A 72,089-nucleotide genomic window follows, 5' to 3' on the forward strand; every position below is an offset into this window, starting at 1 on the left:
ATAGCTGACTGTGAGCATCCACTTCTGTGTTTGCTAGGCCCGGGCATAGTCTCTCAAGAGACAGCTCTATCTGGGTCCTTTAGCAAAATCTTGCTAGTGTATGCAATGGTGTCAGCATTTGGAAGCTGATTATGGGATGGATCCCCAGATATGGCAGTCCCTAGATGGTCCATCCTTTCGTCACAACTCCAAACTTTGTCTCTGTAACTCCTTCTATGGGTGTTTTGTTCCCAATTCTAAGAAGGGGCAAAGTGTCCACACTTTGGTCTTCATTCTTCTTGAGTTTCAGTTTCTAAACTGCCTTACAAAGACCCTCTTACAGTATACTAATCTAGATCCTAAAACCTAGAAATTAAACAACTCCTTAAGACCTACTTTTTCCCGGAGTTTCTCCAACATTAGGGACAAGCTTAAGTGCTTGGAGAGAGGACCCCTAACTCCACAAGGAAGAGTCTTGGTACTTGCCTTTAAGATGTGCTGGCCAAGGCCACTGAACTACAGAGTTTAGAGACTGCTTTAGAGACTACCTGGGCTCCCTGCCTCCTAAGGCCTAAGGACCACCAGGTCTCTGATTTAAATATGGTCAAGAAGATCACTAAGCACAGGCCTAGGCCTCTCAGACTTAACACATCCCTTCTCCCTCTATGTCACAGAAAAAGAGGGATATGCCCTTGAGGTCTTAGGCCTCCAACTGGAACTTTCCTTTGCACCTTTGGCATACCTGTTAAAAAATGAGACCTTACTACTCAGGGCTGTGCACCCTAATTATGCACTTTAGCAACTGCCAAGCTCCTTATTTGTTAATCAGTAAAAAGCCCTAATTTTCTTTCACCTACCATTTTTTTCTCCTCTACAACCTGTCCCACCTTTTAATATATAAAGGATTGAACTCCACCCTAAGTTCTCGTGCTCTCTCTCTCTCTCTCTCTCTCTCTCTCTCTCTCTCTCTCTCTCTCTCTCTTCCCCACTAGTAGAAAATGGCACACTTACTTTCCAATCATGCTCACCCTTCAATATCTCAAACCTTCTTCCCTAACCAAATGGAGACCACTTATTCTTATTAAAATATTTTTGCATTAATATCTTAGAGAATCTATTGCACTATCCCTCACATGTATAGGAGTGCACATTACCTCAGGTCATCTATTCCTGGTACACAGATGTCAGCTCCTTTTTACATGATGGGGCCCCAAAGTGGGCTATGCCATAGTGTCAGATACTGAGGAAGTTGAGGCATAGTCCTCCCTGTCCATACCACTAATCAGCAGGCTGAAATTATAGCTCTCACCTATGCCTTCCAATTGTCACAAGGACAACCCCTAAACATATACACAGACTCCAAACATGCCTTCCACATCATTCTCTCCCATGCTGCTATCTGGGAAAGAGAGCATACTATTTATAATAAAGGGGGGATCAATAACCAACTCACATCAAATTATGGCCATTGTAAAGGCCTCCCATCATCCCACAGCTATAGGAATTGTTCACCACCACTTCCACCAAACTGGCAATTCTATCATTTCAAAGGGAAATAACCTAGCCAACAGGGTGAATAACCCACATCTTCAAATCACACCCCTAGACACTAAACAAATTCTGTCCTATCTACACTGGCTGTTTATTCTTAAGTCAAACCTTGTCTCCCTTCTTTAAGGCCCACCTGAGTACTCATCTATCTTAAGGACTATTATAGCCTCTTGTAAACTCTGTCAAATATCAGATGCCAACTCTAGTTATTGCAGCCCCTGCCTTTCCTACTCATCAAGCAAGACACTCTTTTCCTGGAACTGGCTGTCAACATGACTTTATGCACATACTCACCATCAAACATGTTAGGAGCCTTCTGGTCTTGGTGGACATCATCTCAGGGTGGGTGGAGGCATTTCCCCCAACAACAAAAGGGTCCAGAGAGTCTTGGACCTCTTCCTTTGGGAAATCATTCCCTACTTTGTAATCCCCATTTCCCCAAACTCAGAAAATGGCCCTGAACCTCCCAGGTTTCCAAAACTTAATCCAAATCCCTCAACATCCCTTGTCATTTCTATATTCTATACCATTCCCAAAACTCAGGAAAGATCAAATAGAAACTAGGCACTCCTTCAAAAACATTCTTAAAAACATTCTTAAAAAACTTTCACAAGAACTTTACCTCAATTGGATAAAGGTCATACCATTGGCCCTTGTCTTTCCAACTCGCTATTTGAGCTTATGCACAGATGATCAGTTCTGACCCCTAGTCTTCCACCCAAACACTTACCCCCCCCTCTCCCCTGATCACATAATAATCCCCTTATTTTATCACCTGCTCTCCTTCCTATGGAACTTTACTGACCAACTCTTGTCAATCACCAGTCTTATCCACAGCTTTACAACAGAACACTCATGGCAGCCTTCCCTGCTGCCTCCTCACCCTGTTCACATTCCCTGTGGATCCTATCTTTCCTTTCTAACTTCCCTCCCCTAAATATTGATCTTTTCCAGCCCCTAACTCTAGCCTGCACTGCCTGCTATCCCATAGGCCACACCTGCAGGAAAACCAGGTGCCAGGTACATTGCCCCAAAATATTCTCTCTCTCTCTCTCTCTCTCTCTCTCTCTCTCTCTCTCTCTCTCTCTCTCTCTCTCTTTCTCTCTTTCTCTCGCCCTATTTCCAAACTCCCAGTCTCAGCCTCACATAACACCCATGGAAGCCTTCCCTGCCCTCCTGCTCCTATCATTTTGTAGATTCCCACATTTCTTATCCTTATAACCTTCCTCCCCAAAACTCATTGCTTTATCCCAAATCCCAACCTCAATAGGCACCCATGGCTAACCCAAGAGCTACTCCTTCAAGGGCAACAAGTATACTGAAAGTGGACACACATCTTTCTTGCTGCTCCTAAGATCCAGTCCTCACAGTGTCATTCTCAGCTTTGTATCAGGAAAACTGCTATAGTCTCCTTTTCCTCTGTGACCTCATTCCCAATGAAACATTCTTCAAAAGTACTTATCACAACTCATCTCAGTATCCCAGCTTCCAATACCAGCAAGCATTTAGAAGTAGAAGAAGGAGAAGAATCCAAGCTCAAACCATCAGAAAATATTTTCAACAAAATCATACAAGAAAAATGCCCTAGCCTGAAGAAGATGCCTATAAAAATACAACAAACATACAGAACAATTTGGACCAGATAATAAATTCTCCTCAGCACATAGTAATCAAAACATCAAACATACAGGACCAAAAAAAAAAAAGAGTATTAAAATCTGCAAGAGAAAAAAAATCAAGTAACATACAAAGGTAGAACTATTAAAATTATACTTGACTTCTTAATGGAGACTCTAAAATCCAAAGGGATCTGGAAAGGTGTACTGCAGACTATAAGAGACCACAGATGCCAGACAAGACTTTTATACACATCAAAACCTTCAATTACCATAAATGGAGAAAATAGCATATTCCATGATAAAGTCAAACTTAAACAAAATTTATCAACACATCCTTCCTTATAGAAGGAAAACTCCAACCAAGGAAGGTTAAGTACATCCATGAAAACAAAACAAACAAACAAAAATAATCCTATACCAGCAAAATCAAAACAAGAAACACACACGACCACCATCACTAACAACAAAACAACAGGAATCAATAATCATTGGTCATTGATATTTCTCAACATCAAAGATATCAATTCTCCAACAAAATGACACAGACTAACTAACATAATGGATGTGAAAACGGGATCTATCTTTCTTCTACATACAAGAAATGCACCTCAGTATCAAAGGTAGACATTACCTCAGAATAAAAGGTTGGAAAAAGATTTTTCAAGCAAAATGACCCAAGAAGCAAGCTGATGTAGCTATTCTAATATTTAATATAACAGACTTCCAATTAATCAAAAGAGATAGAGAAAGACTCTAAGATTCATCAAAGGAAATATTTATCAAGATAACCTTTCAATTCTTAACATCTATGCACCAAACCCAAATGAACACAAATATGTAAAAGAAGCACTACTAACTTAAATCACATATTGATGCTTACACACTGATAGTGGGAGACTTCAATACCACACTATCACCAATGGACAAGTCATCCAGACAAAAACTAAACAAAGAAATGCTGGAGTTATCGGATATTATAAACAAAATATGCCCAGCATATATTTACAGAACATTCCTCCAAACACAAAAAAAAGATAAACCTTCTCAGCATCTCACAAGACTTTCTCCAAATTGGCCACATACTCAGACACAAAGCAAGTCTCGATATATAGAAGTAATTTTAAATAATTCCCTGCATCCTATCAAATCTTCATGGTTTAAAGCTGGATATCAAAAAAAGAAACAACAGAAAGCTTAAAAATGTGTAGAAACTGAACAGTGCTCTACTAATTGACCACTAGATCAAGACAAAGATTAAAACTTTCTAGAGTTCATTAAAAATGAATACATAGCATACTCAAACTTATGGGACACAATGAAAGCAGTGTTAAGAGGAAATTTTATAGTTCTAAGTGCTTACATTCAATTTTTTTCAGAGATATCATACGAGCAACTTAAAAGCACACCTGAAAGATCTAGAACAAAAAGAAGAAACCCACTGAAGAGGAGTAGATAGCAAGAAATGATCAAAGTAAGGGGCTAAAAATAGAAACAAAGAGAACAATACAAACTATCAATGGAAAAAAAAAAGAGCTGGTTCTTTGAGAATGTAAACAAGATATGTTGGGCCCTACTTGGTCTTAGTTTGGGCCCTGAGGACAAACCCAAGCCTGACTCGATTTTTGAGACCTGTCATTTGCTTGAGAATGACTCAGCATGACTTAAAAACCTGAATGATGCCTCTGCCTAGCTACCACTGATTGTATCAATTTCTTATATGCCCTGTGAGATTACTCCACATCCCTCATCATCTCACATCACCCCATACATCATCTCACGCCATACCCCTATCCCCACATCCTTGCCTTCTCTGATTAAGCAAATGCCTAGTTTAATAAAGTGAGTTTCTGCTTTGACAAGAATCCCAGCCCCAGTGTGTTTCTTTTAGGCAGTGGAAACTTGCCATCCCGCTCAGCACAGGACAGAAACTGCTGGACCAGGTTATCTTCTGTCACCTGGACCTGTCAGCAAAGAGCTGACAAAGATATACAAACCCTAAACCTCTGAACTAACTAAAAGATAGAGAATGTCTAAATTAATATAATCAGAAAAAAACTGGGACATAAAAACACACACAAGGAAATCCAGAGAATCATAAGGATACACATTAAAAACCTATGCTGTGAATCCAATCGCGCGGAACCTGAGACTGCAGTACATAGGGAAGCAGACTGCCCGGGCCTGACCCGGGACAAAAGCCCCTTCCGCTCCACTCCAGCCCAGGGCTTCCTGGCCAGCGGAGTTGCCTGACACCCGCAAGACACCCGCAAGGGCCCACACAGGATTCCCCACGGGATCCTAAGACCTCTAGTGAGTGGAACACAACTTCTGCCAGGAGTCCGGTTCGAACACCAGATATCTGGGTACCTTCCCTGCAAGAAGAGAGCTTTCCTGCAGAGAATACTCTACCCACTGAAACCAAGGAGAGTGCTACCCTCCCAGGTCTGCTTATAAAGGCTAACAGAGTCACCTGAAGTACAAGCTCTTAACAGAGACAACTATAACAGCTAGCTTCAGAGATTACCAGATGGCGAAAGGCAAACGTAAGAATCCTACTAACAGAAATCAAGACCACTCACCATCATCAGAACACAGCACTCCCACCCCACCTAGTCCTGGGCATCCCAACACAACCGAAAATCTAGACCCAGATTTAAAAGCATTTTTCATGATGATGATAGAGGACATCAAGAAGGACTTTCATAAGTCACTTAAAGAATTACAGGAGAGCACTGCTAAAGAGTTACAGGCCCTTAAAGAAAAGCAGGAAAACACAGCCAAACAGGTAGAAGTCCTTAAAGAAAAACAGGAAAACACATCCAAACATGTAATGGAAATGAACAAAACCATACTAGAAGTAAAAAGGGAAGTAGACACAGTAAAGAAAACCCAAAGCGAGGCAACGCTGGAGATAGAAACCCTAGGAAAGAGATCTGGAAACATAGATGCGAGCATCAGCAACAGAATACAAGAAATGGAAGAGAGAATCTCAGGTGCAGAAGATTCCATAGAGAACATCGACACAACAGTCAAAGAAAATACAAAATGCAAAAGGATCCTAACTCAAAGCATCCAGGAAATCCAGGACACAATGAGAAGACCAAACCTACGCATAATAGGAGTGGATGAGAATGAAGATTTTCAACTCAAAGGACCAGCAAACATCTTCAACAAAATAATTGAAGAAAACTTCCCAAACATAAAGAAAGAGATGCCCATGATCATACAAGAAGCCTACAGAACTCCAAATAGACTGGACCAGAAAAGAAATTCCTCCCGACACATAATAATCAGAACAACAAATGCACTAAATAAAGATAGAATATTAAAAGCAGTAAGGGAGAAAGGTCAAGTAACATATAAAGGAAGGCCTATCAGAATTACACCAGACTTTTCACCAGAGACTATGAAAGCCAGAAGAGCCTGGACAGATGTTATACAGACACTAAGAGAACACAAATGCCAGCCCAGGCTACTATACCCGGCCAAACTCTCAATTACCATAGATGGAGAAACCAAAGTATTCCACGACAAAACCAAATTCACACAATATCTTTCCACGAATCCAGCCCTTCAAAGGATAATAACAGAAAAGAAGCAATACAAGGACAGAAATCACGCCCTAGAACAAACAAGAAAGTAATCCCTCAACAAACCAAAAAGAAGACAGCCACAAGAACAGAATGCCAACTCTAACAACAAAAATAAAAGGAAGCAACAATCACTTTTCCTTAATATCTCTTAATATTAATGGACTCAATTCCCCAATAAAAAGACATAGACTAACAGACTGGCTACACAAACAGGACCCAACATTCTGCTGCTTACAGGAAACCCATCTCAGGGAAAAAGACAGACACTACCTCAGAGTGAAAGGCTGGAAAACAATTTTCCAAGCAAATGGTCTGAAGAAACAAGCTGGAGTAGCCATTCTAATATCGGATAAAATCGACTTCCAACCCAAAGTTATCAAAAAAGACAAGGAGGGACACTTCATACTCATCAAAGGTAAAATCCTTAAAGAGGAACTCTCAATTCTGAATATCTACGCTCCAAATGCAAGGGCAGCCACATTCATTAAAGACATTTTAGTAAAGCTCAAAGCACACATTGCACCTCACACAATAATAGTGGGAGACTTCAACACACCACTTTCATCAATGTACAGATCGTGGAAACAGAAACTAAACAGGGACACAGTGAAACTAACAGAAGTTATGACACAAATGGACCTAACAGATATCTACAGAACATTTTATCCTAAAACAAAAGGATATACCTTCTTCTCAGCACCTCATGGGACCTTCTCCAAAATTGACCATATAATTGGTCACAAACCAGGCCTCAACAGATACAAAAATATTGAAATTGTCCCATGTATCCTATCAGACCACCATGGCCTAAGACTGATCTTCAATAACAACATAAATAATGGAAAGCCAACATTCACATGGAAACTGAACAACACTCTTCTCAATGATACCTTGGTCAAGGAAGGAATAAAGAAAGAAATTAAAGACTTTTTAGAGTTTAATGAAAATGAAGCCACAACGTACCCAAACCTTTGGGACACAATGAAAGCATTTCTAAGAGGGAAACTCATAGCTCTGAGTGCCTCCAAGAAGAAATGGGAGAGAGCACATACTAGCAGCTTGACAACACATCTAAAAGCTCTAGAAAAAAAGGACGCAAATTCACCCAAGAGGAGTAGACGGCAGGAAATAATCAAACTCAGGGGTGAAATCAACCAAGTGAAAACAAGAAGAACTATTCAAAGAATTAACCAAACGAGGAGTTGGTTCTTTGAGAAAATCAACAAGATAGATAAACCCTTAGCTAGACTTACTATAGGGCACAGGGACAAAATCCTAATTAACAAAATCAGAAATGAAAAGGGAGACATAACAACAGATCCTGAAGAAATCCAAAACACCATCAGATCCTTCTACAAAAGGTCATACTCAACAAAACTGGAAAACCTGGACGAAATGGACAAATTTCTGGACAGATACCAGGTACCAAAGTTGAGTCAGGATCAAGTTGACCATCTAAACAGTCCCTTATCACCTAAAGAAATAGAAGCAGTTATTAATAGTCTCCCAACCAAAAAAAGCCCAGAACCAGACGGGTTTAGTGCAGAGTTCTATCAGACCTTCAAAGAAGATCTAATTCCAGTTCTGCACAAACTATTTCACAAAATAGAAGTAGAAGGTACTCTACCCAACTCATTTTATGAAGCGACTATTACTCTGATACCTAAACCACAGAAAGATTCAACAAAGATAGAGAACTTCAGACCAATTTCTCTTATGAATATTGATGCAAAAATCCTCAATAAAATTCTTGCTAACCGAATCCAAGAACATATTAAAGCAATCATCCATCCTGACCAAGTAGGTTTTATTCCAGGAATGCAGGGATGGTTTAATATATGAAAATCCATCAATGTAATCCATTATATAAACAAACTCAAAGACAAAAACCACATGATCATCTCGTTAGATGCAGAAAAAGCATTTGACAAGATTCAACACCCATTCATGATAAAAGTTTTGGAAATATCAGGAATTCAAGGCCCATACCTAAACATGATAAAAGCAATCTACAGCAAACCAGTAGCCAACATCAAAGTAAATGGAGAGAAGCTGGAAGCAATCCCACTAAAATCAGGGACTAGACAAGGCTGCCCACTTTCTCCCTACCTTTTCAACATAGTACTTGAAGTATTAGCCAGAGCAATTCGACAACAAAAGGAGATCAAGGGGATACAAATTGGGAAAGAGGAAGTCAAAATATCACTTTTTGCAGATGATATGATAGTATATATAAGTGACCCTAAAAATTCTACCAGAGAACTCCTAAACCTGATAAACAGCTTCGGTGAAGTAGCTGGATATAAAATAAACTCAAACAAGTCAATGGCCTTTCTCTATACAAAGAATAAATAGGCTGAGAAAGAAATTAGGGAAACAACACCCTTCTCAATAGTCACAAATAGTATAAAATATCTTGGCGTAACTCTAACTAAGGAGGTGAAAGATCTGTATGATAAAAACTTCAAATCTCTGAAGAAAGAAATTAAAGAAGATCTCAGAAGATGGAAAGATCTCCCATGCTCATGGATTGGCAGGATCAACATTGTAAAAATGGCTATCTTGCCAAAAGCAATCTACAGATTCAATGCAATCCCCATCAAAATTCCAACTCAATTCTTCAACGAATTAGAAGGAGCAATTTGCAAATTCATCTGGAATAACAAAAAATCTAGGATAGCAAAAACTCTTCTCAAGGATAAAAAAACCTCTGGTGGAATCACCATGCCAGACCTAAAGCTTTACTACAGAGCAATTGTGATCAAAACTGCATGGTACTGGTATAGAGACAGACAAGTAGACCAATGGAATAGAATTGAAGACCCAGAAATGAACCCACACACCTATGGTCACTTGATCTTCGACAAGGGAGCTAAAACCATCCAGTGGAAGAAAGACAGCATTTTCAACAATTGGTGCTGGCACAACTGGTTGTTATCATGTAGAAGAATGCGAATCGATCCATACTTATCTCCTTGTACTAAGGTCAAATCTAAGTGGATAAAAGAACTTCACATAAAACCAGAGACACTGAAACTTATAGAGGAGAAAGTGGGGAAAAGCCTTGAAGATATGGGCACAGGGGAAAAATTCCTGAACAGAACAGCAATGGCATGTGCTGTAAGATCGAGAATTGACAAATGGGACCTAATGAAACTCCAAAGTTTCTGCAAGGCAAAAGACACCGTCAATAAGACAAAAAGACCACCAACAGATTGGGAAAGGATCTTTACCTATCCTAAATCAGATAGAGGGCTAATATCCAACATATATAAAGAACTCAAGAAGGTGGACTTCAGAAAATCGAACAACCCCATTAAAAAATGGGGCTCAGAACTGAACAAAGAATTCTCACCTGAGGAATACCGAATGGCAGAGAAGCAGAAGAAAAAATGTTCAACATCCTTAATCATCAGAAAAATGCAAATCAAAACAACCCTGAGATTCCACCTCACACCAGTCAGAATGGCTAAGATCAAAAATTCAGGTGACAGCAGATGCTGGCGTGGATGTGGAGAAAGAGGAACACTCCTCCATTGTTTTGGGATTGCAGGCTTGTACAACCACTCTGGAAATCAGTCTGGCGGTTCCTCAGAAAATTGGACATAGTACTACCGGAGGATCCAGCAATACCTCTCCTGGGCATTTATCCAGAAGATGCCCCAACTGGTAAGAAGGACACATGCTCCACTATGTTCATGGCAGCCTTATTTATAATATCCAGAAGCTGGAAAGAACCCAGATGCCCCTCAACAGAGGAATGGATACAGAAAATGTGGTACATCTACACAATGGAGTACTACTCAGCTATTAAAAAGAATGAATTTATGAAATTCCTAGCCAAATGGATGGACCTGGAGGGCATCATCCTGAGTGAGGTAACACATTCACAAAGGAACTCACAAAATATGTACTCACTGATAAGTGGATATTAGCCCCAAACCTAGGATTTCCAAGATATAAGGTACAATTTGCTAAACACATGAAACTCAAGAAGAATGAAGACTGAAGTGTGGACACTATGCCCCTCCTTAGAATTGGGAACAAAACACCCATGGAAGGAGTTACAGAGACAAAGTTTGGAGCTGAGATGAAAGGATGGACCATGTAGAGACTGCCATATCCAGGGATCCACCCCATAATCAGCATCCAAACGCTGACACCATTGCATACCCTAGCAAGATTGTATTGAAAGGACCCAGATGTAGCTATCTCTTGTGAGACTATGCCGGGGCCTAGCAAACACAGAAGTGGATGCTCACAGTCAGCTAATGGATGGATCACAGGGCTCCCAATGGAGGAGCTAGAGAAAGTAGCCAAGGAGCTAAAGGGATCTGCAACCCTATAGGTGGAACAACATTATGAACTAACCAGTACCCCGGAGCTCTTGACTCTAGCTGCATAAGGAACAAAAGATGGCCTAGTTGGCCATCACTGGAAAGAGAGGCCCATTGAACACGTAAACTTTGTATGCCCCAGTACAGGGGAACGCCAGGGCCAAAAAGGGGGAGTGGGTGGGTAGGTGAGTGGGGGTGGGTGGGTATGGGGGACTTTTGGTATAGCATTGGAAATGTAAATGAGCTAAATACCTAATAAAAATGGAAAAAAAAAAACCTATGCTGTGCTCAATTGGAAAATCTAAAAGAAATTGATAATTTACTTGATATATAAAACAAGATCATCTAAACAATTTAACCACACCTATATAACCCCTAGTGAAAGAAAAGCTTTCATTAAAAGTGTTCCAAAAGAAAAGATTTTAACCAATCCTACATCTGATAGAGGGCTAATATGCAATATATACAAAGAACTCAAGAAGTTAGACGTCAGAGAACCAAATAACCCTAAAATGGGGAACACAACTAAAAAGAGAACTCTCAACTGAGGAAACTCGAATTGTCAACATCCTTACTAGTCAGGGAAATGCAAATCCAAACAACCCTGAGATTCCACCTCACACCAGTCAGAATGGCTAAGATTAAAAACCCAGGAGACAGCAGATGCTTGGAAGGAGTGGAGAAAGAGGAACACTTCTTCACTGCTGGTGGGATTGAAAGCTGGTACAACCACTCTAAAAATCAGTCTGGCATTTCCTCAGAAAATTGTACATAGTATGACCTGAGGAACCAGCTATATACCACTCATGGGTATAGACCCAGAAGATGCTTCAACATGTAAAAAGGACACATGCTCCACTATGTTCATAGCAGCCATATTTATAATAGCCAGAAGAAGGAAACAACCCAGATGTCCCTCTACAGAGGAATGGATAGAGAAAATGTGGTATATTTACACAATGGAATACTACTGAGCTATCAAAAACAATGAATTTATGAAATTCACAGACAAATGGATGGACTTGAAAATATCTTCCTGAGTGAGGTAACTCAGTCCAATGGAGAAGTCCAGTGGAGGAGTTGGAGAAGGGACTGAAGGAGTTGAGGGAGTTTGCAGCCCCATAGGGGGAGCAACAGTGTCAACCAGCTAGACCTCCTGCAGAGGTCCCAGGGCCTGGACCACAAACCAAAGAATACACATGGAGGGACCCATGTCTCCAGCTGCATATGTGGCCTTGTTGGACATCAGTGGGAGAAGTGACCCTTGGGCCTAAGGGTGTTCAATGCCCCAGTGTAGAGGAATGCCAGGGAGGGAAGATAGGAGTATATGGGTAGGTGGAGGAGTACCCTCATAAAGGCAGGAGGAAGGGAGATGAATAGGGGTTTTTTGAAGGGCAGACCTGGAAAGGGGGAAATATTTGAAATATAAGTAAGGAAAATAACCAATAAAAAGGAAGGAAGGAAGGAAGGAAGGAAGGAAGGGGGGAGGGAGGGAGGGAGGGAGGGAGGGAGGGAGGGAGGGAGGGAAAGAAAGAAAGAAAGAAAGAAAGAAAGAAAGAAAGAAAGAAAGAAAGAAAGAAAGATTGATTGATTCTCCCCCCCCCAAAAAAAAACAGGACCAGATGGTTCTCATGTAGAATTCTACCAGATTTTCAAAGAAGATAATTCCAATATTCAAATTATTTCACACAATAGAAACTGAGAGACCATTTCCAGATCCATTTCATAAGGCTACAGTTACCCTGATATAAAACCATATAAAGTCTCTACAAAGAAAGAGAATTACAGACCTATTTCCCTTATGAGTATAGATGAAAAATGATCAATAAAATATTTGTGAACTCCATCCAAGCTCACATCAAAAGGATTATTCACCATGATCAAGTAGGTATCATTTCAGAGATGCAAGGATGGTTCAACATATGAAAATTAGTAAGTGTGATTGACCACAGAAACAAATTGAAAGAAAAATCACATGATAATCTTATTAGATGCAGAAAAGGCTTTTGACAAAATCTGGAGATTAGGGATACAAGGCACGTAGCTCAATACAATAAAGGCAATTTACACCAAGCCCATGGCCAACGTTGACTTAAATGAAGGGAAATTCAAAATAATTCAACTGAAACCAGGAAGGAAACAATACTATCCACTCTCTCCTTGTCTACTAAATATAGTATTTGAAGTTCTAGCTGGAACAGTAAGGCAATTAAAGAAGATCAAGGGAACACAAATTGGAATGAAAAAAGTCAAAATGTCATTATTTGCAGATGACAAGATAGTATAATTAAGCAACCCTAAAAATTCCATCAGGAAAAAAACATTTTCAACAAAGTAGCTGGATACAAGGATAACTTAAAGAAATTCTTAGATACAAATAACAAATGAACTGAGAAAGAAACTAGGAAAACACCACCCAACTCTAACCAAGCAAGTGAAAGATCTGTATGACAATAACAAGACCCTGAAGAAAGAAATTGAAGAAGGTATCAGAAGATAGAAAGGTCTTCTATGATTATGGATCAGTAGAATTATCATAATGAAAGTCGACATCTTACCAAAATAATCTACAGATTCAATGCAATCCCCGTCAAAATTCCAACACAATTGTTTATAGATTTTTAAAGAGCAATTCTCAACTTCATATGAAAAAACAAAAATCCAGGATAGCTAAAACAATCCAAAACAATAAAGGAACTATTCAAGGTCTCACCATCCCTGATCTCAAGATGAAACATAGAACTATAGTTATAAAAACCAAATGATTAGTGACACCAAAACAGACATGTTGAACAGTGGAATCCAGGTGAAGACACAGGCATGAATCCATATACATATAAACACCCGATGTTTGAAAAATAAGCCAGAAATACACACTGGAAAAAAGAAAGCATCTTCAACAAATGGTGCTGGCTAAACTGGATGTCTGCATGTAGAAGAATGCAAGTAGAACGTTATCTATCCCCTTACATGAACCTCAAGTCCAAGGGAATCAAAGATAACATAAAACCAGATACACTGAACCTGGTAGAAGAGAACTTGAGTTAAAGCCTTGAATACATTCCTGAACAGAACATCCCAAACAACCCAGACTGTTGCTAAGACAAAAGGTTGCTCTCAACAAACTGACACCAAGGCCCCAGTTTCAAAAACAACACCTGCACAATTTGTTGAACATGGAAAAGTTGAAATAGTGCCTAAATGGAGCCTTCATTCTAGTCTCTTTGGTGTATGAAGGTGTTCTGCAGTTACTGAAATTAAAACATGGACACCAACTCAGCCACAAAATCATTTCCTACAATCTGACCTGTCTGCAAAATATTCTAGGGCACTGGGGACAGATCTTGCAGGAGTAACCAATCAACATCTGATTTGATTTAAGGCTCACTCTGCAAGAAGTAACCTTTAACATGGCACTGCTCGTATAACTAAGAACCAGAGAAAAGATAGCCCAGAGACCTAAGGTAAAACCAAATACTACTGGACAGAAAAAAACAAAACAAAACAAAACAAAACAAAACAAAAACAAAAACAAAAACAATAAAATGACTCCTAATGATATTCTACTATACTCATAAATAAGTTTTTTTCTGCTATCATCAGAGAGACTTTCTCCAGCAGCAGATGGGAATAGATTCAGAGACCCAAAGCCAGACATTGCCTGAAGGTAGAATCTAAATGGGAGGTCATCATCAAATCCCTCCTCTCAGAGTTAAGGAAATCCCAAGAAAGAGGAGGCAGAATGATTGTATGACACCAGGAGAACGAAGCTCTATAAATCAAGAGATGACAGCACATATGAATTCAAAGTCTGTGTATATATTACAGCTTTTAGCTTAGTATTTTCATGGGATGCCTGAATGTGAGACCAAGTAGGTTTCTGAGTCTTGTGTTTGCTCTCAGGAACCTATCTTCCTGATGGGTTGGCCAACTTCAATGTGATGTTTTTTGCTTCACCTTGCTATATTTAATTTTGTTGTGTTTGGTTGTTATCTCTTAGAAGGCTATTATTTTTTTCTAATAGAGAAAAAAAATGAGTAAAACCAGAGGTTAATGAAGGCAGAGAAGAACTGGGAGTATTAGATGGAGGAGAAATTATAATCAGGTAATACTGTATAAGAAAATTTCTATTTTCAATAAAAGGGAAGAAAGGTAGAAGAAACTGGACTCCATAAATTCAAACAACCCCATTTAAAAAATGCGGTACAGAGCTAAACAAAGAATTCTCAAGTGAGGAATACCTAATGGCCGAGAAGCACCTGAAAAAAATGTCCAACATCCTTAATTATCAGGGAAATGCCAATCAAAACAACCTTGAGATTCCACCTAACACCAGTCAGAATGGTTAAGAACAAAAATTCAGGTGACAGCAGATGCTGGCAAGGATGTGGAGAAAGAGGAAATCTCCTCCATTGCTGGTGGGATTGCAAGCTGGTACAACCACTCTGGAAGTCAATCTAGTGGTTCCTCAGAAAACTGGACATAGTACTACCAGCAGATTCAGGAATACCTCTTCTGGGCATATACCTAGAAGATTTTCCAACTGGTAATAAGGACACATACTCCACTATGTTCATAGCAGCCTTATTTGTAATAGCCAGAAGCTTGAAAGAACCCAGATGTCCCTCAACACAGGAATGGATACAGAAAATGTGGTACACTTACACAATGGAGTACTACTCAGCTATTAAAAAACAATGAATTTTTGAAATTCCTAGGCAAATGGATGGACCTGGAGGGCATCATCCTGAGTGAGGTAACTCAATCACAAAAGAACTCACATGATATGTACTCACTGATAAGTAGATATTAGCTCAGAAACTTAGAATAACCAAGATATAAGATAAAATTTGCATATATCCCAGGATTCTGCGCGGTGCCGTTCTTCCTGTCCCAGCCACCATTGGAGAGCAGCAGCCATGGCTCTGTGCTACCCCATGGCCCTGGGCCTCAACAAGGGCCACAAGGTGACGAAAAACGTCAGCAAGCTGAGACACAGCCGGCGATGCGGGCACCTCATCAAACACACCAATCGTGCGGGACATGATCCGGGAGGTGTGTGGCTTCGCACCCTACGAGCAGTGAGCCATGGAGTTGCTCAAAGTGTCCAAGGACAAGCGCGCACTCAAGTTCATCAAGAAGAGTGTGGACACGCACATCCGCGCCAAGAGAAAGTGGGAGGAGCTGAGCAACGTGCTGGCAGCCATGAGGAAGGCGGCGGCCAAGAAGGATTAATGAACCCTCCCCCAATAAAAGATGGTTCCTACAAAAAATTTAAAAAATAAAATAAAAAAGATACAATTTGCGAAACACTTGAAGCTCGGGAAGAACGAAGACCAAGGTGTGGATACTTTGCCCCTTCTTGGAATTGGGAGCAAGGCACCCATGGAAGGAGCTACAGAGACAGAGTTTGGAGCTGAAAAGAAAGGATGGACCATCTAGAGGCTGCCATACCCAGAGATCCACCCCATAATCAGCCTCCAAACGCTGACACCATTGCATACACTAGCAAGATTTTGCTGCAAGGACCCTGATATAGCTGTCTCTTGTGAGACTATGCCCGGGCCTAGCAAACACAGAAGTGGATGCTCACAGTCATAAGGCCCCAAATGGAGGAGCTGGAGGAAGTACCCAGGGAGCTGGGGGAGGGGGGATCTGCAACCCTATAGGTGGAACAACAATATGCACTAACCAGTACCTCACCCCCGAGCTCATGTCTCTAGCTGCATATGTATCAGAAGATGGCCTGGTCCACCATCAGTGGAAAGAGAGGCTCATTGGTTATGCAGACTGTATATGCCTCAGTACAGGGGAACATCAGGGCCAAGAGGTGGGAGTGTGTGGGTGGGCAAGCGGGTGTGGGAGGGTGTGGGGGACTTTTGGGATAGCATTGGAAATGTAAATGAAATAAATACCCAATAATAATTTTAAAAAGGAAAAAAAACTAAAAAAAAAATTGTTAACAACATGAATAGTCTTTAAGATGAGCTTAGAGAAGACAAAATCCTTTTGTGGTGCAGAAGGAGCAAGAAGGGTTTTCTTCTTCTGTCTAGGAAACTGAATATACATAACTAGAAGCAATTTTAAGCTTATAATTGAGAGACAAAGGAAACTCAAAACCTTGACCTTGTGAATACAGTTGATCATATAGCAAGAGAAACACCTTAAGTCAAAGTACAAAGTACTCCAGTTAAAGTACAATCAAATGGAACATATATTTGAATATGATAGCTTATCGTGCCGATTCAGCATGAGAAACACTTTAAATTTACTTAAAAGACAATCAAAGAAAACTTAAAATTTGAATTTGTGAGTATATAGTTAGATCGTATAATGGAATGTTTTATTATAGTTAGGCAAATTTATAAGAACTCAAATAATGTTAGGACAGTGGCATAGTAAGAAGAGGAAATATGAAGCATTTAGTTGTTATGAACTGAGTTTAGGTAAGGAAGTCACAGGTTATATCTGTGAAAACTCACATCTGAACTTGTGTATTATTTATCGTGAAGTCTGTAATGAATTTATTAATGAACATGTATAGTGGTGGATTAGCTTAGGGTAAGGAGCTAGGTCTGTTTTCTGGCCATCAAGCTGAAGTTACTTTAGCTGTCAATGTAGCCAGAAATCTGGGGAAGAATAAATTATAATCTAGGAGTCATGTATAAATTACAAATGGCAGAGTTCATGTATGGTCCACTACTTAAACAGTTCCCAGGTCACTGTGGTCTCCATGGCAACTTGGGCGGAATGAGTCTGGCTTTCAAGGCCAGAAGACAAAAAGCTTTTTTTCCTGTGGAGTTAGATACATGTGAAATGAGAAATGACCCACCTTGACTTAGACAATATGAGACATTTGACTCTCAGGCTATCCTGTTCTATCCATACTATAGACCAACCCCTGGCAGTGGGCAAAGCAATGGCGGTATTTCTTGGTGACCATAAAACCACAATCCAGACAGTCTCTTGTCGCTGTGCGTATATCTTCCCAGAGACATTGGGGGCTTACTGTTAGGCTTTAGGGGTCTCTGTCTGTCATAAACTTTAATATCAGACTTCTGACAAGATTGAGAGTAGAAATCTGAATTAGACAACTTGTGTTTGTTAAACTATTTGTTTGAGAATGTTTATAATAAATAGAGTACACTATAACTTAATGTGAACCAGGATGGATAGAAATCAGGAAGCTGACAGCAGCAACGTGAGCTGTGAACAGCTACAGAAAGCAAGTATATATAGGGAGTTTAGGCCCAGGCCACAGACTGAGCAGGTGGGCATGCAGGTCATTTCCCAGCCTGTGTCAGAGTGGCTCAGGCAGCTGGGCAGCTGACAGTGGCCTGGGGACTCAGCTGTGGGAATGCAGCAGCAGCACAGGCCTACCTGTGCACTTTTCCCAGAGAGGTAGCAGCATGTCATGAAATGCAGGATGGCTGGGCAGGGGCAGTGGCAGCAATGGGGGGTGGGGGGGGGGCTGGAGTCCTGGGCAGAGAGGGAGGGGGCTCAAGCGGGCATGCATGCGAGGGAGAGAGCACAAGGGCAGGGGTAGATGGCTACAGGAAAGCAGCACAGCATCTCAGCAAACAGTGTCCCAGGCAGGGTGCAAGGGGCAGGGCTAGACCAGCTTTTCAGCTGCGAACTAGGACTAGAGCAAGTGATGAGAAAATGAGGGGGGAGGGGAACACCACTAGTGAGAGTTGTTTTTAAAGTGCCAGTTAAATAGCCATGTAGAGATACTATGAATTAGACCTAGATGTCCCAGTAAGTAGAAACAAGGCGGCTGCAAAGACCAACCAGTTGGGTGACAGTAGAGTTATTAATTACCCCTACCAGTGTCCTGATTATAAAATTAATAACTAGAGAATGACAGCCAGGCAAGATCACCAGGTCATCACATGGTGAACTTGGGGCTGAGCACTAGGCCAGTGCCTTGTGTGACAGTGGGAGAATGGTTTAGCTAGGCCTAGGATTTGGCAGCAGTGAGAAAGGAACCACTTCAGAGGAGAGAGGGAAATCTCACCCAAGGGGAAATATCCTAGAATAAGAGTCAGTGAAAAAAACTAGTAATAAAGATTGAATATCTCCATCCTTAAGGGCAGCACAAGGGTGGCTCTGAGCTCAAGAACACTCCCCTGGGACCAGAGTGATGTTCACTCTGAACAGTGTAGAGGGAGCTTACCAGTTCTCTCCATGTGGTAGCAGGAGAGATGTGAACCTGTGGAGTTTCTAAATCTGAGTCTCAGCACCAAATGTTGTATTTATAAAAATATAAGGAGAAAAGAAACATGTTTGGTGGATGTATAGTCAGGTGTTGGGGAAGGGAGTACCTCTGTGGGCCCATGTTGAGGCATCTCTTCCTGTGAGGAGCGACCCTGTTTTGGATGCCTTGTCAGCCATAAGTGCTTACTTACAAAGTCTTGGCCTCTGTGGGAAAGTACGAGCCCAGCTGAGTACAAATAGACATAGATTCTAAAGTCAGTGGAGAACAAATATCTCTAAATCTTGTGGATAGGTGCCTGATAACCCATTCTGTTCTGATCTTCCTCCTGAACTGTTTACCTAATCAATATCCTGTTCCTGCGAACAGGTGCATTACCCAGAAACAAAGTGACGCGCCCCCCCCCACCCTCTTCCTGCTCCTATGAGTATATAACCTGTGTGGGAAAAATAAAAATTTGTCAGCTTGAACAGGATCTTGTCTTGCTGTCCTTTGTGTTTCTTGTCCCATATACTCTCTCAGATTCCCCTCAAGACCCTGTTCAACTGTCCCGTGGGTCGGAACACCTTCTCCCTGAGAGACCAGCCACACAAAAGTATAGTATAAAATTGTTTATTCAGGGCATGGGGAGGGAAGTTGAGAGGGTAATAGAGACAGAGCAAAGCATAAAAAAGAGAGTAAAGGATTAGAGGCTGGCGATGAGCATGTGGAAAAAGAGGGAGAAGGGAATGGAGAGGGGGTGTAAGGGGCAAGAGTACAGAGTAAGAAGGCAAGAGAGAGAGGAGTGGGTATGTAACCCCTTTAATAGTGAGTCAGGCATACCTGGCTGTTGCCAGGTAACTGTGAGGCAGACCCTAGACAAAATGCCAACATATACCACCAAAGAATTAAAGACTCTTTGTTTCTATTTGGGTCTATCTTTTTAAAACATATTTTTTGTTAAACAAGATATAAAATTCAATAAATTCCATTGTCCAGTGCCCTTTAGCTAAATTAAACCCAATAAAATTCTCTGGCCTGTGCTGCAATTAACATGTGCATAAATCACTTTACAGGATGCTAAAGGGGAAAACCATAGGCTCTAGTTTTAACCTTCATTTCCCTAGTTAGTTGTCGGCATGCATCAAATTAAAGCCAATTCCTTAACAAATTAAAAGGTTATATTCATTTCTTGACCAGGTAGTGTGTACAAGTCCTGTCGGAACTGCTTGGACTTTGACTGATTTTTTTTTTTTTTTTTTTTTTTTGGTTACTGCTTTGATTTGAGTCATGCTATGGCCATGTAGAGCCTGAGAGGACATGACAAAATGCAAATCTTTCTAATCTGAGAAAGCAACTGCCAGAGAGAAAAAAAGAGTGGTTGATGGTAAGAAAAATCAGCACTTGCCCAAACACGGCTCTTTTGCATGTGCACATGGGTGATGTTTCCTAACTCTGATGGAAGCAAAATTAGTTTTTGCATTTTCCCACAACAACCTGCTTTCACTTTGCAGCTTTCATGAACCATTAAGAAAGCTGACGATGTTGCTCCTACCTATTTTTTTCCTGAAAAATATGTGCTCCTCGGGCAGAGGCTAGAGTCAGCTACAGTGCCCACACCTAGTGTCAGCACTGAGGACTTACTCCCCTACTTCCTTCACCCCAGATGCCTCTCTTCCAAGAATTTATGTGTTCAGTTCTAATTCCCCCAAAGAAAATCTCTAATTAAATTAGGTTGAACAATACTGTAGGTAAAGGTGATCCAAAAAGAGCCATTTTGTATAACTCAACTTACTACCATGGAACAACCATGTGAGAGTGACCTCTATATGCTAGCTAGCCATTGCATATGTACTATATTATTCTGTGTTACTAGATTTGAGCCATGTAAAACTGGACAAATGGCTAAGTAGAATAACTCTGGGAAATTTGGTGGTGTGTGGGGAGCCTCCAAATCTCAGTGGTTCACTGGCCTAGGAGCAGGCTTATCTTAGAGACAGAAGTACTTGGCCATTCCACTGCTGTAACTTGTCCCTGTTCAGAAAAGTGGCAAGAACCACAAATGTAAACTGTGTTTCCTTCCCCTGAATAGAGTGAGCTGTGACAACTAACTGTAAAGAAAAAAAAAAAAAACTTGAGCTGTCACATAATTTATGCTTTCTGGTCTCTAGGAAGAAAGGTTATAAAAGTTCTGGTGCTGTGTGCCCTCTGAGCTTGAAAATTGGTCAATGAAATGATCCTAGCTATGCAGAAAATTTACTATTTCCAGAAGGCTCTTTCACCAGGTTATGTGCTAAAAGAGAACTGTGGACTAGAGCAAGCACCTTATATAAAATTGCACAGTGGATAGTGCAATTTTAGAGGATAAAGGAACTTGCTGTCATAGTTTGGGTTTCTATTACTGTGAAGAGACACCATGACCAAAGCAACTCTTATACCAGAAAACATTTCATTGGGGGCCAGCTTACAGTTTAGAGGTTTAGTTCATTAATGTCAAGGAGGGAAGCATAGTGGCATGCAGGCAGACATGGTACTGGAGGAGGAGCTGAGAGTTCTACATCTGGATTCACAAGCAGCTGAAAAAGACTGCCACACTGGGCATGGCTTGAGCATCTGGGCCTCAAAGCCCACCCCTAGTGACATACTTCCTCGAACAAGGGCACACTTACTCCAGCAAGGTCACACCTAACAGTGCTACTCCTTATGGGTCTGTGGGGGCCATTTTTATTCATACTACCACATAAGCCTACCTGAGCTCAGCCATTGGAACTCATGTGTTAGAAGGATAGAACTGACTTCAGCAAATTGTCTTTTGCTTCTGTGTATTTGTCCTGTCACATGCATGTCTACACAAACACGCATTCACACTCAAAATCAATATGTAAATGTAAAAAAGATGAAATGACATTGTGTTCGCATGTGACCAGCTCACATCTTCCCTGTTTTTTAAGTTATCTCCAGATTCCCTATGCCCAATATAATGCAAATGCTATGGAAATCTGGAATTAACTAAAACTATAACATGGAGCACACACATGTAACGGGAAACCTATCTCTAATCTGGGCTGCTCCTAATGCTGAAAACCTAAATAAGTATATGTAAGAAGGAAATCTTTACTCTTTACCTAATTGCTTTTGCCCCACTAGCAAGTTTATCCCTTTACTGGCATTAGAGACTACTTCTACGAGATTCTGGCATATACTGAAGACCAGCTGAGATATCCAGTTTTTTATGGTCAGAACAACTATGAAATTCTTGGACTTTCTACTCATAGCCAGCTATTGTTTGATTAGCTGCACCACAGCTTGTAAGTCATTCTAACAAAACCCTTTCCTGTATATAGAAAGAAGATTCATTCTATAGGGTCTATTACTCTAGAGAATCCAGGCTAACACAAATTTTGGAACCAAAATGGTTCTAGAGCAATAGAAGTATATGGATGAGTCCTTAGAGTAAGTGAATAGTGTTCTCAATTTGCCAACACATACTTACCAAACACCTCTCCTGTGGGTTAAGAAAGTATGAAAAACTCATGGTGTGAACTGTTTTACACACTTAAAGAAATAAATGCATTTGAGTATCCTGATTCACAATTGTGAGTGGCAATAGATTTGGTAACTGTCTTAGTTTGTGTTTTATTGCTATGAAGAGACACTATGACGAAGGGAACTCCTATAAAGGTAAACATTTAATTGGGGCTGGCTTACAGTTTCAGAGGTTCAGTCCATTATCATCATGTCAAGAGGTATAGAAGTGTCCAGGCAGATATGGTACTGAAGAAGGAACTGAGAATTCTACATATTGACCTGAAGGTAGCCTGGAGACTACTGTGTTTCACACTAGGCATAGCTTGAGCTATATATTACCTCAAAACCCCCACCCTCATACAGAAAATGTGGTACATTTACACAATGGAGTACTACTCAGCTATTAAAAAACAATGAATTTATGAAATTCCTAGGCAAATGGATGGACCTGGAGGGCATCATCCTGAATGAGGTAACCCAATCACAAAAGAACTCAAATGATATGTACTCACTGATAAGTGGATATTAGCCCAGATACTTAGAATACCCAAGATATAAGATACAACTTGGGAAACTCATGAAACTCTAGAATGAAGACCAAAGTGTGGACACTTTGACCCTTCTTAGAATTGGGAACAAAACACCCATGGAAGGAGTTACAGAGACAAAGTTTGGAGCTGAAACAAAAGGACGGTCCATCTAGAGACTGCCATATCTGGGGATCCATCCCATAATCAGCCTCCAAACGCTGACACCATTGCATACACTAGCAAGATTTTGCTGAAAGGACCCTGATATAGCTGTCTCTTGTGAGACTATGCCGGGGCCTAGCAAACACATAAGTAGATGCTCACAGTCAGCTATTGGATGGATCACAGGGCCCCCAATGGAGGAGCTAGAGACAGCACCCAAGAAGCTAAAGGGATCTGCAACCCTTTAGGAGGAACAACAATATGAACTAACCAGTACCTCATACAGAAAATGTGGTACATTTACACAATGGAGTACTACTCAGCTATTAAAAAACAATGAATTTATGAAATTCCTAGGCAAATGGATGGACCTGGAGGGCATCATCCTGAATGAGGTAACCCAATCACAAAAGAACTCAAATGATATGTACTCACTGATAAGTGGATATTAGCCCAGATACTTAGAATACCCAAGATATAAGATACAACTTGGGAAACTCATGAAACTCTAGAATGAAGACCAAAGTGTGGACACTGTGCCCCTTCTTAGAATTGGGAACAAAACACCCATGGAAGGAGTTACAGAGACAAAGTTTGGAGCTGAGACAAAAGGATGGACCATCTAGAGACTGCCTTATCTAGGGATCCACCCCATAATCAGCTTCCAAACGCTGACACCACTGCATACACTAGCAAGATTTTGCTGAAAGGACCCAGATATAGCTGTCTCTTGTGAGACTAGGCAGGGGTCTAGCAAACACATAAGTAGATGCTCACAGTCAGCTATTGGATGGATCACAGGGCCCCCAATGGAGGAGCTAGAGAAAGTATCCAAGGAACTAAAGAGATCTGCAACCATGTAGGTGCAACAACATTATGAACTAACCAGTACCCCGGAGCTCTTGACTCTAGCTACATATGTATCAAAAGATGGCCTAGTCGGCCATCAGTGGAAAGAGAGGCCCATTGGTCGTGCAAACTTTATATGCCTCAGTACAGTGGAACGCCAGGGCCAAAAAGATGAGAATGGGTGGGTAGGGGACTGTGGGGGAGGGTATGGGGGACTTTTGGGATAGCATTGGAAATGTAAATTAAATAAATACCTAATTTAAATAAATAAATAAATAAACCCACCCTCCATGGAGACACACTTCCTTTAACAAGGCCACATCTCCTCCAATAATGCTGCACCTCCTAATAGTGCTACTACTTCCCATGGGCCAAGTGTTCAAACATGCGTCTATTGAGATAGGGGCATGCCTATTCAAACTACCATAGTAACTCTATATAAAAAAACTTTTGACAATTTGTGGAAAAATAAGGAAAACAACAATGATGGTCAGTCACTCCTAGTCTCTGTGGATAAATTGATAAAGGAAAAGAATGAGCTCTGTTATAAAATTAATCAATCATTAACATCTCAGAAGGACATAACAACATTCATGAAGGACAACAATCAATTCAGTAATAAATTTGACCAGTTCCAGATATTCATAAATAATCTAAAGGTTTCTAAGTATACACTGTAAGAGAATCTTCTTTCCAGCAGTCACAGGGTTCAAGTTGTAGAAAGTCAAACAGAAGCCTTTATTATAAGGTTGGCTGAATTACAGTGAAAATTTGAGTTCTAGCCTCAGAGAAGTTCAGCAGTTAAAGTAAGGACATTAATTGATAAAGAATGGGATCCTGCACCTTAGGTGGCTTGTGTTTAAGTCTCTATAGAACCTGAGAACTTTAAACCCTCAAATTCTCAAGCGTTTATTTCACATAAGGAAGTAGTCACTCCACCATCAACAGAAGATATATTCTACCACCACATGAAATATTGGCCTTTTTATCTTTGAAGGATTCATTTTCTGCTAAACCAGCAGTGACTTTCTCTGAAGGAAATGCCAGGTAATACAATACTGATGCTCCACCCCTGGGCTCACCAATAGTTGCTTCTGGACCTAATCCGAATTTAAGGTAAAAGATGCTTGTAGGAGGGTAGAGAGTATTGTCCAGTGTGATACACTGTGGAAGAGCTTAATGAGTTTCCTAATTCATTCAAGCAGAAGTCCAATGAATATGTTTATGAATGAATTTTAAGGGTGTGGGATAATGGTGGAAGGAATATAAAGCTGGAACATACGGAGTTTATTGATATGGCCCCTGTGGTGGTTTGAATATAGTTGGCTCAGAGAATAGCATTATTAGGAAGTGTAGTTTTGTTGGAATATGTGTGGCCTTTCTGGAGTAAGTGTGGACTTGTTGGAGGAAGTGTGTCACTGTGGAGGTGGGCTTTGAGACCTGTCTCCTAGATGTCTGGGTGTCAGTCTTCTCCTGTTACCTTCCAAATAAGATGTAGAATTCTCAGCTCCTCCAGCACTATGCCTGCCTGGATGCTGCCATGTTCCCTGCCTTGATAATGGACTGAACCTCTGAACCTGTAAGCTATCCCCATTTAAATGTTGTCCTTTGTGAAAGCTGCCTTGGTCTTGGTGTCTCTTCACAGCAAGGAAACCCTAACCAGGTCCCTTTAATTGGAGATTCTAGGTTTTAATATGGAAGTTCATACAGTTGTTTTGTTGTTGTTGTTTTGTTTTCTATTTTTGTTTGTTTTGTTTGTTTGTTTTTAAGGGAGGCAAAAAATCTGTTTAAATGGTTGGCTGAATCATTTATCAAAAAATGATAGAAGTTCTGAAAAAAACTTGGAGATGCCTGATATCTCTTAGCTTAGTGTTGAAGGAATTTTAAAGCTCATGAAATTGGTATGCTAGATTGGGTACCCTGTGTACCCAATTCTCCACAATGAGAAAGCCCAGAAGATATGCCCTTCACTAAATCCTTATAAGAAGTAAAATGATGCCAGGCAGTGGTGGCACATGCCTTTAATACCAGCACTTGGGAGGCAGAGGCAGGCGGATTTCTGAGTTCAAGGCCAGCCTGGTCTACAAAGTGAGTTCCAGGACATCCAGGGCTACACAGAGAAACCCTGTCTCGAAAAACCAGAGGAAGAAGAAGGAGGAGGAGGAGGAGGAGGGGAGGAGGAAGAGGAGGGGAGGAAGGGGAGGGGGGGAGGAGGGGGAGGAGGAGGAGGAGGAAGAGGAGGAAGAGGAGGGGGAAAGGGCCACTAGCCCATTTGAAGTACTTTGTTGTTGCCCTTCTCGTTGTGCCAGACCATAAGGTTGGAGATGTTGCTGCTGGGTTGGATGAATTAAAGGCAATGGGTTTAAGTGGACACTGAGGTAGGTAGGGGCCAGGTGGCAGCACTGAATCACTAAAGGGCAAAGTAATTGTAGTTATCATAAAGGACAGCATAGACAAAGCAATGTTTATATCAGCCTGACCTGTAAGTGGAAGCACATGAAAAGTGAATTTTATGGTGGCATGACTCTTATGAAACTTTGATGTTTCCAGGCATGAAATAGATAAGATGCCAAATGATTTTTTGTTTGATCTGTATAAGCAGAAAAAGGAAACAAATGAAAGAAAGGCTACATTGGATAACAAAAGGGAATCTTGGCTTGTGATTCAATTTCCAGACTTGAGCCAGTTTGCAGACTCAGAATGTCTTGAATGAAGGTATAGCCAAGTTCCCCCAAGGAAGGACTTAGATAAAATACCTAAATGTTTTACTGTTAACTTCCCTCTTCGCCATCTCCCATCCTTCCCTAGAAGGTCTATGGCTTTTTATAAGGGTAACTCTATAACTCTATAACTTTGGATATTGGATACTGGTTCTGAATTAACACTGACTCTTAGAAATCTAAAGAAACATTGTGATCTTCCAGTTAAAGTAGGGGCTTATGGAGGTCAGGTTATTAATGGAATTTTGGGTGAATTCTGACTTCCAGTAGGTATAGTGAGTCCCAAAACTCATCCTGTTTCCCTGGTTCCTGAATGCATATTTGGTATAGATACAATGAGAAGTTGGCAGAATTCTCACATTGGTTCCCTGACTTGTGGAGTAAGGAATATTATGGTTGGAAAGGCTAAAAAGGAACCTTTAGATTTAACTCTGCCAAGGAAAAAAAGTAAGTCAAAACCAGTATGGCATCTCTGAAGGAACTGCCCATATTAGTGCCATCATCAAGGACTTGAAAGATACAGGGATTATGGTTTCTACAACATCTTCCTTTAACTCTTTTATCTGCCCAGTCCAGAAGACAGAAATTGTGAAGAATGATGATTGACTATCAAAAACTCAATCAGGTAGTAACTCCAATTGCAGCTGCCATACCAGATGTGGTATTCTTAATTGAGTAGGTATCTATTCAGGGTTTCTATTCCTGCACAAACATCATGACCAAGAAGCAAGTTGGGGAGGAAAGGGTTTATTCAGCTTACATTTCCACACTGCTGTTATCACCAAAGAAAGTCAGGACTGGAACTCAAGCAGGTCAGGAAACAGGAGCTGATGCAGAGGCCATGGAGAGGTGTTTCTGACTGGCTTGCTTGAATGAAGGTGCAGTCTCAGTTGCAATTGATGGCCCAGGACTGAAGGGGTCACACAGTGTTTTGGAGATGCCAGGACCATGGATGACCACTAAGAACAGTAGCAGCAGTGGAGTACAGGCATCTGGAGCCTCGAGGAAAAACTGTGTGCTACAAAGGACAGGGCTGGAGAAGTGACCCAAGCCCTTAGAGGAGCCCAGAAGATCATGAGTTGGATCCAAGACATTGGACAATTGGAGTTTAATTTTTGCTTTTGACTGTGCCCTGATATTTTTCCCTCTTTAAGGAAGAAAAATTTTAGTGGATCCCACAGTTAAGAGACTTTCAATTGTAAAAAGAGTTTGGATTTTAAAAGATATTGGATATTTTAAAAAGATTGAATTTTTAATATGTAAAGCCTGTGGGACTTGTAAAATTGTTTAGATCTTGGGGATGAATAAGAAACTAAGGGTTGAGGGTTACTAGCGATGTGTTTGTGTGTCAGGTTGACAAGGGGTCAATTGTACTGGCTAGTTTTTTGTCAACTTGACACAGGCAGGCTGGAGTTATCATAGAGAAAGGAATTTCAGTGGGGAAATTCCTCCACAAGATCTAGCTGTAAGGCATTTTCTCAGTGATCAAGTGGGGAGGTCCCCTTGTGGGTGGTGCCATCTCTGGGCTGGTAGTCTTGGTTCTATAAGAGAGCAGGCTGAGCAAGCCAGGAGAGGCAAGCCAATTAAGAACATCCCTCCATGGCCTCTGCATCAGCTCCTGCTTTCTGACCTGTTTGAGTTCCAGTCCTGACTTCCCTTGATCATGAACAGCAGTATGGAAGCGTAAGCTGAATAAACCCTTTCCTCCCCAACTTGCTTCTTGCTCATGATTTTTTGTCCAAGAATAGAAACCCTGACTAAGACAGTAGGTTAATGCACCTTCTGGTACATGGTATATAGCTATTTAGAAAATGCCTTTTTCTCAGTACCTGTGCATAAGGAACACCAGAAGCAATATGCTTTCAGTTGGCAAGGCCAGGAGCATAACTTTGCAGTTTTACTTTAAGAATGTATTAACTCTCCAGCTTGCAGTTTTAGCATAGTTAAAATGATATTGATTGTCTCTTCAACATAACATCACATTGGTGTAGTATATTGATGACATGCTGATTGGATCAAATAAGTAGGAAGTATCAACCAGTTTGGACTCATTGATAACACATATGTGTATCAGAGGATATGAAATAAATCCAAGCAAAATTCAAGTGTCAGTGAAATTCTTAGGAAGCCAGTGGTGTGGGACATGTGGGACATGCAAAGATATCCCTTGCGAAGTAAAAAAAAAAAAAAAAAAACAAACAAAAAAAAACGTTATTGCACCTGAGCCATTCCACCACCAAGAAAGAAGCAGATCATTTAGTGGACCTATTTGGATTCTGAAAACAACACATTCCTCACCTGGGTGTGTTATTCCAGCCCATACACCAAGTCACTTGGAAAGCTGATAGCTTTGGGTGAGGTCTGAAAGAGTAGTAGGCTGTTCAACAGATCCAGGCTGATGTTCAGGCTGTTCTACCATTTTAACCATATGATCCTACAGAGCTTCTGGTACTTCAGGTGTCAATTGCATATAGGGATGCTATTTGGAGGAGGAGGCCCTTATAGGTGAATCACAGAGGAGACCTTTGAGATGTTGGAGCAAAACTCTACCATCCCTTTAAAGGGAGACAATTACTCTCCCTTTAAAGACAGCTCTTGGCTTTTTATTGGGTCTTAGTTCAAACTAAACATTTAACAATGGGCAACCTGATCTTCCCATCATGAGATGGGCATTATCTGACTCACCAAATCAAAAGGTAGCATGTACACAGCAGCAATCTATTATCAAATTATAGTGATATATATATGATCAGGCCTGATGTTACATGAAGAAGTTTCCAAAATGTCTATGGTTTCTACTACTATTACAATGCCACCTGCTACCATAAGATTGGTTGACTGAGGAAGAGAAGACTAGGGATTGTTTACTGGTGGTTCTGTATATTATACAGGCACTGCATAGAAGTGGAAAACTGTGCATTAAAACAACTTTCTGGAAGAACTCTCTAAGATAGGCAAAGGGAAATCTTCACAGTAGACAGAACTTTGGACAGTATATATTGTCATACAGTTTATTAGGATGGAGAAATAGTCAGACATGAGATTGTTCACTTATTTATCATCTATGGATTGACTAGCTTGTCAGAGACTTGAAAAGAGCATGATTGGAAAACTGAGGAGAAAGACACCTGGGGAAGAAATATGTGGAATGATCTCTCCAAATGGGTAAAGGAGGTAAATATAATTGTGTCTAAAGTAAATGCTCATCACAAGGTGGATTCAGTTGAGGAGGAGTTCAGTAATCAAATAGATAGGATCATCCATTCTGTGGATATTAGCCTCCTTCCACAGCCATTCCTGTCACTGCCCAACATGCCCATAAACAAAGTGGCCATAGAGGCAGAGAGGAGCGTTATTCATGTCAACAACATAGACTTCCACTCACCAAGGCTGACCTGGCTAAAGCTGCTGCTGAATGCCAGATTTGCCAACAGCTGAGACCAACACTGAGCCCCAGATATGGCACCACTCCTCTGGGTGACCAGCAAGTGACCTGGTGACAGGTTGATAACTTGGGACCACTTTTTCTGTTGAATGGGCAATTCTTTGTCCTTATTGAAATGGATACTTACTTTGGTTAAGGATTTGCCTTTCTTGCATGTTAATGCTTCTTCCAAAACCACCATCCATGGACTTACAAAATGCCATGTAATGGTGGCATCATGGTATTCCATACAGTATTGCTCCTGACCAAGGAACTCACTTCATAAGAGAGATAGTCAACAATGGGCCAATAATCATAACATCCACTGGTCTTACCATGTTAATCCTGAAGCAGCCAGCCTGGTAGAAAAATGGAATGGCCTTTTGAAGATACAGTTACAGTGCCAATTAGGTTGCAGCAGCCTGGAGGTAGTAGGGTTCTCCAGAAAGCAATATATGGTTTGAATAAGTGTCTAATATATGGTACAGTTTCTCCCGTAGCCAGGATCCATGAGTCCAGGAATCAAGGAGAAGAAAAGAAAATCTTTCCACTCATTATTACCCCAAGTGACCCACTAGGAAAAAGTTTTCACACTGTTCCCATGAACAAGTTTTAACATGTTCCCTTATGTTATGTTTGTCTAGAAGTTTTGGTTCCAGAGAGAGGAGCACTCCAGCCAGGAGCCACAACAAACATTCCATTGAACTGGAAGCTCAGACTTCCCTCTGGCCACTCTAGATTTCTGATACCCTTAAGCCAACAGACTAAGAAAGAAATAGCATTAGGAGGGATAATTAGTCCAGGTTAGCATGAGGAAATTGGATTGTTTCTTCATAATGGAGGTAAGCAATTTCATGTCTGGAGCACAGGAGATCCTTTAGGGTGTCTCTTGGTGCTACCTTGTCCTGCGATTAAAGTCAATGGGAAACTACAACAGCTGGATCCAGGAAGGATGGCAAACGGCAAAGACCCTTCAGGAATGAAGGTATGAGTCACTCCTCCAGGAAAAAAAGCTGAGGTTCTTGCCAAGGGTGGAGGAAATACAGAATAGGTAGTAGAGAAAGGTACTTATAAAAACCAGTTAAGGCCACATGGCCAGTTGCAAAAATGAGAATTATAATTGACATGAATGTTTCTGTTCTATTTTTTAAGAATGCATCCGTACAGATATGTGTGTTTTCTTTACTCAGTTTATTGATCATTTGATATAACATCAATCAAGATAATATGAATGGTTATCCTATTTAAGTCTGAGACACTGAAAGAATGTCCCTCAAGAGACATTGCCACTGTCTTAGTTTTCTATTTCTGTGAAGAAAGCATTTAATTGGGGCTGGTTTACAGTTTCAGAGGTTCAGTCCTTTGTGATCATGCCAGGGAGCATGGTGGCATGCAGGCAGACATGGTGCTAGAGAAGCTGAAAATTTGGCGTTTGGATCCTCAGGCAACGTGAAGAAAGAGAGCATGCCACTAGACCTGGCTTGGGCCACTGAAATCCCAAAGCCTACCCTAATGACATTTCCTCCAACAAGACTACACCTACCCCAACAAGACCATGCCACCTAATCCCTCACAAGTAGCACAATTTCCTAATGATTATACATTCAAATGTATGAGCCTAAGGGGGCTATTCCTATGCAAATCACCACAACTACCTAGTCTAAATTTATAATGTGTTTGTGGGGTAAAGGGGGGAATATAGTTATATCATCTTAGGCATAACTATGACCTGGTTAAATATATAACACATTTACAATTGTACATGGCATAGTTTTATCATATTTATATGTTATTATGACCTGATTATTATTTTCATTTGGAAATTAATCACAACATAAGGAGATATAGTTGTGTGTCAACTTTACAATGGGTAGACTTTGTAATTGGTTATCAACTATCAACTTGGCTGCATCTAGAATTAAACTAAAACACTAAAATTGAGGGTATACCTATGAGGGACTTTGTTTAACTTGAAATGGGAAGATCTACTTCTAATCTCAATTTTTGAGACAGGAAGGAGCACCTTTAATCCAGATCTTTTGAGCTAGGAAAACTCACCTATATTCTGGGCTAAGCCTTCTGCTGGAAACCTACACAAGGACATAAAAGAAGGAAGTCTGTATTCTTTGCCTGCTTTCTCTCACCTCCCTAGCAAGTCTATTTCTTCACTGGCACTAGAGTGTATTTCTTCAGTCTGGCATATTTGGAAGATCAGCTGAGACATTCAGTCTCATGGACTGAAAAACTACTGGATTCTTAGAACTTCTGTTCATAAGTACTTGATAGACGGATGGATAGATAGATAGATAGATAGATAGATATTCATTCTATAAGTTTTGTTTCTCTAAAGAACCCTGACTAGCACCTTCTTTTTCAAAATATTTTCAATTCATGCCTGGATGAATCTATGAATATGGAACCTGAAGATAATAATGGCTCATGAAATAAAGATGATAAACATTTTCAAAGAAGTAAAGGGAAGACATTAGCATTGAAAAAGGATATTAGCTAAAATGAAAAAGATAACTAGAGCTGCTCAAAAGTAGAGTTAAGCTGTCAGAAGGAATTCTCCAGAAGCTGGAACAAAGATCAAAAGTTATCATGCTATCTGCAGAACAAAAAGCAGTAAGAATGAGGATGTGTGTTCCAGCACAAAGCACACCAGCATTTGTATAATGGGAGTGCTTGAAAAAGGAAGACAAGGTCAGAAAGACCAAATTCGTAAAACAATACCTGAAATTTTCCAAAATTGTATGAAAAATATCCAGTTTTCAATTATGAAACTCTTTCAAGAAGCTCAATGTACTCTGAGCAGGTTAAGGATAAAGTGATCTGCAGCCAGACACAACAGAGACAATTAGAAGACAAAGGGTTTTGAAGGCAGCAAAAGAAAAATGACTCATGAAGTATAAGGGAATCATAATGAGGCAAATAACTGACTCCTCTTCAAAAATAGCAGAGAGCAAATTACAGGGAAATGACACATTCAAAGTGCAGAGATAAAAACATTTGTTGACAAAAAAAAAATCTGTATGCAGGAATTTTTTTTTCAAAACTAAAAGTGACCAAAAACATTACCAGAGAAATAGTGACAATTCCATTTTCCCATTCTTCTCTTTTGATCCATCCCCTATTGTAAGTGGGCATTTTACAATATACTACTTTAATTCTTTTACTTGCTTTTCTTTTGTTTTTTGTCCATTTCTGAGATAAAAATCTTTCACTGTTATCTCCGGCTAGATTAGAACCTACTATGTTGACCAGACACGGTCTTGGATTCGTGAAGACCTTCCTGCCTCTATCTCTCAGATGCTGCCATTAAAGGCATGCACCACCATATCTAGCTTGCTTTATTTATTTATTTATTCATTCATTCATTCATTTATTCTTTTCTCTTTAGCTACATTGAGTTTTGAAAAGAAATAAATATAGCACTATGTAGCAGTAAGATTTATTTTTATTACTTTAAATTATGTATATGTGTTTATATGTAGGTATGTTTACTTGGACATTGGTGCCTGTGGAGAAAAGAGTAAAGGAGGGCAATGGGAGCCACACATCATCGAAGTATGACACATGCATGCATGAAAAAGTCACCATGAAACTCGTCAGTTTATACAACTAATATGGACTAATAATAAAAATCAAAATATTTTCTTTGTACAATAAAGGAAGGCAATAAAGGAAGCACAATGAAACCAAAAACATGAGACATCTTGCTTCAAGGGTGGGCTTTTAACTTTTCATTTAATTGTTTGCTTGCTTGGTTTTTGAGAAAGAGTTGCATGTAGTCCAGACTGGCCTGGAACTTGCTACGTAAGTGTGAAGATGACCCTGAATTCCTGTTCCTCTGCCTTCACCCACCAACTACTGGGGCAACAAGTGCAGTACTTGCCACCATGACTGGCAAATAGACTTTTTAATAGAAAATTAATCATTGTTCCTTCCAACACTGGGCCTTTCTAAGTATCTATTAGTACTCTTAAATGCATGGTAGATAACATGGCAGGCTTGTATTCCTCAGAGGAGATGAGGGTAGTTGCCAGTTCTGGTTAGCTCACAACCTTCATTATACCAAAACATGTAGTGGTCCAGGGATCTTCCAGGTCCTCTGAATAATCAAGGCTAGTCCTTGGTTTTAGCCTTTCAGAGTTAAGACAGGGATTATGTGCCCAGTTCCTAGCTCACGGATCTCAGCATATTCAGGATCTGTAGAAGCTCCTCACAAGTTGAAACCCATGAAAAGAAAATACATTAACCACTTTTATGCTATGTAGGTTGGCTACCATGTAACCACCAATTCCGTCCAGACCTTGGCAATTTTAAATGCAAAGTAGATCGAAAAATTCATTTGTATTTACAGGATTCAAGGCTCCATATAGGGTCACAGGTGGAAGGTGTTACGGATTAACTACACAGCTAACTCTGATGTCCCCATCCGTGAAATAGGCCTCTCATTGATTTCACCTTAGTTGGTAGAGCAGAAAGCATTTGGTTCTCAAAACAGAAACAAGGGAAATAAAACCTGTTCGTACAGATTCAGAAGGTCTTTCTCCATAAAAGCTTTTACTGAGCTTCTAGTACTCTGGCCCATGCTCAATATCCACTGTGTGGGCTCTGGCATGGGGCCCTATATAATCAACAGATGGATGGACCTCATGGGAAATATGTTCACTAGTCAGGCTAGTAGCTTAGTACACCTTGAGAAGGAGGAAATATTTTTAAAGACCCATTGTTAATGAATCATGAGGCAGTAGAAACAAATGATTGTCTTCAAATATGCACATATGGACACATATTTGCTTACATGTCACCCACCTGTTGACAGCTATAGCTCATGGGTACCAAGCTTGAATTCTTAAAAAAATACAAAGATTCTGGAGTTAGACTAGATCCAGGCCAAGGGTTGTTCTGTTACTACTTAAGTAAACTTAGCCAAGCTACTTGACTTTTTTGGCTTTAGTCTTCTCATCTGAACCCAGGGGTGTGAGAATTAAACAGGAGTAAGCTCACAGCACCTGACAAAAAGACCAAAGCTGTAACACACATCCCTCCATAGACCTGAAGATGGAGACCTAGGAGAGCAATGAGAAATTACAAAGACATCTGTGAGATCTCTTACAGGTTTTGCTAGGTCTCAGTAACAAAGCAGAAATCTGAGATCCAAAGAGACCCTTGGGAGAAGAGAGTTGGAGAAAATGTTATAGAAGCAGCTTGGCACTACACAGTGAGTCTCTCTTTAACCTGCTTGCCTTGGGACTGAACAACTGCTACGTCCTTGGACTTCCATTCACAGCTGATGCTGATCATTTTTGGGAGTTTGACTACAGATTGTAAGTAATCAACAAATTCCCTTACTATATAGAGACTACCCATAAGTTCTGTGACTCTAGAGAACCCTAATACAGGGGTCAAGGTTCAAGGGTACCTTTACAGGAAATACCAAAGTGATCACTTTTGAAAGATTGATTTCAATGACATAACATCAGAAATCATATATCTATGTTCTTAGTACTTCACAAAAAATAAATACTTCCATTGTTGTTGGTTAAATGACTAACTTTGCTTAAGTGAAAAGCCTGTGGTTAAAGGGTCTCTATAAACAGCTAATTCAAACAGTCCTTGTCTCCTGTTAGTTTCCTCCATATATTTCTTCACGACTTTCTTAAAATATATCACCCTTCCTTAAAATCAGGTGTAAGCCATCATTATATCCACTTTAAGTTTCAGTTAATTACTGTGACTTGCCAGTCATATAAAAATACTAAACTTGTATCTTTCCCTTGTTAATTTACCTTATGTCAGTTTAATTCGGTATAGAGTGTATATTGAATCTAAGAGTGTAAGAGGGAATGCCCTTACCACTCTCCAGCCCCTGTTGACAGAAGGAAAGAGTAAAGAATGTGGTTTTCTTTTATTTTTCTTGACTCTCAAGTTATTTTGTAAACCCAAGGTTTCAAAGGGCACCCAGGAAATGCGCTGCCAGCATAAACATGCATGTAGATCTATACACAAAACTCCATTATTTTTATGCCTTTGCTTCTCAAGGGCTAGCAAATGTTGGATAAAAGTATAGCTTCCATAAGTTTTTGCTTTGATACATCAATGTTAACTAAGTCATGATGGGTAGGGCTGGCAAAGTTTGTTAAATAGCAAATCTGTTTGTTCAATGGGAAAGTTAGCTCCTGCTGAGAACTGAGTCCCAAGGTTTCAAAGGGCACCCAGAAAATGCTTCACCAACATAAACACCCACTGAATGTCATCCCAGTCAACCTTAAAACCCTCCAGCAGACTTTATATGATCTCTAACTTCTACATCTTCAGAATCAAGATAGCCACAAAGAAAACCCACTTACGTGATCAAATGAGGAGTCCAGGCCTTCACTCTTTCAACATCATTATTACTAGATACAAGAGGTATGAAGATGGAAAGGTAGAGGGCAGACAGTAAGAACTGGGTAGATTCTCCTGGGTTAGTATAATTTTTTGTTTCTGTCTAGGAATTTACACATGCATCCTGCTTTCATCACAATCACAACACATTAATAATTGGAAAAGAAAGTAACTGGAAAACTATATGGAACCCCAAGGTGGTCTTTAAAACTTTTGTCAATTCAAAGCTATGAACAAGGCCTTTTAACAAGAAGACATAAGGTGATCTGAGTCTTGAGGACACACTTAGGACAAAAGAAAAGTAAAAGACAGTCTAGCCATTTTCCTTCTCTGAAGTTTGAAAAAAAAAAAAAAACAGACAACAATATGAAGTAGCTACAAAAAATCCAGGAAAACAGGCAGAATACTACTATTTCCTCAACATGGTGCAGTATCTACAGAACAGAGATGGAATTGTATGGAAAGTCTTCATATACCATGATTTCCACTCAGTGCAAATTGGAGATCAAGGTAGAAAAGCAAAACATATGCTTTAAGAACAATAAATAGCAAAACAGAGTTAACCACCAGAAAAGTGGAATGTCTAAATTTTAATCAGATTTAAAAATCAACTACCACAGGTTAACACAAACATTTCAAAGAAAATTGTTGCTGACAGAGGAGATGGTTCTCAAGTTTTCAAACATCTTGACTTTGTTTTCAGTGGGAAATCAATGCAGTCTTCAAAGATCATGCATGAAAATTAGTTTGTAGTCATAATTGGATACTTTTGAACATATTTTCTTTTTAAAACACAGAAACTAAAGTTGATCATAGAAAAACTGATCATTCTCGAAAACACCCAAGAAATATTCCACATGAGCAGTACATGTTGTGCCAGCTACTTAGGAGGCTAAGGTGGGAGGAATTACTTGAACCTAGGCTTTGGAACTAGCCTGTAGAGCAAAGAAAGACTATAAGAGTCAATCTCAAAACAACAAAAGACTAGTAGGATGATGGGCTCAGTGACAGAATTTGTGCTTAGCATGAACAAAGCCATCCACATCTTCAAACAAAATTTTAAATGAAATGTTTTCCCTGCTTTACTCCTATTTCTTCACCAAATGAAAACACACTCTTCATTACAATCTATGTGTCAAGTATTGTAAAATCCTAAAAGTGCACTTTGTGCCCTTTGCTGATAGACCATTTAGTCATACAGGAAAAGGGGGGAAAGGACTACAGTTAACAATGCCTTGGCTTATCACATACTCTATAGAACTGGTAGGAAGTTCACTCTTTGACTCGCAAACTGAAAACTCAAAGAATAACTATGGTTCTCCTGATGACTGCTCTCTTCACTTGATTACACTGGAAGAATAGATGAATGCATCCTTCAACAGTATAGGAGTCTCCAAGTCTCTGTCATTAGCTTCAGGGATTTTTAATGGATAAAGGATTTCTTTAATTTGCCACAAGTTTATAGTCATAGAAACAGATGATACAGCACAGAACATGACCTAATAGAACTGAGCATGGAAGGCAGGATGGGATAGGGGATATAGCTAGTGAGAACCATTTCTTTAGACTCTCCCCTGTGTTCCTTAGACTTTGGAGAATAAGTATGTCCCTGTTTTTATCTGGTTGGATCTACAGGGTTATCTCTCACATGAAAGTTTTGTGTCGTCTGTTTATGATCTGCTACATGAGAGAAAGCTGGGGAAATATGTGAAAGTGACTCTTTTTCTTGTACAATTTTCTTCACTATTTCAAGTGCTATGTTTGGGAGTGGCCTATCCAGATCCTATCACAAACATGGCAGTATATTTTATCTTTCCATTGCAAAGAGACACAGAAAGACCTAGAAGCTAATGAGAAACAATCAGGAACTTGAAGAAAAGAAGCAGAGTCATATTATCACTCAGTCTCTCACTGGTACTACAGCCAAAGGAGTTATTCCTATTCTACTTACATGAGGCCATGATCTTGACTTGGGCTGCCAAAAGGGGATTTCAAGGCAAGTCAGTATGAAGTAGAGTTAGAATTCATTTAAGGCCATCCTTTTCGCCAAGATGGCGCTGAAAGTGAAGAAGGAAGCTCCTGCCCCTCCCAAAGCCGAAGCCAAAGCGAAGGCCTTGAAAGCTAAGAAGGTAGTGCTGAAAGGCGTCCACAGCCACAAAAAGAAGATCCGAATGTCACCCACCTTCCGGCGGCCCAAGACCCTGTGGCTCCAGAGGCAGCCAAAATATCCTCGGAAGAGTGCGCCCAGGAGAAACAAGCTTGACCACTATGCTATCATTAAATTCCCACTGACCACTGAGTCAGCCATGAAGAAAATAGAGGACAACAACACTTGTGTTCATTGTGGATGTCAAGGCCAACAAGCATCAGATCAAACAGGCTGTCAAGAAACTCTATGACGTTGATGTGGCCAAAGTCAATACCCTAATAAGGCCTGACGGAGAGAAGAAGGCCTATGTTCGCTTGGCTCCTGATTATGATGCCCTAGATGTTGCCAACAAGATTGGGATCATCTAAACTGAGTCCAGATGGCTAATTCTAAATATACACTTTTTTTTCACCATAAAAAAAATCATTTAAAAAGAAGTAGAGCTTGACATGGTGGCACATGTCTTTAACCCAGAATTCTGAAAGTTGAGGTAGGCAGATCTCTGTGAGTTCAAGACCAGCCTGGGCTGCATAGTGAATCTGTATAAAAGAAATAGAGAGAAAGGGGGGAGGAGAAGACTATAATTTGGGGGTTAAACATGGATGGAGAGAAAGGCATGGGACAAAAGACCTTAATTGTATAAATAAATAACAAGATGTGATTTGTGGGTTTTAAAGTTATATTGTTCAATAGATAGACTCTTCAAAGATTAGGCAAAAAGTTAAAATTAAAAGTAAAAAAATCTTGCTAGTGTATGCAATAGTTTCAGTGTTTGGAGGCTGATTATGGGATGGATCCCTGGGTATGGCAGTCTCTAGATGGTCCATCCTTTCGTCTCAGCTCCAAACTTTGTCTCTGTAACTCCTTCCATGGGTATTTTGTTCCCTATTCTAAGAAGGGGCAAAGTGTTGACACTTTGGTCTTCATTCTTCTTGAGCTTCATGTGTTTTTCAAATTGTATCTTGTATCTTGGGTATTCTAAGTTTCTGGGCTAATATCCACTTATCAGTGAGTACATATCATGTGAGTTCTTTTGTGATTGGGTTACCTCACTCAGGATGATGCCCTCCAGGTCCATCCATTTGACTAGAAATTTCATAAATTCATTCTTTTTAATAGCTGAGTAGTACTCCATTGTGTAAAATGTACTGTTGAGGGGCATCTGGGTTCTTTCCAGCTTCTGGATATTATAAATAAGGCTGCTATGAACATAGTGGAACATGTGTCCTTATTACATGTTGGAACATCTTCTGGGTATATGCCCAGGAGAGGGACTGCTGGATCTTCCGGTAGTACTATGTCCAATTTTCTGAGGAACCTCCAGAATGATTTCCAGAGTGGTTGTACCAGCTTGCAATCCCACCAACAATGGAGGAGTTTTCCTCTTTCTCCACATCCTCACCAGCATCTGCTGTCACCTGAATTTTTGATCTTAGCCATTCTGACTGGTGTGAGGTGGAATCCCAGGGTTGTTTTGATTTGCATTTCCCTGATGATTAAGGATGTTGAACAGTTTTTCAGGTGCTTCTCAGCCATTCAGTATTCCTCAGGTGAGAATTCTTTGTTTAGCTCTGAGCCCCATTTTTTAATGGGGTTATTTGATTTTCTGGAGTCCACCTTCGTGAGTTCTTTATATATATTGGAAATTAGGCCCCTATCTGATTTAGGCAAGATTTTGCTGAAAGGACCCTGATATAGCTGTCTCTTGTGAGGCTATGCCAGGGCCTAGCAAACACAGAAGTTGATACTCACAGTCAGCTATTGGATGGATCACAGGGCCCCCAATGGAGGAGCTAGAGAAAGTACCCAAGGAGCTAAAGGGGTCTGCAACCCTATAGGTGGAACAATAATATGAACTAACCAGTATCCCCCCTCCCCAGAGCTTGTGTCTCTAGCTGCATATGTATCACAAGATGGCCTAGTCAGCCATCATTGGAAAGAGAGGCCCCTTAGTCTTGCAAAGTTTATATGCCCCAGTACAGGGGAATGCCAGGGCCAAGAAGTGGGAGTAGGGGGGTAGGGGAGTGGGGGGGGGGTATGGAGGACTTTTGGGATAGCATTGGAAATGTAAATGAAGAAAATACCTAATAAATAAAAAAGTAAAAAAAAGTATGTGTGTGTGTGTGAGAGAGAGAGAGACAGACAGACAGAGAGACAGAGACAGAGACAGAGACAGAGACAGAGACAGAGACAGAGACAGATGGATTGCTTATCCCCCTTACCTTAGAGAATGTTGTTTTGTAATTGAAATTGAGAGATGACTTCCGTGGTACTTTTTTCAAATTTAGGAAAGAGAGAGAGATCCTGAGAAACTGATGGTCTATATATATTGACCTCTAGCATGTTTCACTAGCTGTTCTAACAATCTTGCGTAACATATCACTCTGAAAAGTATCGACTCTGTAGGCAGTCTTTATTAAAGTTTTGATTTTCTAATTATTTTTATTTTGTTTTATATGTGTGAATGTTTTGCCTGAATGTATCTCTATTCATCATGTACATTACTGTTTCCTGTAGAAGCCAGAAGAAGGCACCGAATCCCCTGAAACTGAAATTACAAAGGTTTGTGATCTACCATTGAACCTGGGTCCTTGGGAAGAGCACTAAGTGCCCTTAACCACTAAGTCATCTCTCCAGACCCCTACAGTCTTGATTTTGTCAATTATGTCAAAACTTAATTCTCAGTCATGGAACAGTGCATACCTGATCTCGTAGTGACAGGTTTCTTTTCTTTCCCATGTGCCCTTAAGTTTTTTTTACTTTCCAATTTGTCCTGAATCCCATATTACTGCCATGTGTGATAGTACACAGCTGTAATCTCAACACTCAGGAGGCTAAGGCCAGAGGCCAGACAGGACTGCAGAGTGAGTTTAATTAATCTTCAGCTACAGGATGAGATGATGTCTCAAAAAATAGCAACAGGGCTAGAGATATGGCTTAGTCAGTAAAGTGCTTGGTGTACAAGCATAATGAGGACCATGAGTTCAGTCCCCAACACCCACAGGGAAAATAAAAGCAGGTGCAGTGATGCATGCCTGGAATATAAGAGCTGGGAAGACAGAGACAAGAGCTACCTGGGGCTTGCTGGTTAGCTAATCCAGTTGAATCCATGAGCTTTGGGTTCAGCGAAAGACTCTGTTTTTAAAAAGTTAGGTACTTTGGGTATAGCATTGGAAATGTAAATGAGCTAAATACCTAATAAAAAATGGAAAAAAAAGTTAGGTGAAGAACAATTGAGAAAAACAATAATATCAATTTTTGTTGCATTCACACACTCAGTCACACAATCACACACACTCACACATATACACTCACATACACACACTCACTCTCACACACACAGACATAAACATACTCGCTTACACGCAGACACACAAAATCATACACACTCACACACACAAACTGACTCTCTCACAGACACTCAGACTCAAACTCACTCATACATATACTCATAAATTTTCACACACACTCACACACAAACTCAAATACACTAACACACACACTTATACACACTCACACACACTACCTCACACACTCAGATACATTCACACATACTCATACGCACACACACACACACACACACACACACACATAAATTACATTTATTTGTCCATTATTTCTCTCCCTCAGCCTCTTTCCATAAACTAAAATGTTTTCTCAAGCCCTTCCTGTGACTCCTCTTCATCCTTGGCTCCCATCCTGGTTTTGCACTCCCAGACAAACCTGAATCGTTTACTCCAAGAGAAGTTGGCCTTATCTTCCATAATCTTTAAGCTTCTAAACTATGTTAGAAGCCTTATTCAGTTGCTACAGCATGTATACCACGCTGATCAAAGAGTAATACCAAGAATCCTGTGCCACAGCATCCAGAGCTGATCCTGTGCCACAACATTCCATATCCAAGTACCATCAGGAGAGAGCTGACCTCCCTGGGGTGCGGTCTAGCCTGTGAGTGCAAGTAAGACCACCACTTCTGCTCAGAGGAACCCACCCAGAGCCCTCAGGCACAGGAAACGAGGAGCAGCCTGGGACAGGAACCTTCTACTTTCCCTCTGTGCCCAGAGGTGATCCTGTACCACAGCACTACATACCCAAGTCCAGGAGAGAGCTGGCCTCCCAGGAGTGCTGACACACCTGTGAGCACAGGTAAGACTACCACTTCTGTTCAAATTCCTGGCCCAAGAGGGATCCTCCCAGAGCCATTAGGACACAGTAACCAAGGAGCAGTCAGAGACAAAATCCTTCTGGTTTCTGTCTACACTCCAGAGATGACCCTGTGCTGCAGCTCTCCATACCCAAATTCCTCCCAGAGAGAACTGGTTGCCCAGGAGTACTGACACACAGGCTTGCAGGATGGGCAATACACAGTCAGAGATAGAAAGACCAACTAATACCAGAGATAACCAGATGGTGAGAGACAAGGTCAAGAACATAAGCAACAGAAATCAAGGCTACTTGGCATCATCAGAACTCAGTTTCTCCACCACAGTGAGTACTGAATACCCCAACACACAAGAAAAGCAAGACTATGATTTAAAATCTCATCTCATGATGATGATAGAGGACTTAAAGAAGGACATAAATAACTCCCTTAAAGAAATACAGGAGGACACGGACAAGCAGGTAGAAGACCTTAAAGAGGAAACACAAAAATCCCTTAAAGAATTACAGGAAAACACAACCAAATAGGTGAAAGAATTGAACAAAACTATGTAGGATCTAAAAATGGAATTAGAAACAAGAAATCACAAAGGGAGACAGACTTGGAGGTAGAAAACCCATGAATGAGATCAGGAGTCATAGATCACCAACAGACTAAAAGAGGTAGAAGAGACATTCTCAGGTGCAGAAGATACCATAGAAAACATTGACACAACAGTGAATGAAAATGTGAAATGCAAAAAGCTCCTAACCCAAAAACATCAAGGAAATCCAGGACACAATGAGAAGACCAAACCTAAGGATAATAGGTATTGAAGAGAGTGAAGATTTCCAACTTAAAGGGCCAGCAAATATCATCAAACTTACAGAAGAAAATTTCCCTAACCTAAAGAAAGTGATGCCCATGAACATACAAGAAGCCTACAGAATTCCAAATAGTTTGGACCAGAAAAGAAATTCCTTCCATCACATAATAATCAAACACCAAATGCACAAAACAAAGAAAGAATATTAAAAGCAGTAAAGGAAAAAGGTCAAGAAACATACAAAGGCAGACCTATCAGAATTACACCTGACTTCTCCCCAGAGGCTATGAAAGCCAGAAGATCCTGGGCAATTGTCATACAGAACCTAAGAGAACACAAATGCCAGCCCAGGCTACTATACCCAGCAAAACTCTCAAATACCATAGATGGAGAAACCAAGATATTCCATGACAAAAAGAAATTTACACATCTTTCCACAAATCCAGCCCTACAAAGGATAATATATGGAAAACGCCAAGACAAGGAGGGAAACTACACACTAAAATAAGCAAGAAAGTTATCTTCTTTCAACAAATGCAAAAGAAGATAGCCTCACAAACATAAAAATAGCATCAAAAGTAACAGGAAGCAACAATTACTACTCCTTAATATCTCTTAGCATCAGTGGACTCAATACCCCAATAAAAAGACATAGAATAATGGGCTGGATATGTAAACAGGACCCAGCATTTTGCTGCATATAAGAAATGCATCTCAATGTCAAAGACAGACACTCTGTCAGAGTAAAGGTCTGGAAAACAGTTTTCCAAGCAAATGGTCCCAAGAAACAAGTTGGAGTAGCCATTCTAATATCAAATAAAATCAACTTTCAACCAAAAGTAATCCAAATGGATAAGGAAGGATACTTCGTACTCATCATTGGTAGAAAAATCCACCAATAAAAACTCTCAATGCTGAACACCTATGCTCCAAATGCAAGGGCACCCACATTCATAAAAGAAACTTTACTAAAGCTCAAAGCACACATTGCACCTCACACAATAATAGTGAGAGACTTCAGCACCTCACTCTTGGTAATGGACAGATCATGGAAACAAACTAAACAGAAACACATTGAAACTAACAGAAGTTATGGACCAAATTGATTTAACAAATATCTACAGAACATATCACCCTAAAACAAAAGGATATACCTTCTTCTCAGCACCTCATGGTACCTTCTCCAAAATTAACCATATAATCAATCAAAAAACAGGCCTCAACAGATACAAGAAGATTGAAATAATCCCATGCATCCTATCAGATCACCACGGACTAAGGCTGGTCTTCAATAGCAACAAAAATAACAGAAAGACCACATACACATGGAAGGTAAACAATGCCCCACTCAGTGATAACTTGGTCAAGAAAGAAAGAAAGAAAGAAATTAAAGACTTTTTTAGAATTTAGTGAAAACAAGGCACAACACGTCCAAAATTATGGGAAACGATGAAAGCAGTGCTTAGAGGAAAACTCAAAGCTCTGAGTGCCTCCCAAAAGGAACTGGAGAGAGCATACACTAGCAGCTTAACAGCACACCTGAAAGCTCTAGAACAAAAAGAAACAAACATACTCAAGAGGAGTAGAGGGCAGGAAATAATCAAACTCCGGGCTGAAATCAACCAAGTAGAAACAAAAAGAACTATAGAAAGAATCAACAAAAACAAGAGCTGGTTCTTTGAGAAAATCAACAACATACCCCCCCAACTCCCCTAGCCCCCCACTCCCACTTCTTGGCCCTGGTGTTCCCCTGTACTGGGGCATATAAAGTTTGCAAGAGCAAGGGGGTCTCTCTTTCCAATGATGGCTGACTTCATCTTGTGATACATATGCAGCTAGAGACAGGAGCTCGGGGGTTTACTGGTTAGTTCATATTATTGTTCTACCTATAGGGTTGCAGACCCCTTTAGCTCCTTGGGTACTTTCTCTAGCTCCTCCATTTGGGGACCTGTGATCCATCCAATAGCTAACTATGGGCATCCACTTCTGTGTTTTCTAGGCCCTGGCATAGCCTCACAAGAGACAGCTATATCAGGGTCCTTTCAGCAAAATCTTGCCTAAATCAGATAGGGGCCTAATTTCCAATATATATAAAGAACTCAAGAAGGTGGACTCCAGAAAATCAAATAACCCCATTAAAAAATGGGGCTCAGAACTGAACAAAGAATTCTCACCTGAGGAATACCGAATGGCTGAGAAGCACCTGAAAAAATGTTCAGCACCCTTAATCATCAGGGAGATGCAAATCAAAACAACCCTGAGATTCCACCTCAAACCAGTCAGAATGGCTAAGATCAAAAATTCAGGTGACAGCAGATGCTGGCGAGGATGTGGAGAAAGAGGAACACTCCTCCATTGTTGGTGGGATTGCAAGCTGGTACAACCACTCTGGAAATCATAAGATAGATAAACCCTTAGCCAGACTAACCAAAAGTCACAGAGACAGTATCCAAATTAACAAAATCAAAATGAAAAGGGAGACATAGCAAAAGAAACTGAGGAAATTCAAACTTCATCAGATCCAACTACAAAAGGCTATACTCAACAAAACTGGAAAATCTGGATGAAATGGACAACTTTCTAGGCAGATACCAAACACCAAACTTAAACCAGGATCAGATAAACCATCTAAACAGTCCCATAACCCATACAGAAATAGAAGTCATTAAAAGTCTCCCAACCAAATAAAAAAGCCCAGAACCATCTGGTTTTAGTGCAGAATTCTATCAAACCTTAAAAAAAGACCTAATACCAGTATTCCTCAAACTATTCCACAAAATAGAAACAGAAGGAACACTATTCAATTCATTCTATGATGCCACATTTATGCTGCATATTGTCCCTAGGAGTTGAATGGTTTCTGTCTAATCAGGAACTTGTCACAGATTCCTTTCATAGAGGACTTCATAAAAGATTTTTTTCTATTTCTATCATGTTTAATGTTCCAAACACATTTTAAAAACTGGTTGAGTGCATATTTTAGCTTCAAAAGATATCATGTATCATTAAGAGGCATTTAACTATTATAAATTATTTTGATGACTTAAAATGTCAATACTAGCTGCATATGTATCAAAAGATGGCCTAGTCGGCCATCACTGAAAAGAGAGGCCCATTGGACAGGCAAACTTTATATGCCCCAGTACAGGGGAACGCCAGGGCCAAAAAATGGGAATGGGTGGGTAGGGGAGTGGGGGGGGTGAGGGGGGGGACTTTTGGGATAGCGTTGGAAATGTAATTGAAGAAAATACGTAATAAAAAAATGTCAATACTGAGTTGTATATTTTAAAATAAATTGTATTAGTTTAATAATTAAAAAGTTGGCTATAAAAGTATTCCAATTCCCTTTAAGAAAATGCATCTTAATTTATAATCAATGCAGGCATCCCCTGAAGTTGAAATTTTAGTTTTGCTGGGTTACTTCGGAAATGGTGAGCACAAATCTACATTTTATATAATCATACCAGTTTATTTTTATGTGTGTGGTGCAAAAAACCAAGATTTTCAGAAAGAATACCAACTAGTTAAAATTCTTTTGTATATGTCCCACTAAATTATTTTAAGTACTTTATAATATTTTAAATCATATTTTAGTGATCCAATAAATAAAACAAATGTTCAGAAATTTTAAAAAACTTGACTAATACCAAAACCAAAATTACAGACATGTGCATGGGAGTCCACAAAGCAATCAAATTGAGGAATTTGGGGTTGCTGGGGCAGCTGTGACCACATTCCTGCCTTGTAGTAAAGGTCACAGTCAAGGCCTCTGCAACAAAACAGACTGACAAAAGAAAGGCATAGCAAATTTACTTCAGGTTTTACAGGGCACATGAGTCTTCATATTGAAGACCCAAATCGGGGGAAACGATTTCTATGTTTCAGAATGGACAGCCATGTAGAATGTAATGATACAAAAGCATGTGGATGTCATGCTAACAGGCCAAGGGGTTGAGCCAACCCCTGTCAGGTGGGATTTTTCTTGCCTTCACTCTAGCATACCCAGCTATGGACAGGACATATCCGGAATGAGAGACTTCAAAAGAAAAGAGACAGCATGGCCTTTCCAGCCTGTACAGCTTGCTTTGATGAAATGGAATTTCAGTTTCTATAAGCCACCTTGGAGCAAAGGAAATCTGGTTTCAATGATCCATTTTGGGGCCAGTATGTGACAGAGACAGCAGACATAGAGGCAGGAGAAAGGTCAGAGAGACACTTGGCTCCTGACCCCTTCCAGTTTCCACTGACTCAAAGATACTGTGCTTTGGGATATTTTTTGGACTCCATTAGGGGCTAATTCGAATATTAGGCTAGATGAAGGAAATGGAGCTTGGTGCTTCTGGGGGGAATAAGTTATGAGAAGGTGACTAAAAGCTGTTTGCTAAAGTAATTAAACAGATAAGAGACATCTCAGTTTCTAAAAGCTGTCTTCAGGGTAGCTCTCTTCCTGGTATGCCAGAGAGGCTCTGTTATATTACTGGAAATTTTGGAGACCTCTACATGGGATACCACATACTGCCAAGGAAATTAAGGTGCTCTTCTTCAGGTTCTTGGTCTCATTAATAAAAAAAAAAAATTTAAGAACAGACTCAGGAGAGAAGTAATAGCCTGGAAAGAGTGAGAAAGGCCAGAATGTCTGGAAAAGCCCACCTCTGCATTAGCAATCATCTGAAAGAAATCATAAGAGGTATGAGGAGGAGGAAGGGGAAAAAGCGGAGGAAGAGGGAAGAAGGAAAGAAGGAAGTATGTTACAACTTAGGCAAGTAAACCTTACAAAACCACTGTAGCAATTCCACCGAGGAGGTGGGTGGGGTAGGTCTAAGAAAAAAAAGTACATTATCTCATGAAAAGAAAAATTATTCCTCCCATCTATTTAGCATAGCCTTAGGTGAATCTGCTTTCTAGGGGATGGTCCTGTTACTAGAATTTTGGAGTCATTCATGGCTGCTGGATGATACAGGGGAAATGGGTTCCCATTCCCCGCTTGAGGTTCTTAACATCATTATTAAAAACAAATTTAAGGATAAACTAAAAAAAAAAATTGGAGATGTAAAGAAAATTGTGTTACAGTTTAGAAGAAGAATTCCTCAGAGCAGGCAAGCTGTAACACCTCTGCAGCTGCTCAGAGGAGGAGAATGGAGGAGGAGAAAAAGAAAAGCTTAAGCCGGCACAGATGTCAGACATATAATGGACAACTATCTACATGGTAGGGAGGGAGAGCTATGAAGAAAGAGATAAGGAAGCCTCAAATGTTGATGAACTCTAATATGTTAAGGAAAGCATGTTTTAAAATGACATTGGAAAAAACGGAGAAGTTGGAAAGCTGTAAGGTTACAGCCCAGTAATTGCACTGGACAGGAAAGATTATAGTTTCTCATGAAAGGGATAACTATTCAGCCTAACTCTTTAGTGTGGTGAACCTCCCCCTTCCTAAGGGTGCTCCCCGGTCATTGGCCCACCCCAAATGAAAAGTTAGGTCTCCATCCAGTCCAGATATTCCAACTTCTTGACAAGAAGGAAATAGCATTTCACTAATGGGCCTATAATGCTACTGTGACAGCACATTTCCAAATGGAAGTTTATGTGACCTTCATAAAGCCAAATGTATGTGCTCCTGGTGCGTTCACAGAGAGAAAGAAGGCTTAGACCTAAAAGCATTTATTTAGCTCATAACCATACTTAAGCCAAATTGACATTTTGGATCTCGTTCCCCATCTCACTGTCTGATTAGTAAATACATATGGACTGAGAACAGAACATGCCCATATCACAGCTAAGGGCTTTGGTGGCTGCTCTGTGGTTCCCACTTAACAGAACTTGGCAACAAGAACCAAAGACCAGTCACAAAAGGAAAAGTACAAAGGGAACATCCAGCTTTCCTTTGGTGACTGCCAAGATCCCATCAATCTCCATGCCAGCCCTGGGAAAGCTGGAAAAGGGGCCTCACACCCTAGGAAGGAGGGGCCTGGGCAAGTGGGTAATGAGTCAGAAAGGAATGTGTACTAACCAACACCCGAATGCCGGCCTGCCTGCCAACTTGAAGAGGACCCAAGTAAATTCCTTTCCACATACCAGGGGCCCACATCACTCCAGAAGGCAGTGTTTCCATGTGAGAGTCTACCCTGCACTTTGCAGAACAGAAGGCTGCTTATTTGCACTTAGATGGAACTCTGCCACCACCATACCTGTCTCACTCCAGTTTTCTTGGCACTAATCAGGGTTGCCTTTTAAAATTCTCTCACAGTGTACTTCCTGAGGTGGCCCCACTGCTCGCGGGGAAAACCCAGGGACAAGGCTGAGGAAGGCATGTAAGCTTGTGTTAATAAAGTCCTGTGCCACTTTGGCCTTTTATTTGTCTTTAAATAAATAAGCCTGGAACACAAGTTCCTGAATTTGAAAACAGATGATTTTTAAAGCAGATTTCTTAGGCTACAAAATTTAAAATTTCAGTCAAAGACCAAGAATTCTCCAGTGTCACTTTGCTATGCCTCTTAGTCTCTCCACTGGTGTCTAGTAGGAATGGCCTTCACCAAAAGAGCCCACACTTCCTATCTTTTCTTTTAGAAGACTGTCAAGAGACAGTGGTCCTCTTAGGAAGCCCCACAGGGTCCGAGAGTAGTGGTGTTTACAACTAATTGATCACAACCAGGAAGCCCCACAGACCCTTTGAGGACACAGAAACACACACTCTTTAAGTAGGAAAGCTGGGGATACCCCTGCTCTCTGTTTTATCTGATTCACAGGGCCGATTAGAGGACTCCTTCCCAAATGAATTCAGAATGGCCATCAATAGTTACACACTTATTAGCCCAAACAGACAAAGAGTATGGTTTCTCTCTTATGGAGTCTCAATCCTTCTAGCAGTGCTTCCTTTCTACAGCAAGAGTTCTGCCAAATGCTCAGAGACAGGTCCAAAAGAGGCAGTGTCTACAACCCTCTCTTCTCAAAGGAGCTACCCACCCACAAGGGTATGGTTGTTTTAGAGGAAAGATTTCAAAACCCACTGCACTCTTTATAGATGTTAAAACCAACCAAACAAACTATGTGGCTGTGTTTTGTCAGGGATGGGTGAGAGGAAAAGAGGTACACTGGGTACTTGTCTTCCTGCCTTCTTTTAAAAACAAAATGCCTTGCCTGGGGTAGAGGCAATTCATACTTCGATGGAAAATTCTTTATTGCTTCTAGCTCCTGCTTCCTGTGTTATCTGATTGTGATTCCATGGTTGATGAAGCTACTTCACAACTCATAGTTTTGGGCAAGTGGTAGGTAAGCAAATTCTGTCTTGTTCGCGTCAGCTGACTTCCTTCTCCAGGGGGAAGAAAAACCATAGTTTTCCTTCATTTGTAATTCACTTCAGCACCACCACCATCCATTCACAATCAGGGTAGCTGCAATCTTTCAAAGGCTTATTTAATTTATGTGTGTTATATATGTGTGTGTGTGTACATGTGTGTGCAGGTGCCTTTGAAGGTTAGAAACTGGGCATTAGATCCCGTGGGGCTAGAGTTACAGATGTTTGTAAGACACCAGATGTGAGCACTAGGATCTGAACTCTCATCCTCTGATAAAGTAAGAAGTGCTAAACTTAGTGTTGAGCCTGCTCTCCAGCCCCTGGCCTGTTTATTTTTAAAGCCTGGTAATAACATCTGGCTGGTCCCTTCAACTATAGGAATAACATTTTCTTATGACCCTGTTAATATCTCTGTGAACAGAAAGTTTACTGTAACAGCAACAGCCACCCCCTCTGAAGTTCCTGTACTTTGCCAAGTGATCTACATATTAGGGACAGATGCCTTTTACAAAGCAGTACTCCAAGGGAAAACAAAAAAGTGGTCCTTTCAAAAGACTTGGATCTTGCCCCTCACTTGCCCCTGTGAGCCTCTCTGTTTAACAAAGCTGTCTAAACTAAGATTCGAGTTAATTGTCAGCAGAACACATTTTTCCCACTGTAGAAAGTCTTATTTCAAAGTATGTTGATTGCCTGCTGGGTTTTTTTCCCCCCATGCTCTCCACTGTAGGTTGCTGCTTGGGAGAGCTGAGACCCAGCCACTAGGCAGAGCTGAGTTTCAGTTAGCTTCCTTGAACCAACCCCCCCCCCCCTGTGCCCTGCCAGCATTCAGTGATCAGTGGGATTCCTGGAATTCCTGGCATAGCACAGAAGCCCTGTTTGGCCTAGTAAGTGCCCTTGAACCAAGGTTCTGACCCCAAGATTGCATTTTATTCTTTTATTCACATCCAGAGGTTAATACTTATTTATGTAAATCCTCTGCCAGGGATTAGTTCATCTTGACCCCTTGGTTTTTGATTGCTCTAATGGTCTCAGGTGTTTTGTTAGAGCCTTTTGGTACCCTCTTTTCACTGAAAGACTAAGGTCAGCAAGAATTCAATCACAAAAAGAAGAGAGTGGGGCACTTAGAAATGTTGAAAAGGCCTGCTTTGAAGTGTTCTAAGGAGCTTTCAGAGGCCACCCAGTTTACAAGGTTAAAACAAAGCTGTAACCTAGTGAACCCTACTTAATTCATGGAAAATAAGCTTTCACTACACTGCATCCTCACAAAAGTTTTTAGAGGAGAAGATGTTCAGTGGCCATCTCCTAGAGACCAGCTCTACAACTAAAGAAATCAGTATTACAAGAGTATTTGAAGACCATTTCCAAGCAAAGGAAAAATCATGACCCTCCTGAGGTATAAACAGGAACATGTGGAAATTCTATGTTGCTCTTATAATTGAGGGAACTGGGCAGCTGTTATAATGATTTTGATTATTGTTGTTTTTAATAACCAGCCCTCATTGACAGGGAAAGTGGAAATGTTGAAGTGAGTTGTAAATGGATGCAAACTGTTTTCTGTTCCCCTATGCTCCATGGGAGAAGAGAGTTAGCTGAACAAGGCAAGACAGGGTATGCACCATCAGATAACACGTGGAAGTATATGCAGGTTTTCATTGAAGCATAGATTGCCTGTTTTTTAAATTTTAATTAGTTAATAGACTATATTTATCTTGGTCAGTGTTCTATTGATGTAAAGAGACACCAGTACCACAGCAACTCTAATAAAAGGAAGCATTTAATTGGTGGCATGAAGAGGGACATAGTGCTAGAGAACCAGCTGAGAGTTTTCCATCTGGATCTGCAGATAGTAGGAAGACAAAGAGACACTAGGCCTGGCATTTGAAACTCCAAACCGAACTCCAGTGATACACTTCCTCCAACAAGGCTATTACTTCTCAAGTAATGCCACTTCCTGGTGACCAAGCATTCAAATCTATGAGCCTCTGGGGGCCATTCTCATTTAAACCACTTTTTTTTTTTTTTTTTTGAGATTTGAGACACAGTCTCACTATGTATTTCTAGCTGGTCTAGAACACACTATGCAAATCAGGCTGGCATTGAACTCAGAGATCCTCCTGCTACTTCTGCCTCCTGAGTGCTAGAATCATACACCATGACTTTCACTTTTTAAATGGGGATAAAAGAGAAGTATCTGGTCCATCCACCTATCCACACACACCCCAGACCCATATTCATACTTTTTTAACTGAGGGCAAAATTGATAGCAGCTGAAATCCAGCCTTGACAGCCATACACAGAGGGATTCCAAGTTTATGAGTCCATGAACAAAAAGTTGAACAGAGACACACAGCTGCAGCTGAATCAGGGGCAGTTTGTTAGAAAAAGAGATAGTACATGGGAGAAAGTAGGTCTAGCCAAGAGGAATTTTAGCAGCTCTAGGCTCCAGAGTCACAAAGGGTTATAGTTTCTTGTCACTAAGCATAGACTTTTTCTAGGCATGCTTACCTATCAGTTACTTGTAATTGAACATACAAATTTGTGCGTCTCATTCGCATTTTAATTTTTCGCCCAAGTGTTTGTGTTCTAAGTGATAGACGATTTTCAGACACTTCAGAAGGTCTCTAAACCTGGACCACTGGAGTCTCATGGCCTTAGTCTGGTTGGGGAGAGGTAAGGAGCAGCCTTAAGGTAGGCTTGACAAACTGGTTGATTCCAAGCTGAAGTCCAAGCTTGCAAACTGTTAGCCTTTTCTTTACTTCCCTGTCACACCAAATCACATCCAATCATGAGTTAGAAGAGTGATGTTTTAGCACCAAAAATATGCTGCTTCATTCTTTCTGTCACTCAATTATCTTCAAAGTTGTTGGTGACTTTTTTGTAAACCAGGTATTTCTTATTAGATATTTTCTTGAATTACATTTCAAATGCTATCCCCCAACCCTGCTCCCCAACCCACCCATTCCCAATTCCTGGCCCTGGCATTCCCCTGTACTGGGGCATATGATCTTCACAAGACCAAGGGCCTCTCCTCCCATTGATGGCCTACTAGGCCAAACTCTGCTACATATGCAATTAGAGACACAGCTCTGGGGGGTACTAGTTAGTTCATATTGTTGTTCCTCCTATAGGGTTGCAGACACCTTTAGCTCCTTGGGTACTTTCTCTAGCTCCTTTATTAGGGGCCCTGTGTTCCAGCCAATAGATGACTGTGAGCATCCACTTCTATATTTGCCAGACACTGGCATATCCTCATAAGAGAGAGCTATATCAGGATCCTGTCAGCAAAATCTTTCTGGCTTATGCAATAGTGACTAGGTTTGGTGGTTGTATATGGGATGGGTCCGGGTCAGGCAGTCTCTGAATGATCCTTCCTTCCATCTCAGCTCTGAACTTTGTCTCTATAACTCCTTCCATGGGTATTTTGTCCCCCATTCTAAGAAGGAATGAAGTATCCACACTTTGGTCTTCTTTCTTCTTGAGTTTCATGTGTTTTGCAAATTGTATCTTGGTTATTCGAAGTTTCTGGGCTAGTATCTACTTATCAGTGAGTGCATATCATGTGAGTTCTTTTGTGATTGGGTTAACTCACTCAGGATGATATCCTCCAGATGCATCCATTTGCCTAAGAATTTCATAAATTCATTGTTTTTAATTGCTGAATTGTACTCTATTGTGAAAATATACCACATTTTCTGTATCCATTCCTCTGTTGAAGGACTTCTGGGTTCTTTTCAGCTTCTGGATATTATAAATAAGGCTGCTATGAACATAGTGGAGCATGTGTCCTTATTACAAGTTGGAGCATCTTCTGGGTTTATTCCCAGGAGAGGTATTGCTGGATCTTCTGGTTGTACTATGTCCAATTTTCTGAGGAACCACCAGACTGATTTCCAGAGTGGTTGTACAAGCTTGTAATCCCACCAACAATGGAGGAGTATTTAACTAGTGGACAAGAATGCATGACAGGACACTTCATACACTGCTATCAAACAATAGAAGCTCTTGGTAGGTGGCAGGTTTTATGGACAAAAGCCATGAGAGCCTCTTGCTTTTTGTCTCCATGAGCATTTATTCTGTGTCCCTGGTGTTACAGGTGTGGGGTTGAGTCTGGAAGGCCTCTGGAGCTGCCAGGTTCTTATGTCTTTTTACACTGAATTGCCCAGAGACAATAGATGGTTGTTAAAAGGAATATCTTGGAATGTGTGCTACACCTGGCCTGTGGCCCAGTGCTAAGAGAATGAAAGAAAATGTGTGTGTGAGTGGAGGGTGGTGCTGCATTACCTTTTATGGCCTATTTACATAGCATGCTCCTGGTTGATTGAAGCCCAGGTTGGCGAAGGGGTTCGAGTCTTCTGTGTTTGGCCACTGTTCTTGTCGAACTCTGAAATTGCTTCCTTCATCCTTTTCCTTATTTTGCTTCAATGGCACTCCTGGTCCTGTTCAGTTTCTCTGTCTCTAACACTTCCTAGTGATAAGTTATTTCTCCTCTGGTGAAATGAGTCAATTCAAGCCAGGCTAAATTTTATTAATGGCAGGTTTATTGGGAAGCTGCTCCCCTGAGAGTTCACTGGCCATAAGAAGAAGGCCAAGGAAGTTGTCATGAGAGGTAGTTAGGAGAAAGAAAGAAAGGGTGTGCACGTGCATAGAGAGAGAAGGGAAGGAGAAGAGAGAGGAGATAAAAAATGTCTGGATTATATAGGGAGAGCCTCTAGGGGAAGGGCAGCCCAGCCCCTGGTCTGGAAAGTTCAGGTTTGGGGCAGGGTATGCCAGATAAGGACTGAAGATGTTAGGATGGTGGGAGAACCTGGAGGCCAGGACTGCTTTGTTATGTAAAATATGCACCTTATTCCCCTCCCAACCTCCAGGGTCAAAACCCAACACCCAGGAGCCCCTTCTTCCCTGTGAAACCAACAGGAACCTGAATGTGTAAGGAAGTTTGGGTCATCCTTTCTTGGTCTTTTGGCTAAGATCAAGTGTAGAAACTTTGGGTCGAGTTTAGTTTAGTTTAGTCCACATCTTGAGACAAGGCCCAGTGGTAGTGTCTTTGCTCTGAGATGGCAAAAGTGTATGAGAGTCATCTGATGACTATGGGGGTTATGCATATCACCATGTTGGAATTTGGTAAAATTGTGCTCTGGTGTGTCTTGGTGTCCATATGGGATGACTGGATATCATTTTATCTCCCCAAGGAAAGTTAACACAACAGTCTCCCATTCACAGATGGGTTGCCTTTGCATGACTTCAGGAAGGGAAATGTAGCTTGAATTCCCAGCTCATAGATGGGGCATGTTACATTAATCTGAAGCCAGGAGGAGGAGAAACATGGTATTCACCAGATCCAAATGAGTACATGCCTGACCTATGCTACAGAACAGGGCTAACACCCATGCATGTGAATATTTGGTTTGAGGAGGACATCCAGTGTCCTTTGTAAGAATGCAGTGTTGGAATCTGGAGGTTGCTTTGCACCAACCCTCCTCCTCTCACAGATACTGACAGGTACCCTACTATGGTATTGTGGGGAGGATTTCTCTGCTGGGAAGCAAGTTCCCATTCAAAGGGTATTGCTGTTTCCATTGGTTTATCACCACCAATACTGCTTCTCACAAGATTCTCTGCCTCTTGCCTGAGAACCAGAGTCTGAAGGCAGGCCCTTGCTGTGAACTTGCCCCAGTGTTCAACAAGTATAAGAAGAGTATCCCTCTCCTGACACAGACTCCGATTCTCTTCAGAGACCCTGCCAGGCTATCTTTGGTGCTGAGACCTGAAATCTCTTTGGAGCCATGTTGTTGCCCCTCTGTCAGTCCATGCCATTAATAACTCCCTCTCCCTCTCCCTCTCCCTCTCCCTCTCCCTCTCTCTTTGTCTCTCCTTTATTTCCTAAAGAGAGATTTGTGGGGCTAGATAGTCAGTAGATAAGAGCACTGACTGTTCTTCCAGAGGTTTTCTGGTGTGTCTGAAGAGAGCTCCAGTGTACTCACATACATTAAATAAATAAATTTTTTTAAGAAGGAGAGGTTTGTATTTTTTTTTAAAAGTTTATTTTATGTATATATCTGATCTTTCTTCATGTACACCTGCATTCCAGAAGAGGGCATTGGATCCCATTACAGATGGCTGTGAGCCACCATGTGTGTACTGGAAATTGAACTCAGGCTCTCTAGAACAGGCTCTCTAGAATGCTCTTAACTGGTGAGCCATCTCACCAGCCATCATTAATAACTCTTTTAACGAACTACTTAAATCCCAGCAATCTGTCTAGGTGTCCCCCTGAACTACCTGCTCCCCACCCAAACCTAACATCTCCACCCCACCCCAACCCCGCTTTTTTAAAGGTCTCTCACTGAAACTGAAGCTTGCTATTTTAGGGTAGGATTTTGAGCCCCTGAGATCTGCTTGTCTTCATCCACTGGTGTATGTGTGGCTATGCCTAGCATTTACATGGCTGCTGGGAGTTTAAACTCAGGTCCTCCTGCTTGCACAGCAAATGTTCTTACTCACTGAACCATTTCCCCAGCCCCTCATAATTACTGCTTTCACAACAGCTGCACATTCTTATTTTGTACAAACTATGTCATCAATCTTGAAAACAAACTGTTAATCCTGAGATTTGCCAGAAAAACCACCTCCACCATTTTGGACCAAACTTAAAGCACAAATTTTAAATACTAACCAAAAGAAGGACTTTGGTCAGGACCATTCCTCAAAATTTCCCACCTAAGAATGACCTCCACCCACATGTTTCAGGGGCTTATAAAGACAAACCTATAGGCCATAGTACTTTCCCATGAGGCTTTGTTATTTCCCAAGAACTATAGTTTAGCATCCCAGGAAATTACCTGGTTCCTGGGCAGGTGGGACTTACAAGTTAATTTTGGGCTTACACAAACATCTTTTTAAAAAAGTAATAAAAAGATGTTTTCCATTCATACTGAGTATTTACCAACATTTATTTTATAGACACATCTCTTTTTTAGCACTGAAACATTTGGTTTCTTGTATCATTTGATTTGACTGCTTTACTTCCAATTATATATATTTTAAGGTTTTAATATTTGTTCCAGCACTTAAACTATCAATTACCTATCTTAACTATTAAGATCTCCTTAGAGAAGGGACACAGCTTCTGGGACAGACCCCGTTTTGGGCTCCAGACATCCGGGCACTTTCCCTGCCAGAGGAGAGGTGTCTACCAGGAAAGGCTCTGATGGCCAGAGCAGGTGAGAGAGCCATCTTATGTCCAGTGTCCCTCAGAGACAAGTCTGTGCAGGTGAGCATGCAGACTGCAGAGGAAATGCATCTTCTGAGACAGGCCCTGTTTTGGGCCTTCATCTTCAATGAAGAGATATCTGTGCACCTTCCCTGCAAGAAGAGAGCTTGCCTGCAGAGAGTACTCTGACCACTGAGACTCAGGAGAGAGCTAGACTCCCAGGTCTACTGACAGAGGCTAACAGAATCACAGGAAGAACAAGCTTCAACCAGAGACAACTATAACAACTATCTCAAGAGATTACCAGATGGCAAAAGGCAAATGTAATAATCTTACTAACAGAAACCAAGACCACTCACCATCATCAAAACCCAGCACTCCCACCTCAGCCAGTCCTGGATATCCGAACACACCCGAAAAGCAAGACTAAAACTATCGAGTGGAAAAAAGACAGGATTTTCAACAAATGGTGCTGGCACAACTAGCAGTTATCATGTAGAATAATGGGAATTGATCCATTTTTATCTCCTTGTACAAAGCTCAAGTCTAAGTGGATCAAAGAACTCCACATAAAACCAGAGACACTGAAACTTATAGATGAGAAAGTGGGGAAAAGCCTTGAAGATATGAACACAGAGGGAAAATTCCTGAACAGAACAGCAATGGCTTGTGCTGTAAGATCAAGAATCAACAAATGGGACCTCATAAAATTGCAAAGCTTCTGTGAGGCAAAAGACACTGTCAATAAGACAAAAAGGCCACCAACAGATTGTGAAAGGATCTTTACCAATCCTAAACCAGAAAGGGGACTAATATCCAATATATATATATATATGGAACTCGAGAAGATGAACTCCAGAAAATCAAATAAACCTATTTTTAAAAAGGGGGGGTGGTACAGGGGCTAAACAACGAATTCTCAACTGAGGAATACCAAATGGCTGAGAAACACCTGAAAAAAATGTTCAACATCCTTAATCATCAGGGAAATGCAAATCAAAACAATCCTGAGATTCTACCTCACACCAGTCAGAATGGCTAAGATCATAGCAGATGCTGGAGAGCATGTCATTGCTGGTGGGGTTGCAAGCTTGTACAACCACTCTGGAAATCAGTTTGGTGGTTCCCCAGAGAATTGGATATAGTACTACCAGAAGATCCAGCAATACCTCTCCTGGGCATATACCTAGAAGATGTTCCAACTGGTAATAAGGACACATGCTCCACTATGTTCATAGCAGCCTTATTTATAATAGCCAGAAGGTGGAAAGAACCCAGATGTCCCTCAACAGAGGAATAGATACAGAAAATGTGGTGCGTTTACACAATGGAGTACTACTCAGCAACTAAAAACAATGAATTTATTAAATTCTTAGGCAAATGGATGCATCTGGAGGATATCATCCTGAGTGAGGTAACCCAATCACAAAGGAACACACATGATATGCACTCACTGATAAGCAGATATTAGCCCAGAAACTTAGAGTACCCAAGATACAATTTGCAAAATACATGAAACCCAAAAAGAAAGAAGACCAAAGTGTGGATACTTCGTTCCTTCTTAGAATGAGAAACAAAATACCCATGGAAGGAGTTACAGAGACAAAGTTTGGAGCTGAGATGGAAGGATGAACCATCCAGGGACTGCCCAACCCAGGGATCCATCCCATATACAATCACCAAACCCAAACATTATTGCATATGCCAGAAAGATTTTGATGACAGGACCCTGATATAGCTCTCTCTTGTAAGGCTATTCCAGTGCCTTTTAAATATAGAAGTGGATACTCATAGTCATCTATTGGATGGAACACAGGGCTAGGGAAAGGAGCTAAGAAATTAGCCAAGGAGTTAAAGGTGTCTGCAACCCTATAGGAGGAACAACAATATGAACTAATCAGTACCCCCCCATAGCTCCTGTCTCTAGCTGCATTTATAGCAGAGGATAGCCTAATCGGCCATCAATTGGAGAAGAGGCCCTTGGTCTTGTGAAGATCATATATGCCAGTATAGGGAAATGCCAGGGCCAGGAAGTGGGAGTGGCTGGGTTGGGAAACAGGGTGGGAGAAGTTTTAGTAGTCTTTGAGGATAGCATTTGAAATGTAAATGAAGAAAATATCTAATAAAATATTTTAAAAAATAATGCCTTGCTATTTTATAACTATGAATACATACCCTCCAGGTAAATTCCCAGCTTTGGATTTTTTGGGTCAAGGGGTAAAAACAAATCTATTAGATATTGCCCAATTACCTTCCTTGAGGATTCAAGCACAGTTCACTCACTCTTACCAGCAATTTGTGAGCATTCTTACTTCCCTATGGGCCTGTCAACAGTATTTTGTCAGAGTTGGGCTTTTGCCCTATGTGATTTGTAGGAAATAATAGCAATGTAACTTTCAGTGGCACTTATGTTCTAGAGAGTGGAAATGAGATCCTTTCAAGTATTCACATTCTCCTGTGCTTTGTTCTCATTTTAACAGGGCTTCAGTGGCTTTCTTTTCTTTCTTTCTCCTTTCTTTTCTTTATTTCCCTCTCTCTCTCTTTTCTTTCTTTATTTTTAAGACAAGATCTTGTTATATAGTGCTGGTTGGCTTGGAACTCACTCTCTTGTACTCCCAGAGCTCTGCCTGCCTCTACTTCCTAAGTGTTGGGAAGAAATGAGTGTGCCATCATGTGGGGCTTGAATGCTTTTCTTTTTCTTTTCTTTTTTTTTTAAATTACAATTAATTATCTACCTACCTACCTGTTTATTTATTCATTTATTTGGAGGGGAGGGTTGTACATGCCACAGTGCCAATGTGGGGTTTTGAAGACAACTTTAGGTAGTCAGTTCTCTATTTCCACCACGTAGAATCCCAGGGATTTAACTCAAGTTGTCAACCTTGGTGTGATATACCTTAACCTGCTGTACTATCTCTATGGTCCAAGTATTAACTTTTTTAAAAAAGAGTTATTTATTTAATATGTATACAGTATTCTGCCTGCATTCCAAAGAGGGTACTAGACCTCATTATAGATGGTTATGGGCCACCACGTGGTTGCTGGGAATTTAACTGTGGACCTTTGGAAGAACATTAGCACTTTTTTGTTTTTTATTTGTTTGTTTGTTTGTTTGGTTGGTTGGTTGTTTTTTTGAGACAGGGTTTCTCTGTGTTGCCCTGTAGACCAGGCTGGCTCCGAACTCAGTAATTTGTCTGCCTCTGCCTCCCAAATGCTGGGATTAAAGGCATTCACCACCACGGCCTTGTGAACATTAGCACTCTTAACCAGTAAGCCATCTCTCCAGTTCCTTGAATGGTCTTCTTAATTACTAAAATCTTTTCATTGAGTAGAGAGATTCATCTTTTATCTATTGTATGTATGTCGAATGTTTTCCTGAAGATTTCTTAGGTTATATTTTATGTATACTTTAATGCAGGCAAACATTAATTAATTAATTAATTAATTTTTATTTTTAACCTATTTTCCCCTGCCACTATGTGAGTCTCAGAGATCCAATTCAAGTCACAAGGCTTGATGGCAGGGGCTACTCTTCCTAAGCCATCTATTAGCCCTTAGTTGCTGATTTTGGATTTTGAGACATAGATTGAAACACTCATGTCACACTGATACAAAAGGGAAATGCAGGGTACTTGTAATCTAACTGCAGTGAAGTGCATTATTCCTTTCAGGGTCTCCTCCAAGGAAACCCTAAGCTTAGAAGATTGGTCAAATATAGGAAGACTCTGAAACTTTAAAAGGAAACATACTCCCCAGACCCTTGAACTTGAAGAAAAATTCAACAATTAATTCCTTTGATTTTCTCATTGTTTCCCTTACATCTTTGACAGGGCACCAAGCCAGAACTTCTGAGCAGATTTTGAAAGTAACTAAACTTTAAGGGAGGCCTGACAGTTCCAGCCAAAGAACCAGAAAAAAAGATGGTTTAACAAGGAAATCTTTGTGGCTACTGTGTTCTGGCAAAACACCAAAGGGAAATGTACACCATTCCTCTTATTAGACTGCTCAGCATAGCTCAGAACAGCTGGTGTTGTGATTCCCTGTGCTGGTAGGGCTGAACAGAAAGCTGAGCCTCTATTCTCTTCCAAGGAGAAGTAGGCAATTCTCTAATTTTTCCAGAGTAGTGTCAGTAGGGTCCACCAGAGAGATGAGCCCACCAGGCAGCGATAAGGCTTGAGAAGGCAGAGAGAACTTGGCCAATCCCATATTCTGATTTTCTCCCACCCCAAGGACTTTTCAGTAGGAAGTTAAGTATCCACCCCCACCTTACATCAGCAAGATGAAATAATACCATGTAAGGTGGATACAGACAACATTCTACTATCTACTCTCCCTCAGCCTGTGCCATCAGCAAGACTCATTTGGGAGCTAAACCTCCATATCAACATATCAACAATTCGTGTGGTCCTATCCATATCAAGGGTCCCAAAAGAGAGCTGAACTTTCACTCCTCCCAGCATTAAAGAAGCTGAATAAATAGAATGAGGTTCAATGTTTTCTCCCTCTGCTAATATCAAGGAGGCCAAATTTAAAAAGGAGCCTCCATCTCTATGAAGCATGGATGGAGGAGAAGGAGGCTGTGACAGACGAAAGATCTGTTGTCTCTCTGCTTGCTTTTCTCCTCCCGTGGTATCTATAGGGCCTGGCATGAAGCCAAGCAATAGCTTTTACTCTGTAGCAAAAAAAAGAAGCAAAATGAATAAACTCTTGCCTTCCTTCATGGCTGGTAAAAATCAGTGGGGAGCTCTGCTTACATTCTCATTAAAAACTAACCTGGTGGTGGGCCAATGTCTCATTTTTGCTGGAAGGTGTTAGAGTCAGTAGTGAAGCTGAACTTCTACTTCACACATAGAAACTTCATGGGTGCTTGGGGAAAGGATCTGGCTTGTGTTTACAGGTTATCCTAACTACTTCGATTAAAAATATGCTCTGCTGCAGTGGTCCTTTGGGGAGCATTCACATGAGACATGCTGTTTGTCAACAATGTGTTCTATATCTGAATATCTAAGAAAATAGCAGAGCAACATAAGGGAGGACATATCTTGGCTCACAGTTTCAGAAGTTTTATCCCATTATGGAGGTAAGGCTGTAGTGGAGTAGAGTCTCCCATGTCATGGTGGCTAGGAAGTAGAAAGAATGCTGGCCTTAGCAGGTTCCCTCCTTTTTGGCTTTTATTCTACTGGGTCACCACCCTATGAGATAGTACTACCACATTCAGGGTAGGCCTTTTTCATTTAATTAATGCTCTCCGGCAGACCCATATAGATGTTTGCTTTATTAATCTCCGAGTTGCTTCTTCATCCGTCAGGTTGTCAGTACAGATTAACTGTCACAACCTCCAAATTGGAAATAACTCAAGTATCTTTCAATGGGTAGTAGGTGCATCCATAGCACCAGAGTGCCACTTGTGAATAAAACTTTCAAATTGATACAGGAACAAGATGGATAGATTTAGAAAAAAAAATTAAACAAAAAAGCACTAAGACCTGAGATCAAACGCTGAACATCCACATGAAAAGCAAAGCATAGTCACATGTACCTGGTACCTCAGCACTCTGGGGGTTGAAAGAAGAGGATTTCTAGGGCTTGATAAGGCCAGTAACCTAGTTGAGAAACTGCAAACTCTGAATTCATTCTCAAAGGAATAAAGCAGAATAATAGAGGATACCTGTCAACCTCCCTTGGCCTTCCCACATGTTCACAAGCACTTGTACTTGTGTACACATGTATAACACACATTCACACACACACACACACACACACACACACACACACACACGTGCGTGCACACGCATGAACGCGCACACACGCACAGCATGCACTCATTCACACTCACATGCACAGCCAATCTCTAACTGGCATATACCACATGATTCTATCTATAGAGCATGTGTGATAGTGTAAAATCCTAGGAATGGAAATTGAATTAGGGATTGCAGGGTTTAAGTGTAGGGGCTGAGGAAGAAGCAGCCTTGTATGGCTTAAAAAGGAAACATGTAGGACTCCCAGGAAGATGCAATTGCTCTGAGTTAAACTATATCAAAATTGCCTTTATAATGTGAATTTCAGTTAATGTTAGCTCAAGCTGCTAAAACATTGTACCATGGGTGGAGGCTAGAGCAATAGACATTAATTCAAACTGCAGGAGCTGCAAGTGCAAGCTCAAGCTGCCAGCATAGTTGATTTCTCCTGAGGCCCATCCCCATGCCTTGTGTCTACTGGCTAACTTGAGCTTTCTTCTGTGAATCCCTGATGTGTTTTGGGGGCTTCTAATTCCCTCCAGAGTCAATCAGATTGGGTTGGGGTTCAGCCTGTTGTCTTCCTTTGAATTTATTCACCACTTCAGACATTTTTGATCCTAACAACTTTAAGAAACATGTATTCAGCACTGCAGCTTGGCATGTACATGTGTGTTTGCTCACTCATTTTTATAATTCCATATATGTGTAGAATGTTTTGTGATTATAGTCACTATTGCCTTCTCTTTTCTTAGGTTATTTTATGTGCATGAGTCATTTTGTCTGCATGAATGACTGTGGAACAAATGCATTGCCTAGTGCCTTTGTAGGTCAGAGGAGGGTATTGAATTGGGTGCTCTGGAACTGGAGCTACAGGATAACACATGAAAGGGTAACGTGCTCTTAAACTGCTAAACCATTTTTCTAGCCCCCATACGTGGTTTTTAAAATAAAGTCAGATAATTTTTTCACAAATTCACAAATTGCTTCTGATCTCGCTATTTGTGACATATTCTGACATTTTCTATTCAGTTCTATTTTATTTCATTCTGTCCTTTTCAATTGAAAGCTTGCTAAGTTGCCACCCACTGAATTTACTTTAGGAAAGGTTCTTCCTTACCACCTGCTGTTTGAAAAATTCCATGTTCTAATTTGTGCTGTCAGCTCTATCAAAAATTCCTCCTTGGTGCAATGATACACCATGGCCAAAAGCAAGTTGGGAATGAAAGGATGTATTTGGCTTACACTTCCACATTGTAGTCCATCTGCAGGATGAAGAAAGTCAGGGCAGGAACTCAAACAGGACAGGAACCTGGAGGCAGGAGCTGATGCAGTGGCTATGGAGGGGTGTTCCTTACGGGCTTGCTCATCATGGCTTGCTCAGCCTGTTTTCTTATAGAATCCAGGACCATCAGGCCAAGGATGGCCCCACCCATAATGGGCTGAACCCCCATCCCCTGTCAATCACTAATTAAGAAAATACCCCACATGCTTGCTGATCTTATGGACATATTTTCTCAATGAAGTTTCCTTCCTTTCTGATGACTCTAGTTTGTGTTGAGTTGACATAAAACTAGCCAGGACCAACATTCTGCTGCTTACAGGAAACCCATCTCAGGGAAAAAGACAGACACTACCTCAGAGTGAAAGGCTGGAAAACAATTTTCCAAGCAAATGGACTGAAGAAACAAGCTGGAGTAGCCATTTTAATATCGGATAAAATCGACTTCCAACCCAAAGTTATCAAAAAAGACAAGGAGGGACACTTCATACTCATCAAAGTTAAAATCCTCCAAGAGGAACTCACAATTCTGAATATCAACGCACCAAATGCAAGGGCAGCCACATTCATTAGAGACACTTTAGTAAAGCTCAAAGCATACATTGCACCTCACACAATAATAGTGGGAGACTTCAAGACACCACTTTCTTCAAAGGACAGATCATGGAAACAGAAACTAAACAGGGACACAGTGAAACTAACAGAAGTTATGAAACAAATGGACCTGACAGATATCTACAGAACATTTTATCCTAAAACAAAAGGATATACCTTCTTCTCAGCACCTCACGGGACCTTCTCCAAAATTGACCATATAATTGGTCACAAAACAGGCCTCAATAGATACAAAAATATTGAAATTGTCCCATGTATCCTATCAGACCACCATGGCCTAAGGCTGATCTTCAATAACAACATAAATAATGGAAAGCCAACATTCACGTGGAAACTGAATAACACTCTTCTCAATGATACCTTGGTCAAGGAAGGAATAAAGAAAGAAATTAAAGACTTTTTAGAGTTTAATGAAAATGAAGCCACAACATACCCAAACCTATGGGACACAATGAAAGCATTTCTAAGAGGGAAACTCATAGCTCTGAGTGCCTCCAAGAAGAAACGGGAGACAGCACATACTAGCAGCTTGACAACACATCTAAAAGCCCTAGAAAAAAAGGAAGCAAATTCACCCAAGAGGAGTAGACGGCAGGAAATAATCAAACTCAGGGGTGAAATTAACCAAGTGGAAACAAAAACAACTATTCAAAGAATTAACAAAACGAGGAGTTGGTTCTTTGAGAAAATCAACAAGATAGATAAACCCTTAGCTAGACTCACTATAGGGCACAGGGACAAAATCCTAATTAACAAAATCAGAAATGAAAAGGGAGACATAACAACAGATCCTGAAGAAATCCAAAACACCATCAGATCCTTCTACAAAAGGCTATACTCAACAAAACTGGAAAACCTGGACGAAATGGACAAATTTCTGGACAGATACCAGGTACCAAAGTTGAATCAGGATCAAGTTGACCATCTAAACAGTCCCATATCACCTATAGAAATAGAAGCAGTTATTAATAGTCTCCCAACCAAAAAAAGCCCAGGACCAGATAGGTTTAGTGCAGAGTTCTATCAGACCTTCAAAGAAGATCTAATTCCAGTTCTGCACAAACTATTTCACAAAATAGAAGTAGAAGGTACTCTACCCAACTCATTTTATGAAGCCACTATTACTCTGATACCTAAACCACAGAAAGACCCAACAAAGATAGAGAACTTCAGACCAATTTCTCTTATGAATATCGATGCAAAAATCCTCAATAAAATTCTCGCTAACCGAATCCAAGAACACATTAAAGCAATCATCCATCCTGACCAAGTAGGTTTTATTCCAGGGATGCAGGGATGGTTTAATATACGAAAATCCATCAATGTAATCCATTATATAAACAAACTCAAAGACAAAAACCACATGATCATCTCGTTAGATGCAGAAAAAGCATTTGACAAGATCCAACACCCATTCATGATAAAAGTTTTGGAAAGATCAGGAATTCAAGGCCCATACCTAAACATGATAAAAGCAATCTACAGCAAACCAGTAGCCAACATCAAAGTAAATGGTGAGAAGCTGGAAGCAATCCCACTAAAATCAGGGACTAGACAAGGCTGCCCACTTTCTCCCTACCTTTTCAACATAATACTTGAAGTATTAGCCAGAGCAATTCGACAACAAAAGGAGATCAAGGGGATACAAATTGGGAAAGAGGAAGTCAAAATATCACTTTTTGCAGATGATATGATAGTATATATAAGTGACCCTAAAAATTCTACCAGAGAACTCCTAAACCTGATAAACAGCTTCGGTGAAGTAGCTGGATATAAAATAAACTCTGCACTAAACCCATCTGGTCCTGGGCTTTTTTTGGCTGGGAGACTATTAATAACTGCTTCTATTTCTTTAGGGGATATGGGACTGTTTAGATGGTCCACTTGATCCTGATTCAACTTTGGTACCTGGTATCTGTCCAGAAATTTGTCCATTTCGTCCAGGTTTTCCAGTTTTGTTGAGTATAGCCTTTTGTAGAAGGATCTGATGGTGTTTTGGATTTCTTCAGGATCTGTTGTTATGTCTCCCTTTTCATTTCTGATTTTGTTAATTAGGATTTTGTTCCTGTGCCCTCTAGTGAGTCTAGCCAAGGGTTTATCTATCTTGTTGATTTTCTCAAAGAACCAACTCCTCGTTTTGTTAATTCTTTGAATAGTTGTTTTTGTTTCCACTTGGTTAATTTCACCCCTGAGTTTGATTATTTCCTGCCTTCTACTCCTCTTGGGTGAATTTGCTTTCTTTTCTTCTAGACCTTTTAGGTGTGTTGTCAAGCTACTAATGTGTGCTCTCTCTAGTTTCTTTTTGGAGGCAATCAGAGCTATGAGTTTTCCTCTTAGGAATGCTTTCATTGTGTCCCATAAGTTTGGGTATGTTGTGGCTTCATTTTCATTAAACTCCAAAAAGTCCTTAATTTCTTTCTTTATTCCTTCCTTGACCAAGGTATCATTGAGAAGAGTGTTGTTCAGTTTCCACGTGAATGTTGGCTTTCTATTATTTATTTTGTTATTGAAGATCAGCCTTAGTCCATGGTGATCTGATAGGATGCATGGGACAATTTCAATATTTTTGTATATGTTGAGGCTTGTTTTGTGACCAAATATGTGGTCAATTTTAGAGAAGGTACCATGAGGTGCTGAGAAGAAGGTATATCCTTTTGTTTTAGGATAAAATGTTCTGTAGATATCTGTTAAGTCCATTTGTTTCATAACTTCTGTTAGTTTCACTGTGTCCCTCTTTAGTTTCTGTTTCCATGATCTGTCCATTGGTGAAAGTGGTGTGTTGAAGTCTCCCACTATTATTGTGTGAGGTGCAATGTGTGCTTTGAGCTTTACTAAAGTTTCTTTAATGAATGTGGCTGCCCTTGTATTTGGAGCATAGATATTCAGAATTGAAAGTTCCTCTTGGAGGATTTTACCTTTGATGAGTATGAAGTGCCCCTCCTTGTCTTTTTTGATGACTTTGGGTTTGAAGTCAATCTTATTAGATATTAGGATGGCTAATCCAGCTTGTTTCTTCATACCATTTGCTTGGAAAATTGTTTTCCAGCCTTTCATTCTGAGGTAGTGTCTATCTTTTTCTCTGAGATGAGTTTCATGTAAGGAGCAAAATGTTGGGTCTTGTTTGTGTAGCCAGTTTGTTAGTCTATGTCTTTTTATTGGGGAGTTGAGACCATTGATATTAAGAGATATTAAGGAAAAGTAATTGTTGCTTCGTGTTATTTTTGTTGTTAAAGTTGGCATTCTGTTCTTGTGGCTGTCTTCTTTTAGTTTTGTTGAGGGATTATCTTCTTGTTTTTTCTAGGGCGTGGTTCCTGTCCTTGTATTGGTTTTTTTCTGTTATTATCCTTTGAAGGGCTGGATTCGTGGAGAGATAATGTGTGAATTTGGTTTTGTCGTGGAATACTTTGGTTTCTCCATCTATGGTAATTGAGAGTTTGGCTGGGTATAGTAGCCTGGGCTGGAATTTGTGTTCTCTTAGTGTCTGTATAACATCTATCAAGGCTCTTCTGGCTTTCATAGTCTCTGGTGAAAAATCTGGTATAATTCTGATAGGCTTGCCTTTATATGTTACTTGACCTTTTTCCCTTACTGCTTTTAGTATTCTATCTTTATTTAGTGCATTTGATATTCTGATTATTATGTGTCAGGAGGAATTTCTTTTCTGGTCCAGTCTTTTGGAGTTCTGTAGGCTTCTTGTATGTTCATGGGCATCTCTTTCTTTAGATTTGGGAAGTTTTCTTCAATAATTTTGTTGAAGATGTTTGCTGGTCCTTTGAGTTGAAAATCTTCATTCTCATCCACTCCTATTATCCGTAGGTTTGGTCTTCTCATTGTGTCCTGGATTTCCTGGATGTTTTGAGGTAGGATCTTTTTGCATTTTCCATTTTCTTTGATTGTTGTTCCGATGTTCTCTATGGAATCTTCTACACCTGAGATTCTCTCTTCCATCTCTTGTATTCTGTTGCTGATGCTGGCATCTATGGTTCCAGATTTCTTTCCTAGGGTTTCTATCTCCAGCATTGCCTCACTTTGGGTTTTCTTTATTGTGTCTACTTCCCTTTTTAGGTCTAGTATGGTTTTGTTCATTTCCATCACCTGTTTGGATGTGTTTTCCTGTTTTTCTATAAAAACTTCTACCTGTTTGGTTGTGTTTTCCTGTTTTTCTTTAAGGACTTGTAACTCTTTAGCAGTGTTCTCCTGTATTTCTTTAAATGAGTTATTAAATTCCTTCTTTATGTCCTCTACCATCATCATGAGATATGCTTTTAAATCCAGGTCTACCTTTTCAGGTGTGTTAGGGTGCCCTGGACTGGGCGAAGTGGGCGTTCTGGGTTCTGATGATGGTGAGTGGTCCTGGTTTCTCTTAGTAGGATTCTTACATTTACCTTTCGCCATCTGGCAATCTCTGGAGTTAGTTGTTATAGTTGTCTTTGTTTAGAGATTGTTCCTCTGTTGATTTTGATACCCTCTATCAGCAGACGTGGGAGACTAGCTCTCTCCTCTGAGTTTCAGTGGTCAGAGCAGTCTCTGCAGGCAAGCTCTCCTCTTTCAGGGAAGGTGCACAGTTATCTGGTGTTTGGACCTCCTCCTGGCTGAAGATGAAGGCCCAAAACAGGATCTTTCCCAGAAGCTGTGTTGCTTTGGCCAGGAAGGTGGCCGGTTGTCTGGAGCCAAAGATGGCGCTGCCTCAGAAGCTCTGTGGCTCTCGCCTTCCCAGAAACACCTGGCCTCTGTATTCCACACCCTCACCTGTGCAGCCTGCCCTCCGCGGAGTCCCGGAGCCAAGGAGGCTGCTGCCGGGGCCTGAGGCACAAACCTCTCGGGCCGGGCGGACCCCTGTGCTCTCACCAGGAAGGTGGCTAGTTGTCTGGAGCCGAAGATGGCACCGCCTCAGAGTTTTCCTATTTTTTTTCTCATCCTGTTTATCCTTTGTGTAGAGAAAGGCCACTGATTTGTTTGAGTTAATTTTATATCCACGTACTGCACTGGAGCTGTTTATCAGGTTTAGGAGTTTTCTGGTGGAATTTTTAGGGTCACTTATATTTACTATCATATCATCTGCAAAAAGTGATATTTTGACTTCTTCCTTTCCAATTTGTATCCACTTGATCTCCTTTTGTTGTCGAATTGCTCTGGCTAGGAATTCAAGTACTATATTGAATAGGTAGGGAGAAAGTGGGCAGCCTTGTCTAGTCCCTGATTTTAGTGGAATTGCTTCCAGCTTCTCTCCATTTACTTTGCTGTTGGCTACTGGTTTGCTGTATATTTCTTTTATTATGTTAAGGTATGGGCCTTGAATTCCTGATCTTTCCATGACTTTTATCATGAAGGGGGGTTGGATTTTGTCAAATGCTTTCTCAGCATCTAACGAGATGATCATGTGGTTTTTGTCTTTGAGTTTGTTTATATACTGGATTACATTGATGATTTTCCGTATATTAGACCATCACTGAATACCTGGGATGAAGCCTACTTGGTCATGATGGATGATCATTTGTGAGTTTTTTGTTTTATTTTGTTTTGTTTTGTTTTGTTTTTTCGAGACAAGTTTTCTCTGTACAGCTCTGGCTGTCCTGAAACTCACTTTGTAGACCAGGCTGGCCTCAAACTGAACTCAGAAATTAACCTGCCTCTGCCTCCCAAGTGCTGGGATCAAAGGCCTGGGCAACCATGCCCAGCTTGATGATATTCTCTATGAGTTCTTGGATTCGGTTTGCAACAAATTTATTGACTATTTTTGCATCGACAATCATAAGGGAAATTGGTCTGAAGTTCTCTTTCTTTGTTGGATCTTTGTGTGGTTTAGGTATCAGAGTAATTGTGGCTTCATAGAATGAATTGGGTACAGTACCTTCTGTTCCTACTTTGTGGAATAGTTTGAGAAGAGTTGGAATTAGGTCTTCTTTGAAGTACTGATACAACTCTGCATTAAACCCATCAGGTCCTGGGCTTATTTTG

General features: G+C 40.6%; 2 pseudogenes; both read left to right on the top strand.

The window, feature by feature from the left end:
* On the top strand, positions 15,943–16,352 carry Rpl36-ps10 (ribosomal protein L36, pseudogene 10; annotated as a pseudogene).
* Gm5384 lies at positions 38,931–39,444 on the top strand (annotated as a pseudogene).
* Positions 39,445–72,089: the final 32,645 nt, after the last annotated feature.

The sequence above is a fragment of the Mus musculus genome, chromosome X, assembly GCF_000001635.26.
Source record: "Mus musculus strain C57BL/6J chromosome X, GRCm38.p6 C57BL/6J".
NCBI lineage: Eukaryota > Metazoa > Chordata > Mammalia > Rodentia > Muridae > Mus > Mus musculus.